The sequence below is a fragment of the Macrotis lagotis genome, chromosome 1, assembly GCF_037893015.1.
Source record: "Macrotis lagotis isolate mMagLag1 chromosome 1, bilby.v1.9.chrom.fasta, whole genome shotgun sequence".
NCBI lineage: Eukaryota > Metazoa > Chordata > Mammalia > Peramelemorphia > Peramelidae > Macrotis > Macrotis lagotis.
The window spans coordinates 106,065,387-106,137,475 of record NC_133658.1 but is presented as its reverse complement, the minus strand read 5'-3'; the positions used below and the strand labels follow the sequence as shown (position 1 = coordinate 106,137,475).

General features: G+C 32.1%; 1 protein-coding gene across 1 annotated transcript; it reads right to left on the bottom strand.

The window, feature by feature from the left end:
• Positions 1-26,092: 26,092 nt before the first annotated feature.
• Positions 26,093-26,918, bottom strand: LOC141513958 (translationally-controlled tumor protein-like). The gene has a single exon (XM_074224320.1). The coding sequence runs from the start codon at positions 26,916-26,918 to the stop codon at positions 26,400-26,402; it is 519 nt and encodes a 172-aa protein (XP_074080421.1). The 3' UTR covers positions 26,093-26,399.
• Positions 26,919-72,089: the final 45,171 nt, after the last annotated feature.

Here is a 72,089-nt window from a genome sequence, read left to right as displayed (position 1 = left end):
TTTTTTTATTCATGCTTTTTTATATGAGATAATTTCCCTCATTCTTCCACTCTTTTCCTTTTTTTCCAATCCTCTTTCTTCATCTTAATTTCATTATTTTGAAATGTTTACATTATGGTCCACTCTTTTTCCTTTCCTTTGCCCACTACTCCTACTTCTAAGGAGTTAAAAGTATTATCTTAACCTTACTGGAATATAGACCATTTGACTTGACTAAATCTCCTATGATTTCTCTTTCATTTTTATCATTTTATGCTTCTCTTGTGTCATGTATTGAGTAATCAACTTTTTATTCATTTCTGGTCTTTTAATCAGCAATTATTGAATTTCCTCTATTTTATTAGATTTTTCATTTTCTTCAAAAAATATATTAAATCTTGTTGGGTAGGTAATTTTTGTTTGCCTTTAACTTTCGTAATTCATATTCCAAGCCCTTTTAGCAATTACTTAAAAAATTGCTACATCTGGTGTTTTCTTGATGGTGACTTCATGATTTTTAAATTGAGTTTTCTTTGCTTATGCAATAATATTTTTCCTTTGCCTAGGGATTCTGCAATTTAGTTATTACTTGGAGTTTTCAGTTTTGGCTCTCTTTCGGTTAGTGACTGATGTATTATTTCAATTTCTTCCTCTGATTCTAGGTTATCAGAGGAGTTTTCTTTGATAATTTTATGAAATATAAACTTTAGATTCATTTTGACAGTTGCTTTTATTTAGTGCAATGATTCTTAAATTTTTAAGTCAGCTGTTTTTCTAATAAGGTATTTCATATTTTCATCTATTTTTCTTTCATCTGATTTAGTTTTCTTGTTTCTTGATGTCTCATGTGGTCATTAGCTTTCACTTGTTTAGTTCTAATACTCAATGAATTATTTTCCTTAGAGGTTTTGTATAACCTTTTCCAAAGAGTTCTTCTCTTTATTATATTTTGTACCCTTTGTTCCCATTTAATCAATACTGATTTTAAGTTTTCTTCAATGGATTTTCCTAATTGGATTTTTACCATTCAACTAATTCTTTTTTAAGTGTTATTTTCTCCAGTATTTTTTTGTGCCTTTTTGAATCATTCTCACTTCTTTTCCCCTAATTTCCTCTATTTAACTTACTTATTGTTTATCTTAGTTTATTCTGAGAGCTTCCAGGAAATCTTCATGGATTTCTTTTCAATTACCTATTTTAATTTGAAGCTTTGAAAGCTTTTTTTTCTGCTTGGTATGTTTGTGTCTTCAGGTTCCTTGTCCCTGAAGTAATTTTTCCAGTTAGATTTATTTTTTGGATTTTTCTCATTTTCCTGAATTTTTCATTTTTTAAAATTTCAACTTTTTGGCGCGGCTAGGTGGCCCAGTGGATAAAGCACTGGCCCTGGTGTCAGGAGTACCTGGGTTCAGATCTGGTCTCAGACACTTAATAATTACCTAGCTGTGTAGCCTTGGGCAAGCCACTTAACCCATTTTGCCTTGCAAAAACCTAAAAAAAAAATTTCAACTTTTTGTAAAAGTGCATCTTAGTGTCACAATATTCATTTTTTTCTATACATCTCCTTTTAGAGCCAGTTCTGTGGATCTAAATGTTTTCTACACTGATATCAATGTGAGCTGTGATCACTGCTCTCCTGGCCTGTCTGATGAGTAAACTTTTCAAACATTCCACTATGCTTAGAATTTTGACCAGGGCCCCTATTATCCTGTTTCTGTAAGCACTCTGGTATCTTCTGAACATGCAAATTGTGGAAGTGATAGGGTCACTCTCAAACTTAGGCAAGTAATAATCTTCACTCTGGAACTTTTACTGAGTCTTCAACTTTTGGAGGCTGCAAGTACCTGTGTATTAGTGTTTCTTTTCTCCCTGAGCTCACAACCTGGAACAAAGTATGGGTAATGCAACATAATCATATTGTAATTTGTTTTATACCATTGTCTGATACACCTATAACTTTACATGACAAGAGGAAGAAATGACAAGTAGATTAGTACCTTCACAATTTGTAAAGAATTTAAGGTACATACCTAACACATTGTGATGAATTCTCATGGTAACTGAAATAAAAATCACATGGAGTGGACACATAATAATAGGTTAATATTTTTATCTTTTGAAGTAACTTCCAATAGTTATTAGACAAACTGTGCTTCATAAGAGTATTAAATTGTATACATCTCCAGAATCTCAATATTTGTTTCTTGCAATCATGAACTGCCATTCGACATGGCAACAGAAGGTAATGTTAGCTGGACTCCACCTTCTCCAAAGTTTATCTAGCATGACTTTAAAAACACAAAGGAAATAAGAACAGGAGGTAAAATTATACCATGAATATTATAGTTGGAATTTATATCCACATACTTTCTGAAGTTCTAGTTTAAATAATTTTTATATTGAATTCATTAATTGATTATTTAAGCAAAAATGTTTATTGTTTTACTTACTTTAATGCTAACCTGCACCTTGCCCTGTTGGAATTATATAACCACAGTTAATTAAGATTAAACCCTCATTTTTGTACTTCTATATTAAATTAAGGATAATAGGGGGTCCTTTTGTTTTGAGGGTGGTGGTAGTGGCTAATAACTAGGGTCACCACAGTTTTAAAGCTACTTCTAAGACAGAAATGATATCTATACAAAACATAACAACAGATTCTGGGTGCAGCTAGGTGGCACAATGGATAGAGTACTGACCCTGGACTCAGGAGGACCTGCGTTCAAATGTGAGCTCAGACACTTAATAATTACCTAGCTGTTTTACCTTGAGCAAGTCACTTAACCCCATTGCCTTGCAAAAAAACCCAACAGATTTTGTGGGAGTCATAGAATTCCAAATACAAATGAGAAACTAAGAGTCAAATTATAAGATTATATATTAAGAGCATGGGCAAGCTGTGGGCAGAGAGCAGAGACCCAGCACAGGGGCACTGGGGTGAGGCTGGAGGACTGACTTGAGAACAGTGGAGGAAGCATTTGCTATGTGTGTGGGCAGGTGAATGGGAGAGCTCTAGTGCTGAGGCCCAAACAGACAGTCAACTCAGCTAGTATGGATGACAAAGGCTGAGAGACCCTTTGTTTTCAGTGGAGACCCCATGTTTCCAGCTGAGCCCCCCCCTTTCCTGTGAGAGGGCCTGACTTTCTCCAGAACAAACACAGGAAACAGACCAGGTGATTTCTGATTAAGTTGATTAACTGTCTAGCATGAGAGACCAGTCCAATATGTGCAAGAGTTGTCCAGATCCTACCCCAAGCTTAGGGTGGGGGCCACTAACCACAAATACAGACAATTCAGAGAAAACTTCCGGCATCCCTTATTGGCTGAGTAACTAAGCCTAAGCAAAGTGGGCAAGAGCTCTAGGGAAGACAACACTCAAGGTCTGCAAATCGACCCCTCCCCAACATATGATCCTAAGGAAAGGGACAAATTGAAGAAAGGTCAGCACAAAGTGGGGTCTATTTATTGTTACTATGAAGACAAGGATCCTAACTCATAGAGGACTGGAGCTTCAGGGGAAAATGTGAATTGGCCTCCAGCCCAGAAAGGTTTCTCAGGAAAAATTAGAAAGCAGTTTAAAAATCAAGTGAAAAATTGGGAAAAGAAAGGAAAGAGAAAATAAACATCTTGCCACAAGAAAACAAATTCTTTGAAAACATAATTAGGCAAATGGAAAAAGATAAAAATTGCTTCAAAAATAGAATTGATCAATTGTAAAAGGAGATGGAATAATGAAGAAAATTCTTCTCTAAAAAAAAGAAGATTGGAATCTGTAGAAACTGATGACTTAATGAGATAAGAAAAATGTGTTAAACAAAATTTAAAAAATGAAAAAAAAAGAAAAGAAAATGTAAAATATCTCATTGACAAAACAACTGATCTGGAAAATAGGTCCAAGTGAGACAATTTAAGAAGCCAAGGACTACTTGAAAATTTTGAAGAGAAAAAAGAGAACTGCCCTGATATTCTGGAACCAGATGGCCAAATAATCATTGAAAGAATACATCGATTCTCTCCTGAAAAAAATCCCAAAATAAAAATATCAATAAATATTGTGGCCAAACTCCAGAACAAGCAGATCTAGGTGAAAATTCTGCATGTGGCCAGAAAGAAACAATTCAGATACCAAGGAACCACAGTCAAGATTACACAGGACACAGATGCGTCAACAATAAGGGATACAAGAGCCTGGAATATGATATTCAAGAGAGCCAGAAAGCTTGGATTATATCCAAGAATTCATTATCCACCAACACTGAGCTTTTTCCTTCAGGGGATAGGATAGGCATTTAACAAAATAGGAGACTTTTAACTTTTCCTGATGAAAAGACCAGAGCTAAACAAAAAAAAAAATGGTCTTCAACAGGAGACTCAAGAAATACATGAAAAGATATATGGAAATAAAAAAAAAATCTGTTATCCAATAAGATTAGACTGAGTGTATCCCCACCTAGGAGGGAGATTCTCATAACACTTGAGAATTGTAGCTCTATTAGAGGGAATATACTTAGTCGGAAGTAATGGACACTCATTACATGTCCATGATTATGATGGAATGATTAAAAAAATATCTCCTTAAAAAGGGGGAAAGTAAAGAGAGCGTTGGAAGGGGGAGATTGAATGGGGTAAATTACATGAAATGAAGAGGTGCAAGGGTTCAATTGCAATAGAGGTGGAGAAGGAGGGAGGTGAGAACTACATGAATCATATTTTCATTTGGCTCAAAGAAGGATTAACATTAATTGAATTTAGAAACTTATCTTGCCTTCCAAGTATTAAGATGGGAAAGGTGGGGGGAGAGAGGATAGGAGGAACAGATAGAAGGAAAGGAAGGAAGATGGGGTAAAGGGAAAGGGGAAATAAAAAGGAAGGAATTGGATAGAAGAGGTGAACACACTGAAGGAAGTGGTATTAAGTAGCAAAATACTGGGGAATAGGGATGTGGTGAAAAAGGGGAAAAATACAAGTGTAGGGAAAATAGCATAGAGGACAATAAAGGGTATTTATATCTTTGAATTTGAATGGGATGAACTCCCCAATAAAATGGAAGTGGATAGTAGAGTATATTAAAAACTAAAATCCTACAATATACTATTAACAAGAAATGCATTAAAAGCAGAGATATTCAAAATAAAGTTAAAAGGCTGGAACAGAATATATTATGCTTCAGCTGAAGTGAAAAAAGGCAGGGGTAGCACTACTTATTTCAGACAAAGCAGATGCAAATTAGATTTTATTAAAAGGGATAAGGAACAAATCATAACCTTCTAAATGGTACCATTGACAGTATTATATATATATATATATATATATATATTTTTATATTATATATATATATTATATAGGTCCTATTATATAGGACCTATATATTATATAGGACCTATATATTATATAGGTCCTATATATAGGACCTATATTATATATATATATTATATATATATATTATATATTATATATATATATATATATTAAGCTATATAGTATCTAAATCCTTACAGAAGAAGCTGAGTGAGTTACAGGAAGACATAGACACCAAAATTCTGCTGATGGGAGACCTCAACTTCCCTCTATCTGAATTAGATAAATGTAACCATAAAATATACAAGAAAGAAGTTAAGGAGGTAAATAAAATTTAAAAAAAACTTATACATTATAGACCTCTGGAGAAAAATTCAATTGGGATAGACAGGAATATACCTTTGTTTTTGCAATATATGGCACCTGCACAAAAATTGACAATGTCCTAGGGTATAGAAACTTCATGGAGAGATTGATCTAAAAGTAATTGGAAACTAAATACACTCATCCTAAAGAATGAGTAGATAAAGCAAAAAAAAAATCATAGAATAAATGATTTTGTTGAAAACAATGACAATAATTTGACAACATACCAGAGTTTATGGGATACAGCCAAATCACTTATTAGGGCATATATGATATCTCTAAGTGCTTACATGAATAAAATAGAGAAAGATGAAATCAATGAACTGAGCATGCAGGTAAAAAAGTTAGAGAAAGAAAAATTAAATGTTCCCAAATTAAATACCAAATTAGAAATTCTGAAAATAAAAGAAAAATTTAAAATCAAAAACAAGAAAATTATTGAAGTATCAAATAAAAACCAATAATTGGTTTCAGGAAAAAAAAAACAACAAAATGGATAAAGCTTTGTTTAATTTGATTTAAAAAAAAAGAAGAAAACCAAATTACTAGTATCAAAAAATGAGAAAGGTGAATTTACCACCAATGAGGAGGAAATTAAAGTAATAATTCTACCTAACTCTACATCAATAAATTTGATAATCTAAGTGAAATGGAGGGGTATTTATCAAAAACAATAAATTGCCCAGGTTAAAAAAAGATGAAATTAAATACCAAAATAACCATATCTCAGAAAAAAGGAATTCAACAAGAGATCAATGAACTCCTTAAGAAAAAATTTCCAGAGTCGATGGATTCACAAATGAATTTAACCCAACATTCAAAGAACAATTGGTTCCAATTCTATATGAACTATTTGGAAAAATAGTGAAGATGGAATTCTGCTTAATTCCTTCTATGACACTAATATGGTACTGATACCTAACCCAGAATGAAGCAAAATAGAGAATAAAATATGTATACCAATCTCCTTAATGAATATGGGTGCAAAAATCATAAATAAAATATTAACAAAATGAATACAGCAGGTTATCACTAGTATAATACACTATGACCAAGCAAGATTTATTCCAGGAATGCAGGATTGGTTCAGTATTAGGAAAACTGTCATCAAAATTGTCTTTATAAGTAATGAATCTAACAGAAATCATATCATTATCTTAATAGATGCTGAAAAAGCCTTTGACAAAATATAGCATCCATTTCTACTGAAAACACTAGAGAGCCTAGGACTGCATGAATTGTTCCTTAAAATGATAAGCAGTATCTATCTGATACTTCAGTAAGCATTATATACAATGGGGATAAATTTGAAGCATTCCCAATAAGATCAGTGGTGAAACAAGGCTGCCCATTAGTCACCACTACTGTTCAATATTTTATTAGACATGCTAGCTTTAGCATTAAGAGAAGACAAAGAAATGGAAAAAAAATTAGAATAGGGAATGAAGAAACAAAATTCTCATTCTTTTTTTTTTAGTTTTTTTTTTTTTTCAAGTCAATGGGGTTAAGTGATTTGCCCAAGATCACACAGCTAGGTAATTATTAACTATCTGAAGTCACATTTGAACTCAGGTCCTCCTAACTCCAGGGCTGATGTTCTGTCCACTGTGCCACCTAGCTTCCCCAAAACTCTCACTCTTTATAGATGATATGATAGTATAACTAGAAAACTCTTAAAATCATCTAAAAACTACTGGAAACAATTAGCAACATTCACGAAGTTGCAGGGTATAAAATAAACCAAATAAATTTTCAGCATTTCTCTATATTATTAACAAGATACAACAGCAAGAGATAGAAAGAGAAATTCCATTTAAATAACTTCAGACAGCATAAAAAACGGGAGTTTACCTGTGAAGGCAGACTTAGAAAGTCAATGAAAACAGCTATAAAATACTTTTCACAGAAACAAAATTAGATCTAATTATCTGGACAAATATCAACTGCTCAAAGATAGGTGAGCTAAAATAATAAAAATTACAATTCTATCTAAATTAAACTATTCATTTAGTGTCATATCAATCAAATTTCCAAAAAATTATTTTAGTGAACTAGAAAAAATAGTAAGTAATTTGATACAGAGAAAACAAAAAGTCAAGAATATCAAGAGATTTAATGGAAAAAAATGAAAAAGAAGGCTGCTTATCCTTACCAGACCTAAAATTACATTATAAAGCATCAGTCATCAAAACTGTTTGATGCTGACTTGCAAATAGAGTGGTAGGTCAGTGGAATAGATTAGATGCAAAAGAGACAGTAGGAAATTATTACAGTAATTTACTGTTTGATAAACCCAAAGACTCTAGTTTCTGGTATTAAGAACTCTTCAATAAAAGTTACTGGAAAAACTGGAAGATAGTATAGCAGAAACTAGGATTAGACCAATATCACACACCCTCTACCAAGATAAAGTCAAAATGAGTGCAAGACTTAGACATAAAAGACAATATTATAAGACAATAAGGAGAATAAAGAATAGTTTTCCTATCGGATCTATGAAAAGGGGAACATTTTATGACCAGGGGAGAGAGAGAGAGAGAACATCATGAAAAACAACCTGAATAATTTTGATTACTTTAAATTAAAGTTTTTGCACAAACCAAATAACTCTAACCAAGCTGAAATGAAATGTAGCAAATTGTGAAACACTTTTTACAATTAGTATTTCTGACAAAGAAGTTATTTCTAAAATATTTAGTGAACTGATTCTAATTTAAAAAAATATAATCCTTTCCCTAATTGACCATCTGTCAAAGGATATGCAAAGACAATTTTCAGATGACGAAAACAGAGCCATCTATAGTCATATGGAAAATTGCTCTAAATTATTATTATTAATTAGAGAAATGCAAATTAAAGCATCTCCAAGTTACCACCTCACACCTCTCAGATTGAGCAATATGACCAGAAAGGATAATGACCATTGCTGGAAGGGATGTGGGAAATCTGGGACACTATTGCACTTTTGGTGGAACTGTTAACTGATCCAACCTTTCTAGAGAACAATTTGGAATTATTTCCAGAGGTAATAAAAATTTGTATACACTTTGATCCAGCAATGCCACTATTAGGTCTGTATTCTGAAGAGATCATGAAAAAGAGTAAAAACATCACATGTACAAACATATTCATAGCAGCTCTGTTTGTAGAGGCAAAGAATTGGAAATTGACCATCATTTGGGGAATGACTGAACAAATTGTAGTATAGGATGAAACACTCCTTATTCCATAATAAATTGTGAGGGATGGGATTTCAGAAAAGCTTGCAAATATTTGCATGGATTGACACTAAGTGAGATGAGTAGAAATAGAAGAAAATTATATACCTTAACATCAATATATGATGATGATCAACCATGATGGGTTTGCTTACTCCATCAGTGCAATAATCAGGGACAATTTTAGGGGATCCATGATGAAGAATACCATCTGTATACAGACAAGGAACTGTGAAGTTTAAATAAAGACTAAAAATTATTATCTTTAATTTTTTTTAAGTTAGAAAAGATCAAAAACATACATTTATTCAGGAAATACAATGATTAAAGAGTAGTTGATTGTTTCAAATGATTTTCCTACATTATAAAATATAGGCATGTATTCTTTTTGAATCCACACAGTCATGCTCATATTATTTATTTAGTTATGTCATCACCATCTTTTCTATTAAATGATTCAATATCAATATTAAATGTAAACAAAATAGTTTAACAAAGCTTATTTGAAAAAATTACAGAATAAAATAAAATTATGATGATATCTTTTAGACATCTGGATCCTCAGGTTGCACACAGACTATGATATAGTATTTCTACTAAAGATGTTTATAGTCAAGTCATAAAAATTTTGAAATTGTCAAAAACATATCTTACTTCCATTCTTTTTACTCTTCCAAATAACAAGGAGTTTTTAAAAATAGAAAGCTATTACTGGAATTCATTTCAAATGAAAAGCACCCATAGGCATATTGAAAATAGTAATATTGCCATTGGCACACTTTAGTAAAAAGGAAAGTAGATCCTAATCACTTTTCACTGAAGGAATGGCTACTAAATCACTTTAACCAAAATAATCACTACTAATTTAAAAAATATATAAATGGAAAAATTGAAGATAAATAATCACATTTACTACCAACTGAATAATTCTGAAATTCCAGTTACAAAGAGTCCTACAGTACTTATGACTCTAAAATGAAAAAAAATAAAACCACAAAATCTGCCTGTTTCTAATCTCTTTCCAATTAAAGTTTTCTGAGAGTAAAACTGAAATAATTTAAAATATTTAGAGAAAAGTATCAACCTCGTTATTCATCTACCCTGATTCCCCTAGTAACTAGTGATCTGGCCTTCTCTACTTACTGTTACCTCTTACTTATTTTTTTTGTGTAGAAGCCCTAAACCCTATTAGAGGGTAACGACCTTTGAAAGCTGGGACTACCTTACCTAGTGTAGTGCCTGGCATTATACATCATTCTTGAATTAAAATCAATCAAGATTTTTATTGTGACAAAATTTTATTTAATTTGCCAAGGAGTTCAAAGATCAAAGCTCCCTAATGTTCATACCAGATACCTTCAACTATGAAAGTCTTATGTATTATATAATTTTATTATCTCTAATACTTTCTTTATTCCTTTTGCATCTGTTTTTTCTCTCTCACATCCAATTTTGTTCTATGCATATCATGGAAGCAAATGTAAAGATTAAATCAGATTACCTTCTTTTGGTTGGAGGGGAGAGGGAAGGGGAGGGGGGAAATTATAAAATTCAAAACCTTGAAAAAATGATTAGTAGATACTACCATTGTATGTAATTGGAAAAGAAAATATTTTTATAACTTTTTACAAAAGAAAACTTTCTGTTCCTAGTCATAATGTCTAGAAATAGGGAATTATTAGTACCATTTATTTTTTTATATATACCAAACATAAAAAGAAGTGTTTCCAAATATGGAGTAGAGCAGAAAAGTTGAATTATGTTAAATTACAAATCTTTATTATGTAGGTTGATTTTTCAAATAAGTATGTATCTATTTGATATTCAAATATTAATTATAAAACTTTTCTAATTACAAAACAATGAAATATTAATAATAATAATCATGTACAAATTAGAATTAATACAATTCTTTGTCTTTCATATATATATATATATATGTAATTTTTGTAAAATAAATAGGGGAGTTAATGAAGTTTTCATGCCCAATTTGTTTCCTACATGACAACAATTTTTCTTTGTGATAAAGTTGTTTTCATGTTAGGAAAGATAAAAAAAATTTTATGAATAGTCTTGCATATGAATTCTAATTATTGAATGATTTTTTATGCTATTTGAAACCTTACGAGAAATAGAGATTGGATTCTGTTTCTTAGGAGTCCAATAACTGTTTGAGTGATTTTCTTTTGTGTCATATTGCATATGTTGGGGTAGGGATACAGCCTGCTCTCCAATCTTTCCCTTCTATACTCAATTGTTTTTATTTATGGTTTGTACTAATTATATTTTCTTAGCTTCTCAAACTCCATTCATACCAGAATATGGATATTTGAGGGAAGCAAGGTATGATTCATTAGATTTGTTTCTAGGTCTGTGCTTTGGGAACATTAGACATAATAAAAAAGATAAAATGGGAGGAATTTTGGGGGGACTCTGATTTTCCTTACTTCACTTCAAGGTCTTTTAATAAGGGAACATGAAAGTCTATTTTCTATGATCCCAAGTGATATGAGGCCATAAAGACTCGCATTTTAAATAATGACAAAAATGTGGAGGACTGAAAAACTTCATAATGAATATAGCCTTGAACAATACTTTCATATGGCCTTAATAGCAGTAAAATTCCCTGTAGCCAGACAGTCAGAAAGGGATATCAGTTCTGTGTGTGTTGTACAATCATATGCACAAGGACACTATTATGAATACCTATAAGCTAAACTTCTCTTTCATAGAAAAGGGCAAAGTAATACTTGAAGGAATGAGAAGAGGGATAAGGTTTAATGAATGAAATGTGCTGTGACTGAACTTCTGACAGATTATGGTTATATCCAAAATAATTCTCCCTGTTTACCTGTTACTCTGTATCACAGTTACTCTTGTACCGTAGTATCATATTCAAATAAAAGCTGTAAGTGTGCTTGTGGGAAATTTATTGTCTTAAAAGTTTTATAATAACATTATGCATATTTTATTGTACTTTTTAGCCTTGTCAAATAATTACCAATTACAAAACTACTTCAAGGTTGTACTCAAGTATTGTAGTCCATGTGTAGCTTCATGTTTGTCACAAATACTCTCTTGATTATGTAAAATTACAGATCAACAATATGCTCAATTCTCATTTTATACATTCTATTGAAATAGTATTTGCAATATTGAAATTCTGCATTTAGTCAGTGGGTAAATTTCACCCAGGCTTCTACTTTATCACCATTTTAGAAAGACAAGTATATGCCTTCCCCAATTGATAAATGGTGAAAGGATATGAGCAGACAGGTTTCAAATGAAGAAATTAAATCTGCATATAGTCATATGTTAAAATGCTCCAAATCACTATTGATTAGATAAATACTAATTAAAACAACAACGAGGTATCATCTCATTGATGAGATGAAAAAAAAGGCAAGTTGATCAATGTTGGAGAGGTTGTGGGAGGATTGGGTCATTGATGCATTGCTGGTGCAGTTGTGAACAGATACAGACATTCGGGATAACAATATGGAACTAAGCCCAAAGAGATATAAAAGTATTCATACCCTTTGAACTAGCAATTCCATTTCTAGGTCTATATCCAGAAGAAATGATAAAAAAGGTGAAAGTCCTACATGTTTCCAAATATTCATAGCAGCTATTTTTGTAGTGGCAAAGAACTGGAAATTGAGGGGATACCCATCAATTGGGGAATTTCTAACAACTTATGGTACACAAATACTATGGAATACTATTGTCCTCTAAGAAACCACAAAGTGTTGGATTCTAGAGAAGAATGGAATGACATATGGGATCTGATGCTGAGCAAAGGGACTAGAACCAAGAGAACAATGAATGCATCAACCACAACGTTATGATATGAACAACCTTGATGGAAGCAGCTCCTTTTGGCAGCCCAGATAGCTAGGACAACTGTATTTGACTAGTTATGGACTATATTATCCCCAACCAGAGGAAGAAAAATAAAACAAAACATAGAAAAAACAACCCGTCTGAATCTGAAGAATACTTAATAAAAATTATTTCTTATGTATCTCTTTCCCTTATTCTTAATTTTTCATGCCCAAAATTAATAATTTGTAAACATGTTTAACAAAATATGTATGTAAATTGCTAACCTGACTGTTCCCTGCTGAGGGAAGAGGATTGGGAAGGGAGGGTAAAGGGAAATATTGTAACTTGGAAATAAGCAAGTCCATATGGTTAAAAATAAATAAATAAATTTAAAAATCAAAAAGAGAAAGGTAGGTGGCACCATGAATTAAAGATGAACCCAGACGGAGGAAGACCTGTTTTCATGTACAACCTTCTCATACATTTTCTAACTTTTTAACATAGTTTTTACAATGTGGATTATACAGAAATGAACACAGAGTTCCAGGTCTGATTATGTTAGAATACTGAGACTATCAAATTATTTTTTAAAGTTATACATTTCATAATTTTCCCTAAATTTTTGATAAGTTCTTTGGCAATGGCAACATAATCCTGATCCTTTAGTTTGCAGTCTGATTAAATACCCAGATTATTTCCATGTGAATTGCTATCTTGTTATGACTAATCATTTAGCCTCCAAAAGTTACCCTGCCTCCACCCAGCCACTTTGATAGAATACTCACTGAGTTAAAATATATAGGGATTAATGAAAGGTAAAAATTGGTTGATATACATTGATGGCTAAGGAAGGTAAATATAAATGTTAGAATTCCCAGGTTTTATAGGAGAATCTTTGAATTTTAGCATCCCATTGGCTCCCATGACATATACTGAATATTTACTGTGAATTTCTTTTTAGAAGATATCCCCAAGTCTAGCATATAATAAAACAGAAAAACATCTCATGCTCTGTCTGAAATAATAATGTATATGTGCCTGAGTATGCATATATGTTCATAGGCTGCTAAATTTACCCAAAATGAAATACACAGTAGAATGTGTGCATGTGGGTGAATACAATTTGATAAATCTAACAAAAAAGCTTCTGTTAAGCCAAGTATTTGCAGAAAAAAATGCTTATTAATAGGTCTATATGGCTAGCTATCTCCCAGAGGCAATTTCCACACGGCTCATTGTTTTTGAATTTGATCCAGGAAATGAATAGGTTAATAATGCACGTCCATAGAATGATAGATCAATACAATTTTTAAATTACTTCTATTGGTCTTTCCATGCATAAAATAAATACCCCTATTAATAACACAGGCAAAAGAAGAATTGTAGATGTAGCATTATCTGGAAATCCTCAGGCAGCCAGGGAGTTACATGATGTGTTCCTGCTATAAAAAAGGCTAAAACTTTAATTCAGAAATGAGTACACCATCATTAACAAGATACTTTATTTTGGAACATGGATATGTTTGCTATAATAAACAATCCCTTCCTGCTATATAACTGGAGAAATTCATACTGATTTCCACTTAGAAGCATAAAACACTAAGACTGAAAGATGCCTTTATAACTCTCCCCTTTCTTTCCTCAGGGAAATTTCTGTAAGATTCTAGGAAAATTAGATGACCATGAATTTAAAAAATGATTCTTCAGAAAGAAACTTCTGGCCAAATCAAAGAGGGAATCTATTGAAACCTCTATCTAGCCCTCCATCCCACCCCCCTCAGGTCACCTCAGTAAAGATAGATAAAAAAGGAAGTCAGTTTAACAACCAATCCCTGACAATGTGCCAGATTTGAGCTCAGATCTTCTTGACTGCAGGTCCAGTGTATTATGTATTTTGCTAAGTAGTTACCGCTGGTAAAATATAAGGTCACAAAGGTGTGATGCAAAAATAATTGAAGGGATACTGGAGGAGTATATAGAGTTTTCCATAATTCTTACAATACTTAGAATTTTCTTTACTCAATCGGTTGTAGCCTTAATCTTATTTTCATGTCCTGCTATATTATCCTCACTTCAGATTACCCTGAATTTACCTTAGCTGTTCAGATTGTACAGCTGCTCCTCTCCATGGGTGCAGTCATTTTTAAGCAAGAAAGGATACATAAAATTTTATATGGAATAGCAATGATTTTAAAACCTTTTAAAACTCAATGAACTTTCAAACATTGTGCCTCTTCTAACTGACATCAGCATTTAATAAATTCTACTAATACTACCTTTGATGGACACTTCTTATCTCTGCTATTGGAAAGACAGAAACTGAAGAATTGTTGGAGCTCAGAACTTCTGTGAATAAGTTCATTAAAAGTCAACTGAATGTCTAAACTAAGCCTGGTACCAATATGGTGACTACCACCTCCAGAAAGATCACATGGTTGCATCATGGTGTCTGAACACATACAAACTGTTTCAGTGTAAAAGAACAGTGGTATGATTATCACTGAACTATAGTGCACTGGGTTGAGATAGTAAGATTTATTCTCCAAATACCATTACAAATATTTATAATACACATTGCTACAAATTTAGGTATAATACATATATTAGTCTCCCTGCATAATATATATGATCTGATTTTATAAGTTTTTCCATTTTGTATGTATATAATTGACACTTTCAGATGATTTTATGTGTAAAAGATAAGGAAATTAATAGACAATAAAAATTAAAATGAAATGTCATAAAACTGTAAATGAAACAAGAATCACATTATTTTAAATACTTAATAAGTATTTTAGTAAAGGAATAGTTATTTTCAAATATAAAAAATTATTTTTAAAAAGAAAATTCATATATGGCTTAATTAAATTATTATTAAATAATTAACCTTCTCTTTCTTTATTTTTTGTTTGTTTTCATCCATGTGCTCCTGTATATTTTTAGGTTACAAAATTTCCTTCCACCTTCCCTTTCCACCCCTCTTCCTTCAGTGACAAACCATCAGATTAACATTATACATACATGCATACTTTCGGTATGTTTACAGATTAGTTATTTTGGGGGTGAAAATTAAGAATAAGGGAAAGAGGTACATAAGAGATAATTTTTATAGTGTTCATCATATTCTAAAGGTTTTATTTTTGTTTTGTTTTACCTCCTCTTAATGGGGATAACATTGTTCATGGCTAGTATAATACAGTTGTCCTGGCTCTCTGAACAGCTGAGAGGAACTGCTTCCATTAAGGTTATTCATCTCACAGTGTTGTTGTTACTGTGCACATTGTTCTCTTGGTTCTGTTCCCTTCACTCAGCATCATATCCTATAAGTCATTCCATGCTTCTCTTGAGTCTGACCATTTATGATTTCTCCTAGAACACCAGTATTATAGTTATAGTAATATATATATATATATATATATATATATATATAATATTATATTATAGTTATAGTATTCATGTACTATAACATTTTTTAGCCATTCCCCAATTGATGGGCATCCCTCCAATTTCCAGTACTTTGCCACTACAAAAGAAATGTTATAAATATTTTGGAGCATGTAGGAATTTTCCCTTTTTTAATCATTTATTCTGGATATAGACCTGGAATTGGAATTGCCAAGTCAAAGGGTATAAATATCTTAATTGCTCTTTGGACATTGTTCCATATTGCTCTCCAGAAAAGCTGGATCCATTCACAAATCCACCAGAAATGCATCTCCCACAAACTCTCAAAGATTATTGATTCTCCCTTCTTCTCATCTCGGCCAATCTGATAGATGTGAGGTGATACCTCATTTTTTAAAATTTGTATTACTCTAATCAACAGTTATTTGGAGCATTTTTCCATATGATTATATATGGCTTTAATTTCTTCATTTGAAAACTGTCTTCATATCCTTTTACCATTTATAAACTGGGGAAAAATAATTAACTTTCAATAATTCCGTCTCTTAGTATTCCAGGCATAAATGGGTTATAAGAAAATATAACTTAGCATTCTATTATTCTTTTGATGACACAAAGAACATTTAATGTCTGCTATAAATATGTCATAACTGTGTTCTTTACTTATTAATCAAAAGTGTGTTATTTTAAACAGATCATCAAAATAAGAAATAAGATTTTTAACTTGGCTATTCATTTTAATATTTATTAGTCTAATATATGTGTATGTTTGTATGTGTGTATATACATGGAGAGCACCAAACCCAGTACTGAGAATGCCAAAAGTTTATATAAAACATGATCTTTTTTCTTATAAAATGAATAATTAAGTATGAAATTTTCCAGTACAATGTATTGCCAACGTAATATGTTTTCCTTTTTCATTCTAATATTGGATTGTCATTGAATTAAAGCAATAAATAAGTTATTTATTAAATTAGGGATTCTTAATCATTTCATTGAAATCATTCTCATGAACCCTGAAGAAATGTGTCTATGAAGTCTCTGTACTTCTCAGAATGGTTTAAATAAATAAACTAAATTATTTAGAATGAAAATACTTATTAACTATATGGAAATGGATTATTATTACTATTTTTAAAAGTCTGTGTTTACCAAGTTATGAAATACTACAACGTTCATAGGTATTTTTTAGAATTGCCAATATCTATAATTCTGATTAATGTTATTTAATGCTATGATTAATGGATTCCTAGGGATTTCTCTTACTATGATTTTTTTAGAGTGGAATATCTTTTTACTCCATTACTTTATTAATAAATGTTATTGGTTATTAAAAAGAAAAGCATAATACCCTCAGTAGAATAGCCACCTATTTGAAAAGTAAATACTAAGATATTAAAGAAAAATAAATAAAAATTCATTAAATCTAAATTATATGAAGTTTCTCATACAAAAGGAAAGAATTGTAGACACAGTTTGTACATGTGTATTGAGGAAATGTTTTGCTTGAATATGCATAGATGATATATTTTCCTTTCTTTTTTATTAAATTATTTGAAAAGATTTGAGAGAGATTAAATTTTTAAGCAAAGATCAGGATGAGAGTACAGATGTGAAGTATTACATGCACTTTCTAATGATATCAGTGTTATAAATTTTACTAATTATTTTACTTTCTTTCAATACACTTCTCATGAAGTAGGATTTACATGTAAATAGTTCCAATTCAATAACAAAATATTTCAATAATGAAATACTTCAATAAAAAGTTTTAGAAGCAAAATCAATTACAAAAATAGAAACACTTTTATTTAGAAAATTGCTTAATCTTTGTGCTAAAATTATTTGACTTTGGATAATTTTTATTTTTAAAAATTAAAACTTTAGCCTTTAATCAATCTCTATTGTAGGTCATGCCAGGGTCTGAAGATTTTCAGTTTTCATGGAAACTACATGTTATTCTCACCTGTCATCTAATTACTTCCTGGTAGATATTGTTATCATGAAACTAATTCATATTCACATACAATAGGTGGGTAACGAAATTAAGGTCTGTTATTTTATCAGAAACAGAATTCAATTTTCTGCTAGACAATGATATGTTTCAAATTGTCATTTAATTGTCCTTTCAATATCTCTTTTTCTGTGTGTGTTTTCATTCTTTATTAAATGGACAAAACAAATATAATTACAGTTGTTTTGCTCTCCATAGTGAAAATGGTAAGAACAATTTTTTTTATTTTTTAAATGTTCAATGACACTGTGAGGGAACAATTGTGCCATGTGTATGTACACACAACTGTATGAAGGTGGAAGGAGAAATAAAGTCAAATTATTTATAAAGTAAATATATATATATATACATATATACATATACATATATACATATACATATATATATGTATATATATTTAAGTTTTTGTAAGGCAATGGGGTTAAGTGGCTTGCCCAAGGCCGCACAGCTATGTAATTATTAAATGTCTGAGGCCAGATTTGAACTCAGGTGCTACTGATTCCAAGCATGGTGCCCTATCCACTGTACCACCTAGTTGCCCCTAAAGGTATTTATACTAAGAGAACAAATAGCAGATGCTAGTTTGTCCCCTCTTATGTCTATGTATAAAGGCAGGCATTATATATATATATATATATATATATATATATATATATATATATATATATATATATATATACACATATATATATATATACATATACATATACATATACATATACATATATAATAAAGAAACCTATATGAAAATAATCTTTTTATCTTCAATAAAAACTATCAGTTCACGAGAGAAGTATCATACCTTAGAAAAGTTGCCACAGTAAATCAATCTGTCTTCCTATAGAATTCATTGACCAAATAGGAGTTCAAATAACTATATTATTTTAAATGGAGATAATGTTGTAGATTTTATCTAGATAACAATGTATAATTTTTTATGTTTTAAGGTTTTGTAATATGTTTGATCTTAAAGGAACCTAAAAATAGCTTAAATGGATTTGCAAAGATTAAATTTTCTTGATTATGACATGAAAATAATTCATGATAACCTTAAATGTTACATGTAACAAAGAAATCACAGTCCATATCTACCTGTATATCTGTGTATCTATCTTTTCCATAGCTTTATATCAAATACCTCTAGCAGTGATTTCAGAACATTGAAATGCTTAAATGTCTCATTCATTGGAAAATAAATTAAAAGTGAGGCTTATAAAAAGGAAAAAAGTCATACTATATTAAAGAAATATAATATTTTGAAGAAAAAAATAGGGAAGATCCCTATTTAAAAAAGATTCTGCACATTATAGATTATAGAAAAATGATTAAGAAACTCTGGAATCATTAAAAGTAATTTTAAGCAAATATATATTTTGTGAATTTGATATAAATCAGAGTTCTAAGATCAGAATGGACAAATGTGTATATTTTGAAACTTATATTCAACAATTAGGCAAAAGATTCAGAACTGTAACAAAAATGATAGCTTCATAAATCAAAAATAGAGAAGTAGGGGTGGCTAGGTGACACAGTGGATAAAACACCAGCCCTGGAGTCAGGATTACCTGAGTTCAAATAGGTCTCAGACACATAATAATTACCCAGCTTTGTGGCCTTGGGCAAGCCACCTAACCCCATTGCCTTGAAAAAAATAAAAAAAAAAATTAGAGAAGTAGAATAAAGTTAGACAGGTGATTCAAGTTTTTAGATCACATGTTCATACCAACAAATCAATTAATTTAAGATGAGATGTAGCAGATTAACCTATTTATAATGGCTGTCCCTAGAAGATTATGATAAGCTTTAATATAAAGAAAACTGAGGGGCAGCTAGATGGTACAGTACAGAGGGTATACTAGCCATGGAGTCAAGAGGACCAGAATTCAAATTAAGGCTCAGTCACTGAATAATTACCTAGCTTTTTGACCTTGGGAAAGTCACTTAAACCTAATTTCCTTACAAAATAAATAAATACATCTAAACAAATAAAGAAACAAGTAAATTAATAAAGCATTTAACTAATTAATGTAAAAAAAGAATACTGAATACCTGAAAATTAAGCAATATATTATGATAGAGAAACTACAACTTCTAAGTAAAGATAGCAAAGTCCTGATTATTTGCATCCACATGTTATTACAGGTAGGAAAAATAAAATAAACAAGCAAATGAAAAAAAAGCCCTTATATTTGAAACTTCAAATACAAGTGTTGGTTAATTTCTCAATTTCATGGAACCACTAATATCACTAGCCTAAGGCTGAAATTAGAGATTATGCAGTTAGAACAATTAAGTTATGATGTTATTAATGCCCAGGTAGATGAAATTACTTACTAGTAATCTCATTAAATCTCATAATTTCCTTTAACATGCAGATTACCTTTTGTTGAGATTTAGGATCCTGTAACTCAATGAATTTTGGACATCTTGAACTAAATAATCCATGAATAACTTAAAGTCAATATTTTTTTATCTCTCTTTTTTTTTTGGTTTGAGCTCATTTATTCTTTTTTTAAAGATTTTATTTATTTTCAGTTTTACAATTTTTCCCCTAATCTTACTCCCCTTTCACCACTCCCCACAGAAGGCAATTTGCCAGTTTTACATTATTTCCATGGTAAACATTGATCCAAATTGAATGTGTTGAGAGAGAAATCATTTCCTTAAGGAAGAAACATAAAGTGTAAGAGATAGCAAGATTAGACAATAAGATATCTTTTTTTTTTCTAAATTAGGGCTAAAAGTCCTTGGTCTTTGTGCAAACTCTCCAGTTCCTTCTCTGGATACAGATGAGTCCCAAATTGTCCCTGATTGATGCACTGATGGAATCAGCAGGTCCTAGAGGGTGAGAATCACCCCCATGTTGCTATTAGGGTATACAGTGTTGTTTGTGGTTCTGCTCTTCCCACTCAACTTCAGCTCATGCAAATCCCTCCAGGCTTATCTAAATTTCCATCCCTCCTGGTTTCTAATAGAACAATAGTGTCATACATATACCACAATTCACTAAGCCATTGCCCAATTAAAGGACATTTACTTGATTTCCAATTCTTTCCCACCACAAACAGGCCTACTATGAATATTTTTATACAAGTGATGTTTTTACCTTTTGTCATCATATTTTCAGGGTATACATCCAGTACTGTTATTGCTGGATCAAAGGGTATGCACATTTTTGTTGCCCTTTGGATGTAATTCAAAATTTCTCTCCAGAAATGTTGGACCATTTTATAGGTCCACCAACAAGGTAATAGTGTCCCAGATTTCCCACAGCCCTTCCAACAATGATCAGTATCCTCTCTGGTAATATTGACTAGTCTGAGAGGTGTGAGGTGGTACCTCAGAGAAGCTTTAATTTGAATTTCTCTAATAAGTAATGATTTAGAGCAATTTTTCATATGACTATGGCTTGTTTGGATCTCATCTGTAAATTCTCTTTGCATATCCTTTGACAATTTGTCAATTGGAGAATGGATTTTTTTTTAAATTTCACTCCTTTCTCTGTATATTTTAGAAATGAGTCCTTTGTCAGAAACATTAGTTGTTAAAATTATTTCCCAATTTATTAAATTTCCTTTGATCTTGGTTTTCTCTGTGCAAAAGCTTTATAATTTTATGTAATCAAAAATCATCTAGTTTGTTTTGAGTTATGTTCTCGATCTCTTCCTTAGTCATAAACTGCTTCCCTTTCCCTAGATCTGACAGGTAAATAAGTTCCTGATCTTCTAGTTTGCTTATAATATGATTTTTTATGTCTAAATCATGTATCCACCTTGATCTTGTCTTGGTATAGGCTGTGAGGTGTTGGTCTAATCTAAGTTTCTTCCATACTAACTTCCAATTTTCCCAGCAGTTTTTATCAAAGAGAGAGTTTTTATCCCAATAGCTGGACTCTTTGGGTTTATCAGACAGCAGATACTATAATAATTTCCTGCTATTGCACCTAGTCTATTCCACTGGTCCACCACTCTATTTCTTAGCCAATACTGGATAGTTTTGATGACTGATGCTTGATAATACAATTTTAGGTCAGGTAGGGCTAAGTCACTTTCTTTTGCATTTTTTTTCATTGAATTCCTGGAAATTCTTGACTTTTTATTTCTCCCTATGAGTTTGCTTACAACTTTTTCTAACTCATTAAAGTAATTTTGGGGAATTTTGATTAGTAGGGCACTAAACAGATAGTTTAATTTGGTAGAATTGTCATTTTTATTTTATTAGCTCAACCTATCCATGAGCAGTTGAAGTTTTCCCAGTTATTTAAATATGATTTCATTTATGTGAGAAGTGTTTCATAATTGATTTCAAAAAATTTCTTTGTCTTTATTGGGAAATAGACTCCCAGGTATTTTGAATTGTCCGAAGTTACTTTGAATGGGATTTCTCTTTCTAGCTCTTCCTGCTGTATCTTGCTAGACATATATAGAAAAGTTGAGGATTTATGAGAATTTATTTTATATCCTGCAACTTTGCTAAAATTGCTAATTGTTTCCAGTAGTTTTTTGGATGATTTCTTGAAATTCTCTAAGTATACCATTATGTCTTCTGCAAAAAAGTGAGAGTTCTGTCTCTTCCTTCCCAATTCTATTGCCTTCAATTTCTTTTTCCTCTCTAATTGCTGAAGCTAATATTTCTAATACGATATTTAATAGTAGTGGTAATAATGAACATCCTTGTTTCACCCCTGATCTTACTGGGAATGCCTCCAGCTGCACCCGATTGAATATAATGCTTGTTAATGGTTTCAGATAGATACTGTTTGTTTTTCTAAGGAACAGTCCATTTGTTCCTTAAGAATGTGTGCTGTATTTTGTCAAAAAGCTTTTTCAGCATCTATTGATATAATCATATAATTTCTGATAGGTTTATTGTTGATATAATTAATTATACTAACAGTTTTCCTAATATTAACCAACCTTGCATTCCTGAGATAAATCCTACTTGGCCAAAATGTGTTATCCTAGTGAGAACTTGTTTTGCTAAGATTTTATTTAAAATTTTTGCATCTACTTTAATCAGGGAGATAGGTCTATAATTATCTTTCTATGTTTTAATTCTTCCTGGTTTAGGCATCAGTACCATATTGGTGTCATGGAAAGAGTTAAGCAGAGTTCTGACTTCCCCTATTTTTCCAAAGATTTTATATAGAATTGGAACCAATCGTTCCTTAAATGTTTGGTAGAATTCACTTTTGAATCTATCAGACCCTGGAGATTATTTTCTTGGGGAGTTCAGTGATGGCTTATTGAATTTCATTTTCTGAGATAGGGTTGTTTAGTTATTTAATCTCCTCTTAATTTAAGCTGGGCAACTTATATTATTGTAAATATTCATCTATTTCAATTAGATCATCAAATTTATTGGCATAGAATTGGGCAAAATAATTCCTTATTATTACTTTAATTTCTTTCTCATTGGTGGATACTAACAATTTGGTTTGCTCTTTCTTTTTTTAATCAAATTGACCAAAAGTTTATAAATTTCATTTGATTTTTCATAAATCCAACTCTTGGTTTTATTTATAAATTTGTTAGTTTTTTTTGCTTTCGATTTTATTAATTTATCCTTTAATTCTAAGAATTTCTAATTTGATATTTAATTCGAAGTTTTTATTTGTTCTTTCTCTAAATATTTTGTTGCTTTTTTAATTCATTGATTTCCTCATTCTCTAATTTATTCATGTCAGCATTTAAAGACATAATATATCCCCTGACAATATCTTTGAATGAATCCTGTAGTTTTTGATATGTTGTTTCATTATTGTCATTATCTAGGATAAAATAATTAGTTCTTTCTATAATTTGTTGTTTGATCCACTCTATTTAAAATGAGGTTATTCAGTTTTCAATTAGTTCTGGGTCTATATCTCCTTGACCCAATATTGTATATGATTTTTATTGCATTGTGATCTGAGAAGGATGTATTCACTATTTCTGCCTTTCTTCCATTTACTATTCAGTTTTTATGGCCCAGTACATGCTCAATTTTTGTTTAAGTGCCATGTACTGAAGAAAAGAAAGTATATTCCTTTCTATTTGCATGCAGTTTCCTCCATAAGTCTATCATATCTAGTTTTTCTAACAATCTATTTCTCCCATTAACTTGTTTCTTGTTTATTTTACAATTTTATTTATCTAAATATGAGAGCAGGAGGTTGAAGTCTCCCACTAATAGAGTTTTGTTGTCTATGTCTACCTGCAGCTCCTTCACCTTCTTCTGTAAGAATCTGAATGCTATACCATTGGATGCATACATACATATTAAGTATTGAAATTATTTTCTAAGGTTCCATTTAGGAGGATATTCTTTCCTTCCTTATTGATTTTAATGATATCTAGTTTTTTAGTGCTTTGTCTAAGATAAGGATTGCTACTTCTGCTTTTTTCACTTCATCTGACACAAAATATAATTTGCTACACCCTTTTACCTGTACTCTATATGTATCTCTCTGCTTTAAATGAGTATCTTTTAAGCAGCATATTTTAGAATTATGGTTTTTAATCCACTCTACTATTCACTTATGTTTTAAGGGAGAGTTCATCCCATTCACATTCAAAGTTACATTTACTAACTCTTTATTGCCCTCCATGCTATCTTCCCTCTGTTTCTATTTTTCCTCTTTTTTTTTCCTTTATCCATATTCCCCAGTATTTTGTTTCTGAATACCACCCCCTTCAGTGTGTTTCCTCTCCTATATCCACACCCCTCTCCTTTCTTTCCCCTTTCCCTTTTTCCCTTTTCCCTTTCCTTCATTCTGTTAGTTCCCCTTTTTCTCCCCCTCCCTGTCTCCATCCCCCCTCCCCTTTCCCCTTTATTAAAAGGTAAAATGTTTTTTAAGTTAACTGAGTTTGTGTTTAAGTTAACTTTAAACCAAATCTGACGTAAGGAAGATTCAGGTGTTTCTCATCTCTCTCCTTCTTCTCCTCATTACCATAGGTGTTTTGTACCTTTTAATGTAGTAAGATTTATCCCAATCAACCTCCATCTTCCCAGGTCCTTCTTGTTGCCCTTTTTAAGGGGGAAGTGTTTTTAAATAATTCTATCTGAGTAAAAGAAAATTCTGAGTATCCATCACTTCTGGCTAAGTATATTCTCTCGAATAGAGTTACAATTCTTGAGAGTTATTAGAGTCTTTCTCCCAAGTAAGGTTATAGCCAGTTTTATCCCATTAGATATCACTCTCATGGATAAGTCATGAGTGTCCATCATGTCTGTCTAGGTATATTCTCTCTGTTAATGTTACAGATTTCAAGAGTTATGAGAATCTTTTCCTATGCTGGGATACAGCCAGTTTCATCTTATTGGATAGTATATTTTGTTCTTTACTCCCCTCCCCACTTTGTACCTTTTCATGTGTTTCTTGAACCTCCTGTTTGATGTCCAAATTTTCTATTTAGTTCTCGTCTTTTTACCAGGAATTATTGGAATTTTTCCATTTTGTTAAATGTACATGTTATCCCCTGAAAAAGAAGGCTCTGCTTTACCAGATAGTGGATTCCTGACTGCATTCCAAGCTCCCTTGCTCTTCAGAAAATCTTGTTCTAGGCCCTTCAATCCCTTAATGTTGATGCAGTCAAGTCCTTTGAAATGCTTACTGTGGCTCCTTGATATTCAAATTGTTTCTTTCTGGTTACTTGCAGGATTTTCTTTTTTGTCTGATAGTTCTGGAATTGGCCACAATATTCTTTGGTGATTTCATTTTGGGATTCCTTTCCAGAGGGGTCCTATGTATTCCTTTTTTTTATAGTTTTACATGGTTTCATTTTATTCAGTTTGGATGTAATCTCTTCCAGAGTTAACTCTACTTCAGCTTGTAGATGAAATGAAAATGTAGAAAGGTCCACTTCATATTGTTGGCACATTTTGTAGGCATCTCTTCCCTTATTCGACTCAGTTCAACTAGCAAACAGAATTTTAGATTCCAGTTTCACAGGCAGTCAACTGCAGGAAAAGTCTATCTGAAGAGTCTTATGCTGACCTAAGACCAGGCAATGATCTCTACAATGATCCTTGAGGTACAACTGTAGCAAGTTACTGAAATTTGAGCTTAGAAAACATTAGACCAAGAAGAATTCTCTCAAATGGGTTTAAATGCGTTTTATTTTAGACAACCTACATGACATGTTTCTAAAAACAATGCCTCCATTCCAAATAAATCAAGGTCAAAAATAAAGGAATAAAGCTCAAGATGACATCAGTCCAAGTTTGTCCAAGTCCTGGTGGTTGTGTAGATGACAAAAAGCAGCAGCCAGTTATGATGACAGGTGATTCAAAGTAATCAGCTAAATTTGTTAACATTTCTCCATTTCTAAACCATCCTTAAAGAAAATCATATATGGGGTCACACCAGCCTCACGGAAGTCCAGGAGAGCCACCATGCCATCTGGATTTATGTTTTCACCTATGAAGAACTGATAGTTTTTAAAATTAGCAAGGATATGCTTGATTTGTTCTGCAGCTCCCATCATAAAAGGTTTTACTCTATCTGGCTTGTTTTCTTCAAGTCTGCCTTTGATTGATTTCATGTAGTCTTTGATGTACTTTTTGTAGGACTCTTTTGTGAAACTAGTTTCTTGCAGATGATGGTTTATTACTACATCAACTCCAGTGATTACGGTGGCATCTGTTCCTTCACCCTCAGGACCTTCAGCAGAGGTATTTCCACTGATGAGTGAATTATCAATGGTACCCTCTGTCCTACTGACCATCTTCCCCTCCACCTCCAGGCACAACCCATTCGCGATCTCCCAGAACTTGTAAATGTCAGAGAACATCTCATCATGGCTGATGAGGTCCCGGTAGATGATCATGGCAGAGGCGGGAGGCTGTGGGCTGGAGCTCAGTGTGAGCGTGATGCAGCCAGAGCGGTGCTGGGGGAAGGGGGAGTGGGCAAAAAAGCTATGTATTCTTTCAATAACTATTTAACCCTCTGGTTCCATGATATCAGGGGTAGTCTTCCATCACTAAATCCTTAAGTCTAGGCATTTTTTTTCCACTTCAATATTTTCAGGAAGAACAATATTTCTCAGGTTGTTCCTCCTCGATCTATTCTTGAGGTCAGTTGTTTTGCTGATGAGTATTTTACATTTTCCTTCTATTTTTTCTATTTTTTGGTTTTGTTTATAAGTTTCTTGCTGTCTTATGAAGTCATTAGTTTCCATAGACTTCATTCTTTTTTTTTTTTAGAGAAGAGTTTTCTTCATTTACCTTTTGCAGCTCAGTTTCCAATTGTTCAATTCTATTTTTAAATAACTTTCTGTTTGCCCAATTGAGGATATGAGTGAATTATTTTCATTTTATTTTTGTCCAATGGAGGATCTGAGAGAATTATTCTCATTTTTTTATTGTCCAATTTTATTTTCCAATAATTTATTTTCTTGTTGCAAGGTGTTAATCTTCTCTTGTGTTTCTTTTCCTAAATTTTCCAATTCATTTTAAAACTCCTTCCTTATTTCTTCAAGGAAGTCTTTCTGTGCTGGAGGCCAGATCATATTCTCCTCAGAGTTTCAAAGTCTCTTTGAATTAGGGTCTTTTCCTTCCAAGAATTTTTCTATGGACCCTCCTTTCAATTGACCTTTCTTCATTTTTCTAAGACCTTGAGTTGGGGACGGGCTGGTTCACGGAGGTTTGGTGTTGGGATCCCTAGAGGCTTTACTCACTGAGTGTAATATCTCCAGGTGGCCAGTAGCAGGTGCTAGATATTTTTGTCTTTGAGTGTAATTTCTCCAGCGTGCCAGTAGGGAGTGCTGGTTTCTTCTCTGGAGTGTCTGTGACCTTGATTGAAGCCCTCTTCCTTGGCCTGCAGGGAGTGATTTAAACTGTTAAATACTTCTGTCTTTAATCAATGATGGGCTGTACCCTGGAGTGAGGTCATCACTGTCCTTATTAGCTGGGGTGGTTCTGCTGCTCACACACCTGTGCCTGGGGCAGAATATCTGTATTTTTTTTTTTTTTTGTTCTGGGAAAAGGTTTCAGTGGAAATGGAGGTGTGTAGTGTTCTGCCAGAACAAAGGAGCCCAGGGATGATGTCCACAGCTCTCCCCACCAGAAATCTCCCCTAAACCTTGCTGGCCAGATGCCGAGATTCACTGCCAATACCAATGCCTCTGTTCCCTAGTTGACCCAAGCCCCTGCAGTTGACCAGGCTTTAGCTTCACAGCTAATCAGGCTAATCCATGGCTAATCCAGGCTACCAGGTTTTCCCAAGTCCCATGTTCCCAGCAGAGTCCTCCCTCTGCACCTAGACTCACCCATAACTGAAAGACAAATCCTGAGGTAAATGTTCTTTCTCCTGGTTTTTCTTTCTGAGTTTTGTTAATTGGATTTCTGTTAAGAGGTTTGTTTCATATCTCATGTGGGGGAAGATCAGAAGAATTTAGAACTGTGCCAGTCTTCTCTCTGCCATCTTGGCCAGTAGTAAAAGAAATCAATATGTTTAAAAAGAACTCATTACCTTTTTTTATTCCAAGTCATTACCTTTCTGAACTTCCTTCTTACTGGTGAGGTGATGACCATTTTTACACACATCTAGACTTATAACATCAGTGTCAACCCCAAATTCTCATTCTCAAGTTCTCTATATAAGCAATTTCTGCCATGTCTGCCTTTTCTCTTTCAAAAATACCCTTATGTGCATTCCCTCTTTTGCACCCAAACAGCAAACATCATTAGGAAGGCCTGTATCTCATCTTGCTTCTGTATTAAAATACAGAATAAGTTATTAGTTACTTTCCTTGTTTTACACCTCTCTCTACTACATTGTGTCTTACATTTATTTGAAAAATTAAGCACAAGCTTTACCTCCAACTCAATAAGCTCAAGTGTTTCCCATAGCCTCCCTGATCAAATGTAAATTTTCTATTTGATATTTTAAGACCATAATCATATAATCCCTTTCTATAGTTCCAGGGAACTCAAATTTTATTCTTCTTCACATAATGGAAGAGACAACTGAGAATATGTGATCTTCTACCTGCTCCTTAAACATAACACTCCATGTCTTAAATCCTTAAATTTGCAGACTATTCCCCTATCCCTGAAGTGTTCTCTCATTTCTACTTCCTGAATTATTTGACTTCTTTTAAGGTTTGGTTCAATTTTCACCTTCTACAGAAGTCCTTTCTACCTCTTGTCCAAGTAAGATTACCTTTGATCAATATTATATATATATATATATATAAATGTTATATATTTATGTTTTCTCATATTCATGAAAATATTTTAGATTGAAATGACAGATCAGTAACGTTAAATTCTGTCTCAGAATTCTAAATATTTAAGAGAAAGAAGAATTATGAGAAATTAATCAAAGTAACTTATTTAACAATTATATGGGAAGGGATTTATATGGGAAGAGATAAAAAAGTGTCTAATGATGAGAAAGAAGGTAGATATAGAAATAATCACAGCTTGATTATGAAAAGTTACTATAATTTATTTAGTCTCTCATCTGAAGCATAGGCTTGTTGGATTATATGATAAAAATTTATGAAGGGAGAGCACTTTTATAGAAGTTAGAGAAAATAGGTTTCCACTTAGAAAAGGCTTTTAAAAAGTATCCTTTACCCTCATGGTTAGGGAAGTTTAGGCCTGTAGAATAAAACAGAGGTCTTATAATGGATTTTATTTGGAGTAAATTAACAAAGACACATTCCTTAGAAGATCATAGGCCTCCTATGACATCATCATCATATCACAGGAGAGAGGATTAATGGTTCCATAGGGTCAGCCATTAGTCAGGACTAAATGAGGGGCAAAAAATCAAAGATGGAAGTATGGTTTTCTTGGGAATAATTAATGACCATTACCAAAGTAAGAGATAGGAATAAGTCTAATGACAGAGGACTTCTGTAACATAAATCTGAGGGGATTAAAGAAGTCAATATAATTTAATTGAGTTGGAGAATGATGAAAGAAAAGAACAATTTGCTTCAAAAAATTAGTACATCTAAAATTTTTATGTCTGAGAGGTGTAGAAGCACACAGGAAACAATCATCCTGGCAATATGTAAACAATGATAAAAAATCATAGAGATATTTTTAAATCTAATACTTATAGCAATGAGATAAAGGGGGATTATAAAGTTTGGTAGTTTTTTGGTATTCCTTAGTTTTTGGTATTCCTTATCATTTTCTAAAGTAAAATAATTAAGTTTATAGCTCAAGAAAATAGATTTCATTTCCTTCCTCTGAAACCACCTGCTCATATGCTTGGATCAATTATCAATTGGAGAATCACTTATCTGATAAATTTGATTCACTTCATTATATAATTTAAAATAAATACTTTATCAGAAATATTAACTGTGAAAATTGTTTCACAGCTATCTACATTCCTTCTAATCTTGACTGCATTGGTTTTATTTGTTTAAAAACCTTTTTTTTTAATTTAGTATAGTAAAAATCATCCATATTGAAATTTATAATAGTCCCTATTTTTTTTTTTTGGTCTGATCATAAACATCTTCCCTCTCCATAAATCTGAGAGATAAAAAATTTCTTGTTCTCTTAATTGGTCTATGTCACGATCCTTTATCTCTAAATCTTGTATTCATTTCAACCTTATTCTGGTATAGTGTGTGAGAAGTGGATGTATACCTGGATTTTGCTATACTATTTTCCAGTTTTCCAAGTTATTTTTTTAAATAGTTATCAATCAAATAATGCAGTCATTTACTGTTGTTTATTTTGCACCTAACCTAATCCACTGATTCATTTCTCCACTTCTTAGCCAGTACAAGATGGTTTTTTAATTGCCACTTTATGAAATAGTTTTACATCTAGTACAGTTAGCGCACTTTTCTTTGTATTTCTTTATCATCAATTGTTTGACATTCTTGACATTTTGGTGCTCCAGATGAATATTGTTACTATTTTTTCTAGTTTACAAAATAGATTCTTGGTAGGTTGATTCATATGGCCCTGAATAATTTAATTATGTTAGAATTGTTTTTTTAATAAAATAACTTGGTCTAAACATGAGCAATTTGTGTGAAAAGAATTTTGTTATTTTGTTCTGTAATTTGTGGATTTTTCTTGGGTTGTAGATTCTCAAGTATTTTATTTTGTTTATAGTTATATAGTTATTTAATATGGAATTTCTCTCTCTATCTCTTGCTCTTGGGCTTTATTGGTCATATATAGAAATGCTAATGATTTATGTGGGATTTTTATATATGACCACTCTGCCAAAGTTACTAATTAATTCAATTAGTTTTTAGGTGATTATCTAGAGTTCTCTAAATATAATATCATATCATCTGCACAGAGTGACATTTTGCTTCCTCATTGACTATACTAATTCCGTCAATTTCTTCTCATTGCCAAAGCTAATATTTCTAACACAATACTGAATAACAGTGTTGATAATAGGCATCAATGTTTCAACTATGATCTTATTAGTAATGCTAATAGTTTATTCCTATTTTATATAATACTTGCTGATGGTTTTAGAGAGCTCCTATCATTTTAAGGAAAACTCTATTTATTCCTGTTTTCTAGCGATTTTAATAGAAATGGGAGCTGTATTTTGTCAAAAGCTTTTCCAGCATCTATGGAGATAGTCAAATGATTCCTGTTAATATTGTTATTGATATGGCCAATTATATTGAATATTTTCCTAATATTTTACCATATCTATTTACCTGGAATAAACTCATCCTGGATAAACTTTTAGTTAAAGGTTGTATATTAATATTCATTAAGGATATTGGTCTATAATTTTTTTCATCTGCTTTGCTCTTCTAGGTTTAGTTATCAGCACCGTATTGGTGTCATAGCAGGAATTTGTCATAACTTCTCATCCACCTATTTCTTTAAATAGTTTATATAAAATTGGAATTAATTGTTCTTTAACCTATTGATTGAATTCACTTTTAAATCCATCTGGATCTGGAGATTTTTTTTCATAAGGAGTTTATTCATTACTTCTTCAATTTCTTTTCCCTGAAATGGGCTTATTCAAGTATTTTATTTCTTCTGTTAATCTAAGTAGCTTATATTTTTGTAGATATTCATCCATATTACATTGATTATAAAATTTTTTGGCATACAGCTGGACAAAATAGATCTGAATTATTACTTTAATTTCTTCCTCATTTGAGATAAGTTCATTCTTCATTCTTGATGTTGATAATTTGATTTCCTTCTTTCTTTTTTAAAAATTAGATTAACTAAACTTTTATCTATTTTATTGTGTTTTGGTCATAAAAGCAACTCGTAGTTTTATTAATTCAATGCTTTTGTTACTTTAAATTTTATTGATCTATTCTTGATGTTCAGAATTTTTAATCTGATATTTAATTGGGAACCTTTAATTGGTTCTTTTCTAGTTTTTTTTTGGTTCTATCTCGAGTTCTTTGATTTCTTTCTCTACTTTCCCTATATAAGCATTTAGAGGTGTACAATTTCCCATAATAGCTGCTTTGATTTCATCTCATGAATTTTTATATGATGACCCATTGTCAGTGTTTTAGATAAAATTGTTGGTTGTTTCTATGATTTGTTATTTGAATCAATCATTCTTTAAATGAGACTATTTGGTTTGCAATTGATTTTCCATTTATCTTTCCATGACCCTTTATTACTTGCTATTTTTTTGCATTGTGATCTAAAAAACATATGGTTAATATTTCTGCCTTTTTGTATTTGATTGTGAGGTTTTTAATGCCACAATTCATGGTCAATTTTGCTGACATGTATATTGGGAAAAATGTATGTTTTTTTGTCTCCAATCAATTTTCTCTAGAGGTCTATCATTTCTATGTTTTCTAAAATCTATTCGCCTTCTTAAATTCCTTCTAGTTTATTTTTTGATTAGGTTTATCTAATTCTGAGAGAGGGGAGGTGGAAGTGCCCCACTATCATTTTTTTGCTATGTCTCCTTGTAAATCACTGAAGTTCTCCTGTAATCATTTGGATTCAATACCAATTAGTGTGTACACACACACACACACACACACACACACACACACACACATATATATATGTATGTATATATATATATATATATATATATATATATATATATATATACTTCATAGTGATATCACTTCATTGCCTTTAAGAAGATGTAATTGTTTTTCTTCAACCCTTTTAATGAACTCCGTATTAGTTTTTAGCTTTTTCAGAGATTAGGATTTCTACCTCTTATTTTATTTTTTTTTACTTCAGCTGAAGCATTATATATTGTGCTCCAACCTTTTGCCTTTACCCTGTGTATTTCTCTCAGCTTCAAATGTCCTTCTTGTAAATAATATTTTATAGGATTTTGGATTTTAATCCATTCTGCTCATTTACCTTTTCAGTTGCAGATTACTAACTCTGTATTTGCCTCCAGGATATCTTCTGCCTTTACACTTTTATCTTTCCTGTTCCCTTATCCCTCCTCACCAGTTTTGTTCCCTTTCCTATTTAACTTTTATTTTTATTTTAAGCTTTAATATTACATTTACTATTGTTTTTATTTTTGCCTACTATTTTATCAGTCCTTTCTTATTCTTTCTTTCCATTTTATTACCTACTTCCCTTTAGGGTAGGATGGATTTTTTAAACCCAATTGGCAAGGTATATTATTCCTTCTTTGGGACAAATAAGTTGAGAGTATTATTTATTAGTGCTCATTTCCTCCCTTCTTTCCCTCCACTAAAATAGTTCTTTATGCCTCTTCTTGTGGTATTATTTATTTTCTAATGCTTAACCTTCTCTAAGAATAATCCTTCTTTACATATTTTTATTGTTTTATCTCTGTACCCATAGACACTCTGTCAAAATATGATCCTTTTATCTGTACCAAATGAAGCACAATTCTCAAGGGTAAGTGATTGGTTCATTGATTTATAAACAACATTGTGAAATAGTCATTTCATAAACAAAGCCTCTGTCCAAGTACCCTCTTCTGTCTCATTAGAAGACACTTTTCAAGGGCCATATATGCCATCAATTTATAATCAATTTATACCATACCCTCTTTTCAATTCCCTCCATAGACATACAATCCTTATCCTTCAAAAGTACCTCTTTTATATCCTGCCCCTCTAGGTACACTCAACTCTAGTTGAAGCTAGAGTATCCAGTAAAGTTAAACCACTTCATGGACCATTTATACCCATAACCTTTAAGAACATGACTCTACTATATTCAGCCCTCAATATTTAAAGTACTGGCTAAAGGCTCTTCTCTTTCAAGGTCATGCTATATGCAAACCCCCTCTCTGACTATGTTTCTTTTACCTAATCTAGGAGAAATATAATTCTCAAAAATTACAAGTATTATCTTGCTATGGAGAGAAATATGTAGTTTAATATTATTGATTAGTGCTTTTTCCCCTTTCCATTTACTTCCTCATGCATCTCTTTGGTCCTGTATTTGAAGATCAGATTTTCTGTTAATTTGTGGTCTTTTCATCAGAAAATTTTAGAAGTTCACTTCTTATTTCTAAATCCATCTTTTTGCTGAAAGAATTTGTTGGATTTTGTAGGTTAGTTGATTCTTGGTTGTACTCCAAGATCCTTTGCCCTCTGAAATATATTATTCTAGGCTCTCCTATTCTTTCATATTGGAGCTGATAAATCCTATGCAATTCTGATTGTGACTCCTTGGTATTTAAATTACTTCTTTTTGGCAGCTTGGTAGTGTTTTTTTCTTTAGCTGAGAATTCATAAATTTGGCTATAATGTTCCTTGGAATTTTTATTCTGGGATCTCTTTCTGGAAGTGATTGAAGGATTCATTTTAGGACTATTTTATTTTCTTGTTAGGATATTAAAGTAGTTTTCCATGATAATTTCCTTAAAGATATTTTCCATGCTCACTTTTTTTTGCTTCAAAATTCTCATGTAGACCAATAATTGATAATATCTCTCCTGAAACTATTTTCAAAGCTATTTGATTTCCCTAAAATGTACTTTAAATTTTTTCTATTGTTTTAGTTTTTTGGTTTTGTTTGATGGAATCTCGGTGTTTCAGTCATTATTTTCCATTCATTCAGTTCTAATATTTAGACTTTCTTTTTTCCTTCTTTAGTTAATTTTTATATATCCTTTTTAAGTTGGCTAGTTTTTCCTTTTGATGAGTCACATGACTTTCCAAATAGTTAAAATTTATTTTTGATGATTTGAATTCTTTTCCAATTGATCATTTTTACTTTTAAAGGAGTGGATTTCATCAGTCAATTTTATAGAATTATTTGGCTATCATTTCTTTTTTTTCCATTTTCCTTCTTCCTCCTCCTTCCTTTTCCTCCTCCACTCTTCTTCCACCTCCTACTCCAACTCTTTCTCCTTCCTCTTCTCTTTCTTGTTCTTGTTATTCTTGTTCTTCTTTCTTTTCTTCTCTTACTTTGCTTTTAAAATACCTTTGAACCCTTTCAACAAGTTTTCTATTTGATGCATATTCATAAACTCCTTTGAGGCTTCATTTGTAGAAAATTTGTCTCTGCTTTCCTTTCCAAGATGATATTTTTATCTTCCCTATCAGAATAATACCTTTCTAGGGAGAGTGCTCTTTTTTCCCTCTTTTGATAGTAGAGTTTAGCTCCTGGTAGGTATAAGAAATATAGTCCCAACTTTTTGTGTGCTGGAGCCCAGATCCAGTCCCTGGCATATTGCTTGCCAAGGTGCTGCCTGAGCAACCTAGGCATTGTGTATGCATAAGCTTGTTTTTTCCTTTATGCCAAGACTTTGCCTATGAAGCTATTTCTCCCCAACTCATATGTCGCATCCACATTTTCAAGGTTCAGACCTTGTATTCTGATCTGGGATTGGGATCCTCATAGTTGGCTGTTATCATGCTATCTTGCTAAGCTTGGACCCAAGCTACACTGTCTCTAGCACTTATCTGCTCTCTTGACAATGCTGGGTTTTACTTCTCCAGAAGTATACAGAAAAGACAGATCTTTACTCCATGATAACCTGGGTTGAGAATTTATTTTACTATTTTCTTGTTGGGATCTGTAGTTTTCAGGTCTGTGTAAAGGATTGAATTAAAGTTGTTTTCTAAAAAGCTCTGGGAATTTCTTACCTTCCCAACACCATCTTAGCTCTGGAAACCCACTATATATATATATATATATATATATATATATAAATATATATATATATATAAATATATATATATATATATAATGTATATATATATATAGCATATATATAACATATATATATAAACAAACATGTATCTATAAATGTATCAATATACAATTGATATATGTTGATGTATAATACATATCATTGTACTATTTAAACATGATCCATTCAAAAAACAGGAAGTCTTTTTTTATTAAAGATTTTATTTATTTTTAGTTTTAAAATTTTTCCCCTAGTCTTACTTCCCTCCCCCCACCCCTCACAGAAAGCAATTTGTCAGTCTTTACATTATTTCCATGTTGGACTTTGATCCAAATTGAGTATGATGAAAGAGAAATCATATCCTTAAGGAAGAAACAAAAAAGTATAAGAGATAACAAAATCAGATATAAGATAGCAGGGTTTTTTTCTAAATTAAAGGAAAAAGTCCTTGGATTTTGTTCAAACTCCACAGTTCTTTATCTGGATAAAGATGGTATTATCCATTGCAGACAGCCCCAAATTATCCCTGATACTGGCACTGATGGAATGAGCGAGTCCATCAAGGAAACAGGAAATCTTTTCTTTTTTTTTTTTTTTTTAGGATTTTGAAAGGCAAATGGGGCTAAGGGACTTGACCAAGGCCACAAAGCTAGGTAATTATTAAGTGTTTGTGGTGAGATTTGAACCCAGGTACTCCTGGACTCCATGGCCGGTGCTCTATCCACTGTGCCACCTAGCTGCCTCTGAAACAGGAAATCTTAAAAGGACTGATGCAGAGTGAAAGAAGCAGACTACTGAAAATGCCATACAAGATAATTTCAATAATAAAATAACTACAAGGAATGAAGCTGAATAATACAGAATTATATTTTAACCTTTCCTCAAGGAAAAATTTTGAAAATACACTTTCCTCCTCTTATTCAAGAGAGTAGGAACTATAACTATGGAATGATGCATATGTTTTTAGACATAATTATCTTTTGCTTGTTTTTTAATGACTAGCAGTTTCCAGTGGAAATTCATGTTGAAGTTTTAGTTCAAGTCATTCTACATGCTTTGTTCAGGATCAATTTGGCAAGGGTGGTATGAATGAGGCACCCAAATAATTAAATATTAAAGAAAGGAGTTTAAATTTTATCAATTCCTGCAAGGACATACTAAAAATATACAGTTGTATTTACCTTCAGCTTTGGTAGATGGGAGGTAGATTGCCACCTTCCCTCCATATGGAAAAATCTAATCAGCAACTTTATTGGATTTGGGAATTACATAATCTTAGAGATTCACCAGACTCTGCATAAGGCTACAGATTTTTATTGACCCTTGACCAGGAAGATGTGCAAAGGAAACTGTGACCAATCAAGGTGCTTTGAGGTCCTATAGAAGTTGTATTTGGAGGAAGCATTAGTCTTACCATAACATCATATAAGAGATAGGATATAATCTTATATTTAAATTAAATTATAATAGGCAGATATTTCTCTTTTGAATATTATTGTCCTCTGTCTAAAAATTTTGAATCCTTTTTTAAATTATGGAAGCAAACACTTAAATTTTCACTCAATCAATTGTCCAATGAAGTTCTAATCTCTCATTCCATCTTTCCTTGGTGACACATATTTTATGTTTCACTCAACCTATGTTACTTTCTGTATTTTAATCCTTTATTTTCCCACATCATAATCTTTTTTATTACAGTGTTACTTCTAGGAAGATCGATATGTTCTATCCATGCAAACTAAAATCACTTCTCTCCTTTATCATATCTCAAATTACATATCTCAATGAAGTTTTTCTTTATATCCTCTAATCACATCTTTCCTTCTCTTGTGACATCATAATACTTTGTTCTTCTCACATTTTTATTGCACTGAGAACTTCACTCTTTACTGAATTTGCCTTTGAATTTGTTTAAATGTTAGAATTGTTAAGAGTTCTTTTAGATTATATTACTCTTCCCAGTTATTCTTTGCAAACTCTTGTGTTTTGTTTTTGCACGTCAGTGGGCTTAAGTGATTTGTCCAAGATTACATAACTAAGTATTAAGTTTCTGAAGCCGCATTTGATCTCAGGTCCTCCATTCTCCAGGGTTGGTGCTCTATCCACTGTGCACCTAATTGTCCCCTTTGCAAACACTTGATGGCAGACAATTTCTTATATATCTTCATATCCCAGAGAGTAGGCAACAGAAAACCAAGTGTTATTTTGGTATGAACCAGCTTCCAAACAAATATTTATTGATTTGAATTGAATTGTTGGATTAATAAATTTGATTAATATATTTCAGCATTCAAAACTCCATATGACTTGCTTTAATCATATAATTTTTTATTATACCTGTCTCATTAATACTGTGGTAATGGAAATTTCCCTTGGAGTTAGGCAAGAAATTGGTCATAGGATTCATTTTGTGAGAGTGTAGACCTGTGTATTATATCACAAAGAATTTTGACAACTCAAGAAGACAACAGGAAGACTGAGTAGCTAAATGTAGAAAAGATTATGTGTTTGGAAATTAGGAGTTGAAAACAAAGTGGACCTAATTTTCAATTCATCAGAATATGTCCTGTCTATGCCTGTTAATCATATTCCTTTCTACCTTTAATCCATGATACCACTAATCTCCAAAAATTATAAACTCCCAGCTACTTTAATTTCTTCCCAGTTAGAAAAGAGTTGAATTCTATAAAAGCACTACTCACAAACAAGTTCTATTACTCAATATATTTTCTTGCCCATCATCTACTCATTTCCAGGAATTTTCCTTTTGTGATTTTCTAATAGCAAACATTACAAAAATGTTTTTTTTTCAAGGTGTCACTTTCAAGTTTCTTTTTATTACCCATTACATTTTTCCCACTTACTACATGTTGGGGGAAAATATGCCTTGTAGGCAATACCATTGACCTTCCTTGAAGTTTCAGGGCAGAGAACATTTTGAATGTTATTAGCTAAGCCTGTGTCACTGAACAAAATAGCCAGAAAATTCATTTGGAAATAGTTTGTTGAGTGTTAAATGGAAGTCTGTGAAGTAGGCATTTGTTCTCACTCAGAAACTTGTTTTTGTACTCAAGAAACAGGTTTGAAAATCTTTACAACCTCAACTGCAGACTATTCCTCCCAGGAAAAAAAGTCCTGAGCGATTTTCTGTTCTACTTCTGTAAATGGTAATTACAAAAGATGAAACTCATGCAATTTATTTGCATTGTTTTATTGCCTGACATTATGTTAAGTTCCTTTTCAGTTAATTTATTGTTTGCAACTGAACTCTCTGTCCCCCCAGGACACACTTGTAAATGAAAAGATTTTTTTCTGCATCTATTATAATATTTTAATGAATTCAAATCCTGAATGTGCTTTATGATGACCAGAAGCATTTTGCAAGAACATAAGAAGTATGTATTTTGAGGGTATTATGTAATAAGTAGATAATTTGGTATCTAGGGGTGGATATTCATAAAGTGTGCAGGGCTGCAAAAAAAAGACAATATCATTAATGGTAATGAAATGCAAACCTGTTTCCCTGTAGGTATGGGATTTTTTTTAACTGAATGAGTACAATGTAACATCTTCTCCCCTCTTGGCTACTTTCCCCAACACCATTACATTTATAGCTTGAATCTCAAGAGAGTAGACACAGCTATCCTCTCTTTTCTAGGCTAACACTTAGGGTCTGGGACAGGGGAACAGAGGGATTCTGATATCACCTGTAAGTTAGTCTTTGAGAATAAGTTTTAGACACAGGTATAAAATAATTTATAGTAAAAACAAAAACTCGACGCAGGAAATCATTCCCTAAAAAAAGGTCACATTTTTCTCACAAGTATAAAGAGAGTCCAGGGAAAGTAGGCTAAAATAAAGAATATATTTGACTAAGTGGAAATTTAGAGTTTCTGATTGGGTCAAAATTATTTTATCACTTTGTTGAGTTCTCATGAAGTTCTTTTGATATGTACGTAGCTCTCTGCTGGGATCTGATGTTTGGGACCTTTTATAATTCTCCATGCAACTAACTTGTTGTCTATTAGATCTAGATGGAAGTATTATTATTTCTCATACAACATTGCTAGTGGCAAGGTAAATCATGAGAAATGAAAACTACTACAAATCACCTGAGATTGCTTCCCTTTGACAGTTGCTGAACTGTTCTAATTTTTTTGGTTTGTTGATTAAGGTTTTGTTTTTGCAAAGCAATGGGGTTAAGTGACTTACCCAAAGTGGCACAGTTAAGTAAGAAAAAATTGTCTGAGGTCAGATTTAAACTGATTTCCTCCTGACTCCAGAAACTATGTTCTGTCCACTATACCATGTAGCTGTCACTTGCTGCCCTATCATAAAAGCACAAATGGTCAAGTTGATCTAGAAGCTTCCCTTGGGGAAGCAGTTAAGGAAATACACTTTTCCAGTATGCATAGACTCAAAAGTTTATTATTTTCCAGTCACATATTATACATTTAATAACATGATTTCCTCTACTAGTTTGAAGCACTTTGCTCCTAAAAGCTAGTTTACACATTTGATTGATTAATATACCAAAGATAGATATTGTTCATGACTACTTTAAATAATTAATGGTATCCAGATATAGAACATAGTGGTAGTTTCCTTAATTAATGTTAAATTCTGCAAAGTCCTTCTCTCATCAGTTTGTATATTATTATTATCTGACCAGAGATTGAATAAATGCAGTGCCACTTTCAGAGTGGTGACAGTTTGTTCTTGACATAAAAACAATGTGTCACACATTGATTCTTTGTTTTTAAATCCTACATCTGAAATTAGAGGAGCTGGGTTTGTCTTAACACTCAAGTATTTACCCTATGTGTGGAAATGTGGCTAAATTATTGAACTTCTCTAATATTTAGGGTTTTCTCATTTTTTCCCACAAGATTTCACTAAATTATTTCTATATCTTAATGATTTCTTAGATCCTTTCTAATTCTAAATCACATAATCAACTTCCATGTTTCATATAAACAACACTGGATGAGCTTTGATTTCATTATAGTTCTCAATGAATTTTCTTGTTTTGACAAATCCTTTGGTTTGGGAATACTAGAGAAGGCAATCTTTAACCAAACTGGAGGTTGCACTCTCTAAACAATCAAGATTAGCTAAAAATTCTCCTGGGGAAAGCTGTTGTTTGCAGAAAAAGAAAAGGGAAGAAATCAAAGATTCAGTAGACTAATGAGTAGGGAGAGGGAGAACTGCCCAGAGTACCTATATAGAGAACAAGAAATCTCTGAAGAACAATAAACTCAGAAGAAAAGGTATAGAGCTCTAAGGGAAGCATTGTTTCTATCATGGCTCATTTTTATATGATGTGGCTATTGTAATCTTTTATTTTATTAAGAGGGCAAAGATTCTTTGAATAAGGAGCTTCTATAAACATTATGCTTTGTTCCTATTAAAAATCATTTGGAGTTTTTTCTGAGTAATTGAATATCATCATGAACTAAAATCATGAACTATTCACATAATTTTCTTAATTCTTAATTTAGGTGGCACAGAGGATGGAGCACTGGTCTTGGAGTAAGGATTTCTGAAGTTCAAATCCAGTCTCAGACACTTATCACTTAGTAGCTGAATGTCCTTGGGCAACTCACTTAATCTTAATTGCCTCACATTCAAGGCCATCTCCAGTCATCCTGATTCATATCTGGCCACTGGACCAGATAACTCTGGAAGAAAAAGAGAGGCTAGTGACTTAGCCCAGCATTCCTACTCAAATCAAATTCATGTGTTTGTCATAGTATCATGGTGTCATGGTATCCCTGATGTCGTGATCTTCTTTGAGAATGAAGGACAAACATCATCATCATCATCAATTTAAATAGGAAATTCTGTACCTCTGTTTATCAAAACTAAATAATTCATGCTCAAAAAATCCAAGTTTCCAACACTTAGCAAAAAATTCCCAAATTACAAAGGTCAATGAAAGCTCAATGATTATTTGTCCTATCCAAACTTTCCAAATGAATCCATACAAGAAAATTCCTGACAAATTGTCATATAACCTTTGCTTGAAAAAAATCTATTTAGAATTCTGATTTACTATCTCACATTCATAGACTGGCAAAACTGAGGGCAAAAAGGAAATGATAAATAATCCAGTCAATGTGGTGGTAATGTTGGGGTATATTTTAAAGGGACTGTCATTTGGAGAGTTGTTTTAATATTTTATTTATTTATTTTTTCCAACTACATGCAATGATAGTTTTACCGATCTTTTTTTGCATGATTTTGAGTTTTAAAATTTTTCTCCCTCCCTCCCTTCCTTGCCCTTTCCCCTGACAGAAAATAATCTGATATAGATTTTATATTCATTACCATGGTAAACAGAGCTCAATGTGAATATGTTGTGAGAGAAAAATCAGATTACATTTGGAGAGTTTTGAACTCATTATGAACATGGAGAATACTTTATGATTATGTTCCCAAACCTATTGAATGGTTAATATTTATGACCCATTGATACTTCTATTATGTGTATTTGTCAAAGAAATGAAAGAAAATGTATTAGAACCCATGTGTACCCAAATACAAATATTTATAGAAGTTCATTTCATGGTATCAAAGAAACAGAAACTGAGGAGGTACCCAAAGTGACAGAACAAGTCATAATGAGTAAATGCTATGAAATACAACCTGCCAAGACTTGACTGAATTGATTGAAAATAAAGTGACCAGATTCAGAATGCTTATAGATTGAGACGTGATATGATCAGAGTACAATTTAAGTTCACTTCTTTCTTTCTTTTCTCTTTTCCATTATTTTGGTTTCTTTAATCCTTCATATTTTCTTCCCTTCTACATGACTAGTGAGGGAATTTGTTTTGTTTGACTACACATGTTTGCAATGGGGTTGTTTTTTCTTGTCTTCTTAATCAAGGGGAGAGAGGGAGGTGACAGAGAAATATAAAATAGGAAAAATAAAGAAAGAAAAAGAAATAAAAATAAAAGAAAGACAAGGGGAGAAAAAGAAAATAACTGCTGTTATCTAGAGCTGCTAGCTAACAAGCTATCCCATTTCACATATAGGGATTCTCTTAGGAAAGTTGGCCTTCATAATTCCAAAGTCACTCATTTCTACTCGCAGATCTCCCTCTTCAACTTCTCTATTTCATTTTAAATTAATTTAAATTCATCTGTCAAATATTAGAAATTAAAATCCATCAAAAAACTGGACACAAAATGCCTTAGTAGTTATATATTGCTCATTTTGGCAAAACTGGACTAAGCAAGATTTATGAGTGAACTACTGTATTTTTTTTGGTTTTTGCAAGGCAAATGGGGTTAATTGTCTTGCCCAAGGCCACACAGCTAGGTAATTATTAAGTGTCTGAGACCGGATTTGAACCCAGGTACTCCTGACTCCAAGGCCAGTGCTTTATCCACTACGTCACCTAGCTGCCCCTATACGCCACCTAGCTGCCCCTGAACTACTGTATTTTTCCCCATCCATGTCTTGGTTTCATTTACTATGATCAAATTTCCCTTCTGGATATTGTCATTATCTCTACTTTTAAGAGCAAGCTAATTCCCAAACTGGAAAATGTTTAGGACTTGAGCAAATCATGTTCAGAAAATGAAATCAAGCGTATATATAGTCATATAAAAATGCTCTAAATTACAGGTAATTAAAGAAATGCAAATTAAAGCAACTCTGAAATACCTTCTCATATTTATCAGTTTGGTCAACATGACAGAAAAGGAAAATGACAAATATTGGAGGGAAGATTGAAAAACGCCTTTGGTGGAGTTGTGAACTTGTACAAACATTCTGGAGAACAATTTTGATCAAAGCCCAAAAGCCTATAAGCTGCCTGTACTCTATCCTAGCATTATCACTGCATGATGTTTTATCCCAAAGAGATAAAAGGTTTATTTGTACAAAAATGTTTTTCAACTCTTTTTGTTGTGTCAGAGAATTGGAAATTGAAGGAATTTCAACCATTCAGGGAAGGGCTTAATAAGTTATGAATTATGAATATGATGGATTGATATCATACTATATGAAATGTTGAAGGGGAATTGGTTCAGAAAAATTGATAAGTCTTATATAGTGATGCAAGTGTAAAAAAATTTAGCTCAAGGCATTGATCCACTAATCATTCTGAAGAGTAATTTAGAACTATGCTCAAAGAGCAATGAAACTGTGTAAAACCTTTGATCCAGAAATATCCCTACAAGGTCTACATATTAAAGAAATCATAAAAAAGGGAAAAAAAGACCAACAGGTACAAAAACATTTATAGTAACTCCTTTTGTTTTGGCAAAAAAAATGGAAACTAAAGAAATATCTATCAATAAAGGAATGACTGAATAAATTCTAATATTTGAATGTACTAGAATATTATTGTTCTCTAAGAAATTATGATCAGTTGGACTTTAGAAATTTTGCCTTTGAACACTTGCATTAATTCATGCAGGATGAAAGGAGCAAAACCAAGAGAACTTTGTGCATATCAACAGTAGCTTTGGGAGATAAGCAACTATGCTGGACACAGCTCCTCTCAGTTATACAGTGTTCAATTACAATCATGAGAGAGCTGCATTGGGAAATACATACACATTCACAGAAGATCTATGAACTTTGAATGCAGAGGAAAATCTAGGAAAAATATCTAGTAAAATCTACCTTCACTTTTTAAGACTTTTTGATGCTTCTTTCTCTCTCATGGTTTTTATCTTCCTTAGTACTAATTTTTTGTTCACAATATGACTGATATGGAAATATGTTGTTGTACATGTAGGGGATTTGGGGAGGGAAAAGAGGGTAGTATAAAAATGTGGAAGTCAAAAGATTACAAAAGAATGAATGTTGAAAACTAATTTTGCATATAATTGTAAAAAAAAATAAAAGATTTGTGGAAACAAAAAGGTAGTCATCAAGACAATTTCAAATGATTCATGACAAAATAATGCTATACACCTCCACAAAGAAAAGTAATGAACACTAAATACAAATTGAAGTATATTTTTTTCACTTTATTTTTCTTGATTCTTTTGCAACATGGATTGTATGAAAATATGTTTTTCATGACTTCACCTGTATAATGGTCTTGATTTGTTTGCTTTCTCAATAGGTGGTGGAGGGATTAAATGTATACAGAGAATTCTGAACTCAAAAATTTTAAAAAGAATGTTAAAAGTTTAAAGACTAGTTCTAGGAAGAAAACCAATTAAAATGAGAAATCCTAGATCAAATCTTTTTTCCTTTCCAGTTGGAAATAACCTCCTCTTGAGGAAGGTTGAGTAAATGCAAATTAACTTTGTTAAATGTTTCAAATGATAAAATCCAGTAGATGGATGTATTCTCTTCTAGAGATAAAGAACAGAAGAAGTAAGGGACAGCATCATCTACCAGAAATAATCTTGGACTAAGATTCAGAGGATGTCAAATAGAAAATCAGCAAGAATGGAAGTACTGCTTTGAATACTGCCTGCCAAAAAGGGGTAAAAGAGGAGTTATGGGAGCAGGGAAGATATAAATATGACCAAGAGCAATATCCTATTGCAATGTGAAATTTGATGTAGTCTGGTGGAGGAGCTACAATGGGCAAGTTAAAATTATCTAAATGATCAACAAAGTCTAAGCTCAGGATAAAAGCTAAATGGGTTGATTCTTCCAGGGACAAAGAACATTTTCTTCTTGGTGGTCTTTTCCAGAGATGCTGATCCATATATAGTAAGGCTTTGATTTCAGGAGAGATGTTAAGATGGCAAGAAGAAATTCCTACATGTGATGTGAATGATCAAATTTCATAGGCTTTTTAGCATGCCTAGAATGTTTTCTGCCCTTACTTCTGCCTCCTATAATCAATGAATTCTTTCCAAATTCAGTTCATGTCACCTCCTATAAATGGTATTTCTTGATTTCCCTATTTGTTAAAATCCCTTCTCTTCTAGATTTGTATATTAAAAGTATTTGTAATTTTGTATTGAATTATTTCATATATATTTTACATTGACTCAATTGTATGTTTTTTTTTCCCTCAATAGATGATAAGATCTGGGAGGTCAGGGGCTCTTTTACAATTTTCTCTTTCACTCTATCACCTAACTCACTGCCTAGCAAAAGTAAAATCTTTTTTTAAAAAATTTTACAAATTAGAGATTAAAAATAATTATTTCTACTTGTATAATCTATGTCCAAGTTATTGCATTACTTGATATTTGTATTACCACTCAGACTCCATTTTAGCACTTCGCTGGGTAACTCCTACTGTTTTCCAAATCTCCTCTCTCTCTGGGGTGAAATAAATGACCACACAATTTTTCTGCTCATAAAGACAAGCACAAAAGGAACCAATTCATTCAGGTTTCTGTATTGGGAACACATGTGGAGTCAAAATTGGTGGTTTGCTCTAGCTCTGCCTGCTAAGATAATTTGGGGTGATATTGCAACTAAACATTATGTTCAAACCATGCCAGTCACACTGTGCATTTTAAAGACCACATTACAGAGTATATTACCGTTCTAAAATATCCAAGGCTATGAGTAAATTTCAGAGCTGCACTGTTCCTGGGAATAGGAAATTTCTTCTAATGTATCCTTTTATCTTTAATTTCATATTATTATTCTAAGTCAGAAAGAGTAGCCCCATTTTCTTCACCTCTTTTTGGCTTTATCAAAATCCTCAGTATTGGGGAAGTTGAACAAATTGTCTTGCCTTAAAATAAAAGCATTTTTTTCCCCTTTTGCTTTCTTTTCTCACACACTTATATAAAGTCCCTATAGAAACACATCTCCTTCTGATGTTTTAAAGTGAATTATATTGAAATAATTGTTTCAACTCTTTTTAGCTTATCCTTTGCAAAAATATAGAAACCATATCATTTTTCTTTTGTAACATTTATTTGATTTGACTTTTCCTTTCCATTTTTTAGGCACAATTCTGTCATTCCAATGTTTTACCTCTGGATTACTTTCACAGCTTCTTATCCTTCCCATATTTACTGTCTCTTCCACCCAAATTATACATGACACTTTCTAACATTTTCTGATTGTTTATAAATGTTTCCATTGATGATCTTTTATCAAGGTTTCACTGTGGTATTCTTTCATATAGGAATCAACAATAAGCTCATATGATCTATTTGGATGTCATTTTCTCATTTCAGTATAAGCATTTCATTCAAATATGAGCACACCAAATTCAAGACTCTTGCTTTTGCTTTACTTTGTGTCTCCACTGCTTAGCAACGTGCTAACCTTTATATTAGATTACATTATTATATATTGTATTATATTATATTAGGCATTTAGTCGACAAAGAGACTAAACTACTGGGTATGGAGTGAAAAAGATATAGTTCTAATCTAGCTTTAAATATTTGCTAGTCATCTGACTTTGAACAGTTTATTTAACTCCTTTTTGACTCAGTTTTTTAAAAGTAAAATGGTCATAATAAGCGCAGATACTCAAAGATTCCATAAAAACTATCTGTAATATGATTAACATCACTAACATTTCAAGGATTTTATAAATGCTTTATGGCTGAAAACTGTACTCAGATCATTATTTAGAAATTCTGATATTTCTTGCCTCATTATTGCTAATGTCTCAAAATAATTTTCATGTAAATCAATTTGATCCCTCTTTCACAACTTGTTATTTTTTTCCCTCTTAATAATCTCTACCTCTATGCCTTTACTAATGACTTTATACTTCCCCCAACTTACTACACTTTTTCAGACAATTGTTCTCCACCACTATCAAAGCCTGATTCAAACATCATTATCAGCAAACATTACCTGACTGGCATTGCTGGATCATACCTCAGTGCTAAATTATTTCTATATAAATATTGACAATTTATCATTTGACACATAAAGCTGCAAGGTAGAAAAAATTATCACATTTTAAAAATATATTAGCTTAATTCTATTAATATGTATAGATTGACCCTTAAGATGTATCAAGATGAAACTAAATTAAAACATATTAAAAATATGAAGACAGTGTTGAGAAACTTGGAATTAATTTGCAAATAAGGTGCATGAAAATTTTTCTTCAGTTTTGCTTTCATTTTTATTTCTGAAATACAGCTTTCAAAAAATTGTTTTATTACAAGCAACAATAATCAATGAACACATACATTCTTTTTTATACTTTATTTTTATTTTTGTACAAGTGGTTTTTTTATACATTACTAAAATATTCTTAAGAGTAAGCATAATACTCCCTAACCCCCAAAATTATATACTCTCATGAGAAATAAAGTAAAAGAAAGAGAAAAAATGTGCTTCAGTCTGTGTTCTGACACCAACAGCTCTGTCTCTGGTGAATCATATTTTTTATGATAAGTCCATTACAAAAAGCTACTTCCATATTTTTCCACGGTTGCCATTGCTGATTACAACTCCCTCCATCCATTCCTCCTCACTGCTATATACCATATTTTCTCTCTCCTTTCACTCTGTGTCCCTCTTCTAAATTGTGTTGTAGAATATCTGAGTGATGCAGTGGACTGATCACAGGCCCTGGAGCCAAGAGGCCCTGAGCCCACATACCACCCCTGAGACCCAGCAACCACCTAGCCCTATGGTACCAGACAGGCACCAATCCCAGCCCCTTGAAAGAAGTTAAAAAGAAAATGTGTTATAACTGACCACTCTCCCCCAAGATCCACCCTCTCCTCCATCACCCACATCCCCCTCTTTCCCATCTCCTCTCTTTTTTAACTGTAGATGTCTATACCCCATTGACTATATATATGCTGTTTCCTCTCTGAGCCACCTCTGATGAGAGCAAAGGTTCCCTCATTCCCCCTTGCCTTTCCCTTTCCATATCAGCGCAATAGCTCATTGTGATAAAAATATATCTTTTATACAAAATATCTTAGCCTATTCCATCTCTCCTTTCTCTTATTCCCAGTACATTTCCCTTTTAACCATTGACTCCATTTTTATAATATATTATATCTTCAAATTCAGCTCTCTTCTGTGTTTCATTTATATAAGCTCCTTTTACTTGCTCTGTTAAAGGAGAGGTTTCATATGAATATCATCAGTATCATTTTTCTATGTTGGAATATATGCAGTTCATCAACATTAAATCCCTCATAATTTACCCTTCTCCTCCACTCTCTATTCTTCACCTGAGTCCTGTACTTGAAGAACAAACTTTCTGTTCACCTCTGGCTGTTTCAACAGGAAAAATTGAAATACCCCTGGTTCATTGAAAGTCCATCTTTTCCCCTGGAAGAGGATGTTCAGTTTTTCTGGGTAGTTGATTCTTGGTTGCATTCCAAGCTCTTTTGCCTTCCAAAATATTATATTACAAGCCCTACAAGTCCTTAATGTAGTCAATGCTAAGTCCTGGAACACATATATTCTAATGTAGAGTTTATTTTTAACATTTATAAGCCTAGTAAGAAAATATAAAAATTGCCATATTTTTGTCTCTTCAACTTTTTCCTCCTCCACTCCTCCTCTTTACTCTTCTTCCCCTCCTCTTCTTCCTCCTCCATCTTTTACTCTAATGAATTATTATTGTAACATTTACATATAGATAAACAAACCTAATAAATGAATTGGCTATATGATTCTTTCTGCACTTCTAATCCATTGTTTGCTCAACTAAAGTTAAGGAAGCAGACTTCATCATCCATCTCTTTCAAGTCATGATTAGTAAACAGACTGATTATAATTATAAATTTTCTCCAAATTTTTAACCTTTATGTTATTTTGATCTCCCTGTAAATTGGCATCCTAGGTTAGCTTTCACTGGACACAAAGACACACTAATCTCATTTCTCTAAATTATTCATCTTTTTGACTTGAAATTTTTTTTTATATTCACATATCACACACATTGTCTAGTCATTTCCAAATTGATTGTAACCCACTTTAGTTGTTATTGAAAGCTGTTTGGTTTTGGTATAGAAAACTGTTTGTCTACATACATTAAATGGGAATATTTTGCTTATATATTAGTCCTTTTCAAATGGAAATATTCATACCATTTTATACCATCATTACAGTGTTTTCGAGGCAAAAGTTTTTAGATTATATATATATATATATATTTATATACATATACATAATATAAACACAAATAGAATAATGAAAGAACTTTATATACCATCTAATACCACCTCATTCATTGCAAAATAAAAAGGAAAATAAGGAAAAAATCAGTGATTTATATAGTTTCATAAGCTACAATGATAGATCCTACATTCTCTGATTTCAAAAATAGCATTTCCAATGTATTATAATATCTCAGATTAGTGCTTTGCATTCAGCACTTCACACATATAGATTGTTTGATCCTACCAAACTTTAGAAGAGCTATAGAAAATTTAAACACATATGTATCCATAAAATATGTACCTATGTAGTACATATATCTATATCTATATCATTTATTTGTTCAAAGACTTTATTGCTTTTATTACATTTAAAGTAAATCATTTTACTTTAAAAATAACATTCAGGGGTGGCTAGGTGGCATCGTGGATAAAGCACTGGCCTTGGAGTCAGGAGTACTTGGGTTCAAATCCGGTCTCAGACACTTAATAATTACCTAGCTGTGTGGCCTTGGGCAAGCCACTTAGCACCATTTGCCTTGCAAAAACCTAAAAACAAAACAAGAAAAAAATAACATGAAATTATATTTTGTTTTACCTAACAGATGTTGTTTGAAAGGAAAGAAAGAAAGGAAGTAATGGAAAAGTAGACAAATCATAATCTATCTATTATTTTGGTGAATTCTTCAGTAAATTAGTGTGAAAAATGAAAGTCAGGAAAATTCTGACTAATTATCTAGCAGCTAGATGGTACAGTAGATAGAGTGACTGCTCTAGAGGCAAGAAGATTCATGTTCTTGAATTTAAATCTAATTAGATATATTTTGGCTATTTGACCATGGACATGGACAAGTAACTTAATCCACAATTTTACAAGGGTAACATTTCTAGGGAACCAGTGGGAAACAGGAAGTTGAGGTCTTTTTTATAATCTTCACTAGATATTGCTGAAAAACTATACTTTTGAGCTTATTTTTTTCAAACAAAGCATAGATTCTAATAATCTGCATTTTCCTAACTCTGCAAACATGAAATAATAATTAAATAAATAAATATAGGATACAAAATAAGATCAGTAACATTCAAAACATTTTTGCTCATTGGTAATTCTTGAATTCTGTGAATTTTATGCTAACATCTCAATAAAATATTGATTTCAGACAATATTCTCTTTTTATAACATGATATGTGCTTCTGTTTAAGTTCTGTTTAACTCTTCATATACTCTAATTGAGGTTTCTGCAAAGATAATAGTTTTCCATTTCTTTCTCCAGCTTATTTTAGTCTTTAAAAGCTGAGGCCAACAAGATCAAGTGTTTGTCCAGTATAACACAACCAGTAAGTTTCTGAGAGCAGATTTAAAATTAGTATGATGAGTCTTCCTGATAAAAGACCTGGCATTCTGCCCCTGTGTCACCTTGCTGTCCTACATTAATTCTTATATATTTTTATAAATATATATATATATATATATATATATATATTTATATATTTATATATATATATATAACTTCATATATATTTTAGAATGTAAAATTATTTTTAACACATTTATTTAGTATTTTATTTTCCCCAAGTTACATACAGAAACTATTTTTCATTCATTTTTAATACACTACATTTAAAATTGTCTCTCCTATAACCCTCGCTATAATCTCTTATTGGGAAGATTAACATTTTGATATAGGTTATACATGTGTAGTCAGGCAAAACATTTCCATAGTTCCAATGTTGTAAAAGAAAATATACAATAAGTAATATCACTTCAAAAAAGTAAAAACAAAAAATGAATTTTCAGACTGCTTTCAGATCCCATCAGTTCTTTCTCTGGAGATAGAAAACATTTTCATTATAAATCCTTCAGATTTATCTTGGATGATTTTATTGCTGAGAGTAGCTGAGTCACTCAAAACTGACCATCTCAAACTACTACTTTTTGCACTATGTATCAGTTCATAAAAGACTCTAGGTTTTTCTGAAAGCATTCTACTCAACTTTCCCTACACTATAATAGTATTCCCACACAATAACAGTTTATTCAACTATTCAAATTGATGGATATTTAATCAATTTCCAAATGCCTTCCAATAGAAAATATTTTTATACAAAAAGGTCCTTTTCTACTTTTTTGTTATCTCCTTTGAAATAAAAAATTAGAAATTCTGAAATTCAAAGAAGGGTTTAATAAAATTGAAAGTAAGAAAAGTTTTGAACTTATAAATAAAACTTAGTGTTGGTTGTATGAAAAAAACAATAAAATACACAAACCTTGATCTGGGTTTAAAAGGAAAGAAGAAAAACAAATTAGCAATATCAAAAACAAAAATGGTAAACACAGCCAATGAAGAAATTAAAGTAATAAATCAGAACTCTTTTGCAGAATTGAATGGAAATAAGTCAAATAGGTTCTTATGCTTTGATCCGCCAATATTCTATCAGGTCTGGATCCAAAAGGAGAAAGGAAAAAATATGTACAAATATATTTATAGCAACTCTTTTTGCAGTGAAAGAACTGGAAATTGAGGGGATGCTCACCGATAGAGGAATGACTAAATAACTTGTGTATATGAGTGTGATGGAGTACTATTCATTTGTAAGATATTATAAGTGGGTGGACTTTAGAAAAATCTGAAAAGATTTGAATGAATTGATGCTGAGTGAAATGAGTAGAGCAAGGAAAGGCATTGTATACATTAACAGCAGCTCTGTGAGATGATCAACTATAATGAACTCAACCCTTTTCAGCAATTAAGTGAACAAAGACAATCCTGAGAGACCTGTTACAGAAAATGACAATGACTTCCATAGAAAAAGCTATGGAGTCTGAATACAGAACAAAGCACACTATATTCTCCCTTTAAAAACTTCTATTTCAAAAAAAAATCTCATTTTTTCCCTTTAGGTTTGGTTCTTTTTTCATAACATGACTAATATAGAAATATTTTAAACATGATTATACATGTACAATCTATATCAGATTACTCAAAAGCTTACAAAAATGAATGCTTAAAGCTATCATTACATGGAATTGGAAAAAATAGAATAAAATATCATTAAAAACATAGTTTCTATAATCAGTTTCTCACTTCTTTGGCTAAGTGTATTTGGACAATGTCTACTGGAGTTTCTCAGTGATTTCTATGTTCATGTTTTAAAAATGTATTAAGGGTGGCTAGGTGGCGTAGTGGATAAAGCACAAACCCTGTAGTCAGGAGTACCTGGGTTCAAATCATGTCTCAGACACTTAATAATTACCTGGCTCTGCGGCCCTGGGCAAGCCATTTAACCCAATTTGGCTTGCAAAAAACAACCTAAAAATGTATTAATAATCTTAAAACAGGTATAATCAGAAAGTAGATCAATAGCACTTCATAAATTACCTTACTCCCTTATAAATTCATCTCAAACACAAAAGGTGGAACCAAAGGCACCAAAGATCAGAGTGAAACATCTGTGGAAAGGTCTGTCATGGGCAAGCCTATGGGAGCTCAAGGCAGAGAGGCAAAGTGCAGGGGCAGCAAGGTGAGTCAGCGCTCTAACCTGAAATCTATGTCTACAGTCTGTGGACTTGGGGCTTGACTGCAGAGTGAGCAACTCCAGTGCTAGGAAAACTCCATAGCAGGTAACCAGCTTGGCTGGTCTAGATAGCCTGACCCTGATGGTTAGCCTCTGATATTCTGAATCAGTAGGAGGGCCTGGCCTCTTGCCATAAACAGAGAGAAGACCCCAGGTATTTCTACTTTTCCCAACAGCCCGGGGTTACTGGGCACTTACATCCAATCCAGAGAGAGAGAGCCCCAGATGGTCTTGTGCAAGCAGTTCAGACCTAAGCTCCGGTGTTCCCACCTCCCCCTGTGAGGGAGTGGGTGTCTGACCTCCCCACTCTGAGAAAGCTTTTGGTGCTTCCAGCATGGACTGCCTAGCCCAGGGAATGAACTGCCTGAGAACTACTCAGAGATAGCCCCAGGAGTTTCCTCTGTTAGGACAACCCCAGCACAGACAGCCCAGAGATAGAGAGAGAACCTCAGGTTTTAATTATCAGTCAGTTCACTGAGCAACCCCTAGGAATTCCTGAAACCAACAACCCAGGTCAGTTAGCAAATCTCTAGGACTCTCAACATGAAAGGTCAGCAAGCAACCCAATCCCCAACACAAGAACTTTGGGATAAGTAACAAATTCAAAATGAAAAAAAAAAAAGGTCAGAGAAAACCAGCAAGCATTGAACATTACCTTGGAGATAAGGATGGGCAAAATACAAGCTCAGAAAAGAAGATGCTATATGTGAAACAATGGAGCAGAATATGAATTGCTCTCCACAACAGAAAGACTACTTAGAGGAGCTCAGGAAGGATCTGAAAAAGTCAAATGAAAACATTGAGGAAAGAAATGCAAGAAAAAATTAACATCTTGTAACAAAAAAAAATGACAGAAGAAAACAAATCCTTTAAAAAATATGATTGGGAAACTGGAAAAAGATAGTAGATCTTTTAAAAATAAAATTGAACAAATAGAAATGGAGATATAAAAATTAAAAGAAGAAAATACTTCCCTGAGAAATAGAATAGGAATAATGGAAGATAATATTTTCATTATAAACTAAGAATCTATTAAACATGCCATTACTGCCTGATCTGGAAAATAGATACAGGAGAGATAATTTAAGAGTACTCAAAGAATCTGTTAAACATAATCAAAAGTTTAAAAAACATAAGAAAATGTAAAATACCTAATTAGTTAAACAAGTGACCTGGAAAATAGATCAGAGATAATTTAAAAATAATCATCCATGAGAATTGACCTGTCATCCTGGAAACAGAGGACAAAATAGTCATCCAAGGAATCAACCCCTCATCTCCTGAAAGGGATCCAAAATGAAATGTCAAGGAATATAATAGAAAACTTCAGACTTAACAGATCAAAGAGAATAAGAAAAGTTTACTTAAGAAGGAGATGAATAGAGGATTATAAATTCTGACAGAGTGAATAGAGTATTATAAATACCTGAAACTCATGATGAAATAAAGACCCTATACTCCATTCTTCAGGAAATCATCCAGGAGAACTGACCTGACATCCTGGAAACAGAGGATAAAAGAGACATCCAGGAATCTATCTCTCACCTCCTGAAAGAGATCCAAAATGAAAATACCAAGGAATATAGTAGGAAAACTTCAGAATGAACAGATAAAGGAGAAAATCCTGCTAAGAGTCAGAAAGAAGCAATTCAAATACTGAGGAGCCACAGTCAGGTCTACAAGGACCTGGCTGAATGAACTTTAAAAAACAAAAGGGACTGGAATATAATATTCTGGAGATCAAGTGAACCTGGATTACAAACAAGAATCAACATTCAACAAAATTGAGCATATTTATTCAGGGGAAAATATGATCATTTAATAGTCTACTTTCAAAATTTCCTGATGAAAAGACCAGAGCTTGATAGAAAATTTGATCTTCAAATGGGAGACTCAAAAGATAGATGAAAAGATGAATGGGGAAAAAATTACTATTCAATAAAATTAAATTGATTACATCCCTACCTGGGAAAAAATTCTCCAAATTCTTGAAAGTCATAAATCTACACTTTGCCTGAAAGTTATGGTCTTAAGTTGATTTTGTTAGAATGATTTAAAACAAAATTATGATGTTAAAAAATGAAAGGATTGTAAGGATCCTGGAGGAAAGGGAAGGTAGAATGCAGTAAATTATATCACATGAAGAGGTGCAAAAGACCTACTGCACCTAGGGGAAAGAAGAAATGGGGTGAGATCTCCTTAGGATTTGATTAAAGAGGGAATAACACATACATTAATTGAGTTTAGATATTTATCTTGCACTTAAAGAGTCAGGAGGGAAAAGGGGAGAAGGAGAAAAGAGGGAAAGAGGAAAGAAAAGGGAGGGGAGCTGATAGAAGGGAGGATAGCTAAAAGGAGGTAGTATTCAGAAGCAAAACAATGTAAGAATGGATAGAGTGAAGGGAGAGAAAAAATGTAGAAAAAGAAGCAAGATAACAATGAGTTTAATAAATAATTAATTATTAGAACTGTGAATGTGAATGAAATGAATTGTCCCATAAAATAAAAATGGATAGCAGAGTGGATTGAAAACAAGAATCCTACAATATACTTGCAAGAAACAGTTTTGAAGCCAAGAGATACATGCAGAGTTGAGGTAAAAGACTTGAACAGAATATATTGTGCTTCAAATGAAGTGAAAAAAACAAAAAATAAAAAAAAACAAAAAAAAAGGAGCAGCAATCCTTATCTCAGACCAAGCAATTGCAAAAATAGATCACATTAAAACAGATAAGGAAGGAAGTTACATTCTCCTAAAAGGAACCATAGACAATGAAGTCATTTTAAAATTAAGTGTATGTGCTCCAAGTAGTAGAACATAGAAGTTCTTGGAAGAGAAGCTAAATGATTTACAGGAAGATATGTTCAGCAAAAATCTGATGAAAGAACTCAGAAATAGCTAAATCTAATATAAAACAAACAAGGAATTTAAGAAGGTGAATAGAATATTAGAAAATGTAGGAATGATAGATCTCTGGTGAAAGTTGAATATGGATAAAAAGAAATATACCTTTTTTCTGTGGTATCTGGAACCTAAAAAAAAATTGATATGTATTAGGACTTAAAAAAATCTCATCATCAAATACAGAAAGGCAGAAAAAGCAAATGCATTCTTTTCAGATCCTGACACACGCACAAAAAAAAATCAAATGCAATAAAGAACAATGGAGAGATAGACTGAAAATTAATGAGTAACTAAATAACATAATTTTTAAAAATGTGCAGGTCCTAGAGAGCAGTATGAAACTATGCCCCAAAGGCAAAAAAAAACTGTTCACACCCTTTGACCCAGTAATTCCAATTCTAGGTCTATATCCAAAAGAAATTATAAGAAATGGGAAAAATCCTACATGTTCCAAAATATCCGTGGCTTATCTTTTTGTAGTGGCAAAGAATTAGGAATTGAGGGGATGCCCATCAATTGGGGAATAGCTAAACAAGTTATGGTTCATGAATACTATGGAATATTATTGTTCTATAAGAAACCATAGATGTTCAGATTCTACAGAAGCATGGAATGACTTAAAGGATCTAATGCTGAGGGAAGGGAGCAGAGCCAAGAGAACAATGCACACATTAACAACAGCATTGTGAGATGATCAACCTTAGTGGAAGCAGCTCCTCTCAGCAATTCAAAGATAACCATATTAGAGCAGATAAGGACAATGTTATCTCCAGCCAGAAGAAGAAAAACAAAACAAAAAAAAAAAAAAAAAAAAGAAAAGAAAGAAAAGAAAAGGAAAAGCCAACCCTCCAGAATCTAATGAATACTTTTTAAAAATTATCTCTTATGTATCTCATTCCCTTAATCTTAATTACTCATCTCAAAATTGACTAATAAGTAAACATATTTATCCGAAATATGTATGTACAATGCTAATTGAATGATCCCCCACTGAGGGAAGGGGTGGAAGGGGAGAGTGGAAGGAAATTAATTAATTATAAAAAAGAATATGTGGATCAAATAAAAAATCATAGAAATGATTAATAACTTCATGCCAGACTGTGACAATAAGAAGGAAAGCATAGCAAAATTTGTGGGATATAGACAAAGTGGGTTATTAGGGGAAAAAGTATATATTTAAATGCATATATGAATGAGGAGATCAATGAATTGGGCATGGAACTAAAAAAGTTAGTGAAATAGCAAATTAAAAATCCTCAGTTAAACAACAAATTAGAAATACTCAAAAGCAAAGGAGAAAAGAATAAAATCAAAAACAAAGAAACTATTGAATTAATAATAGTATTGATTTTATGAAAAAAATAGATAAACTGTAGGTTAATTTGATTAAGAAAACCAAATTACCAGTATCAAAAATTAAAAAAAAAAGAATTCACCACCATTGAGGAGAAAATTAAAGTAATAATTTAGAGCTATTTTGCCCCACTGTATGCCAATAAATTTGACAATCTAAGTGAAATGGATGAATATTTACAAAAATATAAGTTTCCCCAGATTGAAAGGAAATTAAAGCAAAGAAAAAGAAGTAGGATTTAAAGACTTAAATCATAGGAAAAATCCATCAGTGAACTCCCTAAGAAAAAATCTCTAGGGTCAAATGAATTTACAAGTTAATTCCACTAAATATTCAAGAAAAAATAATTCCAATTCTGTAAAAGCTATTTGAAAATAATAGATGAAGGAGTTCTGCGAAATTCTTCTTGTGACACCAATATGGTGCTGATACCTAAAGAGGAAGAGTCAAAACAAAAAATATATATAGATCAATTTCCCTAATTAATACGAATGCAATAATTTTAAACAAAATTTTGTCAAAGAGATTAAGCAAATTATCATTAGTATAATCCATTATGTTCAAGTAGATTTTATAGCAGGAATACAGTGTTGGTTCAATATCAAGAAAACTATCAGTATAATTGATCAAATAAATAACAAACACAGCAAAAATCATATAGTGTTTTTCTTTTTATTTCTTTCTCTTTTTTTTGGTTTTTGCAAGGCAAATGCGGTTAAGTGGCTTGCCCAAGGCCACACAGCTAGGTAATTATTAAGTTTCTAGAGACCGGATTTGAACCCAGGTACTCCTGAGTCCAAGGCCAGTGCTTTATCCACTATGCCACCTAGCCACCCCTAGTGTTTTTCAATGGATGCTGATAAAGCTTTTGACAAAATGCAACATCAATACTATTAAAACACTAGATAGAATAGTAATAAATGGAGTGTCCCTTAAAACAATAAGCACAATCTATCTAAAGCTATCAATAATAATTGAAAGAATTAGAATACACATTGACGAAACAAAACTCTCACTTTTGCAGATGATATGAAGGTATGTTTAGGAAACCTTAGAAAATCATCTAAAAAATTATTTGAAACTATTAGTCACTTTGGCAAAGTTCCTGGATATAAAACAAATCCACAAAAATAATCATCATTTGTATATATATACAAATGATGATTTTATATATATGTATATATGTATATATATATATATATATATATATATATGTATATATAACTAGCAAGAAAGACACATCCCATTCAAATTCATGGTAGTCAGCCTGCCAAGTAAGACTCAAAAACTATAGGAGAAATAACTGTAACTTAGTATTCACATAAATAAAATCAGATCTAAATAAATGGGCAAATACCAATCGCTCATGGGTAGGTTGAGGTAATTTAATAAAAATGGAAATTTTACCTAAATTAAATTACTGTCATAGAAATCAAGCTTCCAAAAGATTAGTCTATTGAGCTACAAAAAAATAGCTACTGAATTCATATGGAAGAACAAAAGTTCACTAATATCATGACAATTAATGAAATAAAAATTCAAACAATGGTGACCTAGCCATATCAGATCTAAAATTATAAAGCATCAGTCATAAAAATATTTATGACACTGAATAAGAAATATACTTGTGAATCAGTAGAATAGACTAGGTACAAAGGATACTGTTATAAATGACTTTAGTAATTCACTGTTTGATAACCCAAAGATTCCAGCTTTTGGGATAAGAACTCACTCTTGGATAAAATCTGCTGGGAAAACTGGAAGATAATATAGCAAAAATTATGCATAGAGAAACATCTCACACCCTATATCATGATAATGTTGAAATGGGTAGAGCATTTAGACATAAATGTGATAATAAAAGCCACTTAGGAGAACTAGGCATAGATTAAGTATCAGGTCTATGAAAATGGGTGCAGTTTATAACCAAAGAAGAGATGGAGAACATTATAAAAGAGAAAATGAATAATTTTGATTACTCTAAGTTGAAAAGATTTTGCCCAAACAAACACAATGCATCCAAGATTAAAAGGATATTATTAAGTTGAGAAACAATGTTTACCTTTATTGTTTCTAATAAAAGATTCATTTCTAAATATATAAATAAATGAGTCAAACTCATCAGAAAACAAGTCATTCCCCAATTGAAAAAGTCAAAGATAAAGAAAAGCAATTCTCAGATGAAGAAATTAAGGCTATATATGTTGATATAAAATTGTTTTAAATCATTTTATTGAATAGGGAAATGAAAAACTTTTGAGGTACTATCTCATGCCTCTAAGATGAGCCAAATTGAACAAAAAAAAGGAAAATAATCAATGTTGGATGCAATGTGGAAATATTGGCTCACTAATGTATTATTGGTAAATGTGTGAACTGATCCAAATTGTCTGGGGAAAAGTTTGAAATTATGCCCGTAGAGGAATAAAATTGTACATTCCCTTTTACCAAGCTATACCACTACTAGGTCTATTTCCCAAGATCACAAAAAAGGGGGAAAAATCCACATGTGTAAAAATATTCATAACAGCTCTTTCTGTCTTAGTACAGAATTGGAAATTAAGGGAATGCCCATCATTTGGGGAACAACTGAACAAACTGTGGTATATGATATAATGGAAAACTACTGTTCTATAAGAAATCATGAGGGATGGGATTTCAAAAAAGTCTGGAAAGATTTACATTAACTGATGCTGAATGAAATGAGCAAAACCAGAACATTAAGCACATTGACAACAACATTGAAGATGATCAACTATGATGGACTATTTCATTTCATCAGTAAAATAATCAAAGACAATTCTAAAGGTGTAATAGAAAATATAAGCCATATCCAGAGGAAGGAACTATATAAATGCAAACCAAAGCTTACTGTCTTCAGTTTTTTAAAAATTGTCTTATGTATTATATTTTCTCTATATTTTTTCCTTCCATTTAGATTTGATTTTTTTCATAACAAAGTTAATATGAATCCACGTTTAGCATAAATACACATGTAGAATCTATATTAAATATTTTTTTCTGTCAGGGGTATTTGAGAAGGAAAGGAAGTGAGGGAGGGAGAAAAATGTAAAACACAAAACTTTGTAGTCAAAATGATTGGTTAAAACTATTCTAACATGTTGTTAGAAAAGCAAAGAAATAAATATATTTTAAAAAATTATGATAATCTTTGACTTCAAGGAGCTCACAATCTAAATCAAGCCATATATGGGATAAATAGAGAATATTCCATGGAGGGAAGGTATTTGAATTAATGAAGTTTAGAAAAGTTTCCGAGAAAAATAATTTTCTTTGTGACTTTAAGGAAGTGAATGATGCTTGTATTTAAAGTTGAGGAAGGAGAGCATTCCAGGCATTAGACATAATCAGAGAAAATTTCCAGAACAGAGAGATGGGGTGTTTTACTTGTGGAAAAAGAGGTCAGTGTCAATAAGTCAAAGACTACATAGTAAGGAATAAGACTAGAAGACTAGAAAGGTTAAAAGCTGACTTGGTAATAAAAGGCTTTGTAATAAAGATTTTTGTAAAGGGAATAAAACAGTCTCCTTAGATATTTGGAAGGAAAACAAAGTAATGAACAACCCATCCTATTTTCACATTATTTCCTAATTAGTAATGACTTTGAGAGTTAGCATGGTGACAGTATTGGTGACAGCCTCAAATAGAAACTGAAAGTAGTAGTCTGAATATTGACTTATAAAAATATAAACTAACACCTGTTGCATTCCATTTTTATTTATTTTTGTAATATAATACTCAAATATTTATTAAATTTGATTCATACTGCAATCCATGAATATTTTTGATGCCTCTGGTGTAAAGAATAGATTGCTGAACTATGACTAAAGAAGACTGGAATATACATGTTGACCCTAACCCTTTCTACCTTTGGGACCTTAATTCATGTATTTAAGTTCTCAGGACCCAGGGTAAATTTTAATACTGGAATTTGTAAATGAGCTACCATCTTGAAAATTGGCAAAAGGAATTTCCAGTTACATGAATAATGGATCAGAGATCCTCTTCTCTAAAAATTTATTTTAATTCTATTTCAATTTGTGTTTGTCTTCTTTCTTGTACTCAACATATTTTTGAATTCAGCTTTCTAATCCATTCTGCTATTCTCCTGTTTATGGGTGAGTGCATGCCATTCACATCTATAGTTATGATTATTAATTTGCATTTTCCTTTTATCTAATTTTTATCTATTTTATGTTTGTTTCTTGTTTGCTTTTTACAAAGAAGAAGAGAGTGGTGAGATGAAATGTACTCCTTATCAATTCTGTATGGTAATTATAATTAATTTCCTTTCTCCCTTATTGTTCTTATATTTCCCTCTCTAAGACTCTGATTATAATTCATAACATTTTGTGTATTTGAGTTCTTCCAAAAGAAATGCAGTCTATGTTAGTATAGAAATGCAATACTTAAACAATTATTGATGCCCATGTACACATCACCATCTAGCCTTATTATTCTCAATATTGTTTTGGGACATTGCAGTCATTTTGTACCATGTTTTTTAAAGGACACCTATTTCATGGATTTAGCCATTAGGCACTCTGAAAATTAGGTCTTAGGGACATATATGTGCATACATTTTCATATATATGTGTATGAATACATACACATTTATATGCATATATATGTATATAAAGTATGAACATGTATGCCTGGTGTACATATGTATATGCACACATATACATATTAATATACACACATTTGCTTAAATAGAAAATTCAACAAAATTTTGTTCTACTTCAAAAATTATTATGATGAAAAGGTTCTTTGCAAAGGACATTTCAATTGAAAACATCTAGCAAATTAGTTTAAATATGTATTTCATCTATTGAAGTTTTAATATTTGTCAACTCCCTCAACTACCACTAATAAAGTCTTTCAGATTACTCAGTCACTGTAAATATATCTTGCTACCTGATTATAGAAATTAAATTCCCTGCCTGTTCACCCATTATTTACTTTTAACTCTATTTAAACTTAGCTAAGTGATTTTTTTCCTTTCCTCTAGCTCTTACAAATCTGACCTTTGGTATTTATATCCTTAGACTTTTATTGGAGTAGTACTTCCACATAATGTTAAGTCACATAACCAGATAAGGCAACTAGATGAAACAGTAGAAAGAGTCAGGAGGATATGAATTTTATATCATGTTTAATACTTACTAGAGATTTGTCTGGACAAATCACTTATACTCTCTCAAATTGAATTTCCTCATCTGTAAAATCCAGGTAATAAGATCACTAACCTCATAGAGTTTTGGTAAAGGTTAGATGAGATAAGATCTGTGACATATTTTGAAAAGTTTAAAGAACTAGATACATGATATTTTGTTAGTACTATTTCTATTAAAATATTCACATTTAGGTTATCTTTTAAACATTTAGATTTTATACAATTTGAACCTTATGCTACATATTTAAATTAATTAATTGTCTAGTAAACCCAGAGATTTCATTAGCTCATTTATTATATCCAAATTTAAGGGAAATTAGCAACAAATTGAAGAGAGTTCACAGGAGAGAAATTGTGAAAAGGGTCTCAAATTCATGTACAATTAGGGACTTTTAACCAGGAAAAAGAAGACTTGGGGAGAAGAAATAATAGTTATTTTCAAACTTATTCTTAGTCAATTTAACTTTTGAGTGTACGATTAGATTTAGTAAGAAATAAGTGATTTTGAGTTGTAACAAATAATGCAAAACAAATAAAAGCAATATTTTAAATGATGAATTTTGTAACAAAGATTAGAGTTAAAGACAGACAGAAAAGTAGGGGAGAGAGAGAGAGAGAGAGAGAGAGAGAGAGAGAGAGAGAGAGAGAGAGAGAGAGAGAGAGAGAGATTTGGTTTGATCCTAATGCCTATAGAGGTACCTTGGAAATCTGAAATTGTGTGGTACTTGGCAGTTATGGCATTTTTACCACTTTTTAGCCACTTCTTTCTACCTTTACTTCTGTGACATTATGATTTCTTGCTCTTCCTCTTAAGACTCTATTTATATCTATTACCTTTGATGTCTCATCCTCACCCTTTTTTTCATTTTTATAAAAACACACACATACACACACACACATATGTATATATATATATATATATATATATATATATATATATATATATACATACATACATATTCATGTAATTTTTCCTGGTGATAATCTCCTGCAATTCCATAATTTCATTCATTCTGCCTAACCTTTTGAGTCAAACCTCCAATTTCCTTCTTTATATGTATATCTGCATGATTTTTCCAATGAAATCTCTAATTTGGGAAGTATAAAAATAAGCTTATCACCCTCTCTTAAAAACAGAATTCCAAATAAGAAAGAGCATTAGTCAGGTGTTAGATTTTGGGATAGAATCTTATTATGCCATCTAGACATGGTCACTAATGGTCAGAATTTGACATTTGCACAAAAGATTTCCTTATCTTGCTTTTTTGCAATGTAATTAGGATCACTAGATAATTAACTAAAGAAAAAATGTTTCCTTAGTTGGTTTGAAATGATTAGTAAAAATTAAGGAACAAATCATGAATATAAATTCATTTTTATCTACTCTTATAGTTGTTTATAAAGGTGATAACAAATCATAATTATAATTACAACTATAATAATTCAAATGATAATAATAATTCAAAATAGTCATTCTTTGGTATTGAAGACCACTGTATCAAGTAATTGGTGAAGTAACTTGCACAATTAGGCAAAATGATAACTCTGGGGGGTGGGGAATGGATGTGTATCAATGTAGAAGTGGGTGTTTCTATTTTTCTTTTCTCTTGCTTTGGTTATATAGGGAATGCAGAAGAAATTTGGTGTAGAAAATATTAGATTTGAAGTTATTACTACTTTACTACCTTAATAATGTCAGGAAGACCACTTACTCTCAGTTTCTTCAAATATAAAGTCAAAGAGATATACATGACTTTAGGGATACGTTCTAGCTCCAAATCTTTGACCTATGATCTTATACTTTGAACATAGATGAAAAATGATAGCATAAGTTATATTATCAATCAATCAGTAAACATTTATTAAGTACATGCCATATATCAGAAGTTGTACTACATGTCAATGAGACAAAAATGCATAAATTTTTCTCAGGATGTTATCATCTGATAAGGAAGACAACATTAAATGTATCTATATAGATGTTTTATATCTATTTATTTTATCTATATTCTTACATAATCATCTATATAAAATAATTTATGTAAATATTATATATAGTTACCTATATATTATATTATAGCGTTTAATTAGTACAGATATAGAGAAAATAGATAGATACACAAACACAAGAAAACAAGAAATAAACAGGACACCTAGTGGAAATGAAGATTTACTTTTATAGTTGGATTTTGACTGGAACTTAAAAGAAAGCAGAAAAGTCAGTAGGTACATTGGAGTGGGGAAAAAACCTTCCAGGCAAGGGGAGCAGATAGAGAAAATTCCTAGAATGAAAACATGAAATATGTTTGGTTAAACAATCAGATGGACAATGTCACTGAATCCAAGGGTATGTGGAAGGAAGTAAAGTTTAAGAAGGCTAGATAAATAAAATGGGGGAATAGGCTATGAATTTCTTTGAATGACAGAAAATTTTAGGTTTGAACTTAAAGGTCATATGAAGTCATTTGAATAATGAATGATGTCTGTGTGTGTGTGTGTGTGTGTGTCTTTGAGAGACATAATCATAGCTATGCTTTTAAGAATTGATTAAAATATAAAATAACATAATCAGAAAAGAGAAAACAATTATAAAAAGAAATGAACTCAGATCAAAATAGCCATCATTCTGCTAATCCCTTAAAATTATAATTTAAAAAGAAAAGTTTTTGTGGGATCTGATTTTCTAAAGAGACATATCCCAATGTCTGGAATTTTATATTTCACTTTCACTACCAATACAATTGATAAACCTCTGGTCAATTTGATTAAAAAAAGAAAGAAGAAAACCAAATTGCTAGTATCATAAATGAAAAAGGTGAACTCACCACCAATGAGTAAGAAATTAAAGTAATAATTAGAAATTATTTTGCCTAACTCTATGCCACTAAATTTGATAATCTAAGTGAAATGGATGAATATTTACAAAAATATAAGTTGCCTAGGTTAAATGAAGAAGAGGTTAAATACCTAAACAACCCTGTCTCAGAAAAAGAAATTCTACAAGCCATTATTGAACTCCGTAAAATAATAATCTCCAGGGCCTGGTGGATTCACAAGTGAATTCTAACATGCATTAAAGGAACAATTGGTTCCAATCCTATATAAACTCTCTGGAAAAATAGGGAAAGATGGAACTCTGCCTAACTCTTTCTATGAAACCAATATGGTACTGTTACCTAAACCAGGAAGAGTTAAAACAGAGAAAGAAAATTATAGACCTATTTCCCTGATGAATATAGATGCAAAAATCCTAAATAAAATCTTAGCAAAATGATTACAACAAGTCATCACTAGGATAATACATTATGATCAAGTAGGATTTATTCCAAGAATGCAGGGTTGGTTCAATATTAGGAAAACTGTTAGTATACTCAATTATATCAACAACAAGCATATCAGAAAACATATGATCATATCAATAGATGCTGAAAAAGCTTTTGACAAAATACAGCAGCCATTCCTATTAAAAACACTAGAGAGTGTAGGAATAAATGGACTGTTCCTTAAAATAATTAGCAGTATCTATCTGAAACCATCAACAAGCATTATACTCAATGGGGAGTGGCTAGAGGCATTCCCAATAAGATCAGGGGTTAAACAAGGGTGCCCATTATCACCACTACAATTCAATATTGTATTAGAAATGTTAGCATCAGCAATTAGAGAAGAAAAAGAAATTGAAGGAATTAGAATAGGGAAGGAAGAGACAAAACTCTCACTCTTTGCAGATGACATGATGTTCTACCTAGAGAATCCCAAGAAATCATCTAAAAACCTACTGGAAACAATGAGCTATTTTAGCAAAGTTGCAGTATATAAAATAAACCCTCATAAATCCTCAACTTTTCTATATATGTCTAGCAAAAAACAGCATGAAGAGCTAGAAAGAGAAATCCCATTCAATAGTAACCTCAGACAATATAAAATATTTGGGAGTCTATTTGCCAGGACAGACTCAGAATCTTTATGAAAACAATTATAAAACACTTCTCACACAAATTAAATCAGATTTAAATAACTGGGCAAATATCAACTGCTCATGGATAGGTAGAGCTAATATAATAAAAATGACAATTCTACCAAAACTAAACCATCTATTTAGTGCCCTACCAATCAAAATTCCAAAAAATTACTTTAACGAGTTAGAAAAAAATTGTAAGTAAATACATATGGAGAAATAAAAATTCAAGAATTGCCAGGAGCTTAATGAAAAAAGTGCAAAAGAAGGTGGCTTATCCCTACCCGATCTAAAATTATATTATAAAGCATCAGTCATCAAAACTGTTTGGTATTGGCTAAGAAATGGAGTGGTGGACCAGTGGAATAGACTAGGTGTAAAAGCAGGAGATAATTATCGTAATCTGCTGTTTGATAAAACCAAAGAGTCAGGCCATTGGGATAAAAACTCCCTCTTTGATAAAAACTGCTGGGATGATTGGAAGTTAGTATGGAAGAAACTTAGATTAGACCAACACCTCATACCCTTTACCAAGATAAGATCCAAATGGTTAGAGGACATAGACATAAAAATCAATACTATAAGCAAATTAGAAGATCAAAGACTAGTCTACCTGTCAGATCTATGGAAAGGGGAACAGTTTATGACTAAGGAAGAGTTGGAGAAAATCACCAAAACCCAATTAGATGATTTTAATTACATTAAATTAAAAAGCTTTTGCACAGATAAAACCAATGTAATCAAGATCAAAAGAAAGGTAGTAAATTGGGAAACAATCTTTACCACTAATGATTCTGACAAAGGACTCATTTCTAAAATAAACAGAGAACTGAGTCATAATTTTAAAACAAAAAAGCCATTCCCCAATTGACAAATGGTCAAAGGATATGCAAAGGCAATTTACAGATGAGGAGATCAAAGTAATCCATAGCCATATGAAAAAATGCTCTAAATCATTACTTATTAGAGAAATGCAAATTAAAGCTTCACTGAGGTACCAAATCACACCTCTCAGATTGGCCAGTGTGACCAGGAATGATAATGATCATTGTTGGAAAGGATGTGGAAAATCTGGGACACTATTACACTGTTGGTGGAGCTGTGAACTCATCCACCACTTCTGGAGAGCTATTTGGAACTATGCCCAAAGGGCAACAACAATGTGCATACCCTTTGACCTGGCAATACCACTACTGGGTCCATAACCTGAAGAGATGAGGAAAAAGGGTAAAAATATTACTTGTACAAAAATATTTATAGCAGCCTGTTTGTGGTGGCAAAGAATTGGAAATCCAGTAAATGTCCTTCAATTGGGGAATGGCTTAGCAAACTGTGGTATATGTATATCATGGAACACTATTGTTCTATTAGAAACCAGGAGGGAGGGGATTTCAGGGACATCTGGAGGGATTTGCATGAACTGATGCTGAGTGAGATGAGCAGAACCAGAAAAACACTGTACACCCTAACAGCAACATGGGAGTGATGTTCAACCTTGAAGGACTTGCTCATTCCATCAGCGCAACAATTGGGAACAATTATGGGCTGTCTGCAAAGGACAGTACCATCTGTATCCAGATAAGGAGCTGTGGAACAAAGTGCAAGGACTATTCCCTTTAATTTAGAAAAAAACAGATAAATTATTGTTTGATCTTATTACCTCTTAGACTTCTCTTCTCTTTAAGTATATGATTTCTCTCTCATCACACCCAATTTTGATCAAGGTACAACATGGAAACAAAATAAAGACTGACAGAGTGCTTTCTGTGGGGGCGGAGTTTGGGGGAGGGAAGCAAGATTGGGGGAAAATTGTAAAACTCAAATAATATCTTTAATAAAAATAAATTAAAAAAATAAAATATTTATTGGTTATATACTTAAAAGACCATCTTGATGCATATCCCTGTGCTATGTTATGCTGATTATATTTTAATGAAAAAATAATAAATCATAGGATTAAAAATAGGAAAATGAGCTATGTTAATTTAATTGTATATGGGGGTCAAATAATTATCCTAATTTCTGAATGAAAAATTTCACATATATATATATATATATACATATATATGTATATATATATATATATATATATATATATATATATATATATATATATATGAAGAATTCAACAGCAAAATAGTGAGTGAAGAATTTTAACATCTTTCAGATCTGCCTGTCAAGGTATTTACTCCACAAAGGCATCAGTTGAACTGCCTGTTTCCCAACAGGTCAAATCTCTTTCTAAAGGCCATATTTGACAGGTTGACTGCTAATGCCAAGTCCAGAAATGAAAATAGGCAGGACTTTCTCTGCTTCATGTGGACTGATGACCTTTCGAAAACCTAATTCAAAATATGATGTATTGATGGGAATGTTTGGGGACTGCTTGGTCTAACAAATGTTTCATAGTCTATGCATGCTTTGGTTAATGACTGTTTTGTTTGGAAAGACAATTTTATTGATTCTGTTGATATACTATACTCTTTTGGAAAATTCATAACAAAATATGATAAATAGTATTAAAATATGAGATTGTTATTCTTAAGCACAAATGAATTACTTCTAAGTAAATCCTAAAGGAATATATAATACATTTTTATTATTCCTTTTAACTAATACAGACTCAATTAGAATAAATGGAGATGCAAACATGTATGGAAGAAGCAAAATATATATATTTTTTTATTTTTGGCCAAAAAAAGAAGTCATTAGGTACTGTTTCAAAAATAAATGTTGGGAGAATGAGCCCAGATTTCAACCAACTCTTCAACAAAAATTCCTGAAGGGAAAACAATGTGCACTCATGCATAACAGTGCACAGAAAGACAAAAATACATAGTGGTAATGCATTGAAATTTCTTTGGTGTTAAATCTAATGTTTAAAAAAATTGATTTCTAACCAAGATGGCAGAGAGAAGTCAGGCACTGTGCTAAGACCTCCTGGCTTTCCCTGAGAACTAATGTCAATCATGCTTCTTAATAGAGATTCGATCAACAAAATCCAGAAAAAGAACCTAAAAGAAGAACATCTACCAACAAGGTCTGTCTCAGGTAAGTGTGTGTGTATGTGAGCCAGGGATAGGCTCAGGAGCAGCAATGCGAAGTCCAAGGACCAAACTAGGATCAGCAGTGGAGGATTTGGCTATGGGAGTGGCAGTCTGGGGAGCTCCAGTGGGGCTGCAGGGCAAGTTCCAACATAGACAATTGCAGACTGTGGCTGGATTTCAATCTGCTTGGCTTGGGGCCAAGGGTTCCATACTTTGAGCAAAGCCTTCTTCCCAAGACAAAAACAAAAACAGCCCCCCCAACCTAGGCTCAGGCAGAAGCAGCAGAGCTCCCTCAGCATAATAGGGTGATTAATTATCCAGCAACAGGGCCTAGACCACATTGTTCAAGGATAAAAATATCCAGCTGTGCCCCTCGCCTCCTCCAGGTCTAGGGATTGGGCCTCAAATCAAGGTCCCAGGCACTTCAGGGAATGCAAGTAGCACTCCATACTAGCCTGCCCACTTGGAGTAACTAAACCCAGTGAGTAAAGCCTCCAGGAAATTCAAAAGCAAAGATCTGTAAAACAGCCCCTCCCCCAACACAAGATCTTTGGAAAATGAAGAAAGGCCAGGGATAAAGTGGGGGGGGGGGGGCAGAGGCATAGAAAACTACCATGAAGGCAAAGATCCTAAGTCAGCGAGATCAAGAACTTCTGAGGAGAATATGAAATGGTCTCCAGCCCAGAATGACTTCCTAGAAGAAATCAGGAAGGAGTTTAAAAATGGATTGGAAAAATTAGGAAAAGAAGCTCAAAAGAAAATTAACACTTTGCAACAAGAAAACAAATCCTTGAAAAGTACAGTTGGACAACTGCAAAAATAGAATAATTATCTCTTCTCAAATCGTCAATTGGGCAAATGGAAAACTCCTGTAAAAATAGATTGACCAATTGGAAAATGAGATGCAAATAATAAATGAAGAAAATTCTTCTCTCAGAAAACAAATGGATACTGTAGAAACTAATGACTTCATTAGACAACAAGAATCTGTTTAAAAATAACCAACAATTCAAAAAAATAGAATAAAATGTAAAATATCTCAATTGGCAAAAGTATGGAACTCAAGAATAGATCCAGGAAAGACAATTTAAGAATCACTGTGATTTCTGAAAACGTTGAAAATTAAAAAAAACTAGATACAATATTACAGGATTTAGTGATGGAAAATTCCTTTGATATCATAGAAGCAAAAAGCAAAATAGTTTTTCAAAGAATATATCAATTGCCTTCCTAAATATGAACCCAAAATGAGAACACAAAGGAATATTGTGGCCAAATTCCAAAACTATCAGATAAAAGAGAAAATCTTGTAAACAGCCATAAAGAAACAATTTAGATACCAAGGAGCCACAATAAGTATTACACAGAACCTGGCTACATCAACATTAAGGTATCTAAGGTCCTGGAATGTGATATTCCAAAGAGCAAGGAAGCTTATAATGCAGCCAAAAATTCACTCTCCAGCAAAACTAACTATTCTCTTCCAGATGAAAAGATGTACCTTTAAGGAAATAGGAGACCTCCAACTTTTCTTGATGAAAAGAGTAGAGTTAAATAGAAAATTTGAACTTCACAAAGGAGACTAAATAGACACATGAAAAGGTTAAACTAAAGGTTAAATGAAAAAAATACAATTATTCAATAAGAAGAAACTGCAAGAAGATTCTCACAATTCTAGAAGTTTGTAACTTTATTAGAGGGAATATACTTAACAAGAAGAAATGGAAACTCATGAGTTGTCTGTGACTCTGATAGAATGATTCAAAAACAATATCTCCTTAAAAAAAGAGGGAAAGTAAAGAGATGGGAGGATGGAAGAGATTGAATGGAGTAAATTACAT

Bases quoted from the DNA above. Each gene is read 5' to 3' on its own strand.
- LOC141513958 (XM_074224320.1), bottom strand. From the start codon at position 26,918: ATGATCATCTACCGGGACCTCATCAGCCATGATGAGATGTTCTCTGAC.